General features: G+C 30.4%; 2 protein-coding genes and 1 long non-coding RNA gene across 3 annotated transcripts; 2 read left to right on the top strand and 1 right to left on the bottom strand.

The window, feature by feature from the left end:
• Positions 1-14392: 14392 nt before the first annotated feature.
• Positions 14393-15172, top strand: LOC129956581 (uncharacterized). The gene has a single exon (XM_056068508.1). It carries the CDS (start codon positions 14393-14395, stop codon positions 15170-15172), a length of 780 nt encoding a protein of 259 aa, XP_055924483.1.
• A 9725-nt stretch (positions 15173-24897) lies between these two features.
• LOC129956579 (uncharacterized) lies at positions 24898-30951 on the bottom strand. The gene is made up of 2 exons (XM_056068507.1): positions 30643-30951; positions 24898-25563 (listed from the first exon to the last, which is right to left on the bottom strand). Exons 1-2 carry the CDS (start codon positions 30814-30816, stop codon positions 24898-24900), a joined length of 840 nt encoding a protein of 279 aa, XP_055924482.1. The 5' UTR covers positions 30817-30951.
• Positions 30952-32590: 1639 nt separating this feature from the next.
• Positions 32591-53793, top strand: LOC129957637 (uncharacterized). The gene is made up of 9 exons (XR_008782802.1): positions 32591-32683; positions 36609-36720; positions 41031-41103; positions 43613-43811; positions 46654-46827; positions 49857-50080; positions 52073-52096; positions 53120-53203; positions 53334-53793. It is a non-coding gene; the product is annotated as an uncharacterized LOC129957637 (long non-coding RNA).
• Positions 53794-72089: the final 18296 nt, after the last annotated feature.

Raw genomic sequence — 72089 nt, 5'->3', positions numbered from 1 at the left:
ATATTTTTTGCAGCTATAACTAAGTTCTCCTCCTGACACCTAGTAGAATCAGCATTTGTAAGAACATAATTTTTTTTCCGTTTAAAACACAGGTCGCTATATTTTCTTGAAAATATTTAAGAAATATCTCTTGAATATTCCTAGTACACTTATCGTTTCTACATTTGCTACAACACATGTTATGTACACATGTTCCAATAAGTCCTTCCTTTACATATGGTGCTTTACATATGTGCTTTTTATTCATTATGATAAATAATTTCCCCATATTTTGAACAAAATGGATCTAAATAAATGTCTTTTATGATGAGAAGTTAAACTCACGTCATTGGTCACAGATATATAATTGTGAATAAGATATTATGGCGGCGTCATCAAGCAATATACATTTTTAATAAAGATTGAATTATTTCGATTTTCTTACATACACTCGTATTTTTCGAAAAATCTCAAATATTCTTCAAGAAAATCTCAAATATATTTCATGAAATTGCTTTACTTCTTATTTGTGTTTGGGGGGGGGGGGTGCATCATATACATTGAATTGCTCTCTCAAGAAATGATGAGATCTTCCTTACGCGTGAAACAATTAAGTGTACCTTAAATAAATAATGCAGTCACTTGTCGTGATTTTTTCAGAATTTTCTGAGAGGTCTATTTCTTTGGTTTATTTATTATTTTGTTCCTGTCTTGAGATTTCTCTACGACGGGAGATCTGATTCTTTTTCTCAGGATTAGAAATTGTCTTAATATATGTAATGCTAATATTCTGAATCTGTGTTCATTTTAATGCAACTCTTTTCTTTTCAGATTCATGCCTTCCGGCTATAATTATACAGCCGTTCCTGTTTAGTAAAGGAGATGGACGTGCACTTAAACATTGGTCGTAGTTCCGCATGGAATGCAGAATTTGGGCGAATATGTTTTATAAACCACAACGTTCTGATTCAGAAGCTTGTAAATCTAAAAACGATCTTATGATATAAGGCAGTTATTCTTCAATCGAGAATTCGCGCGTTTATTTAGATGGCATATGCATAACTGTGCCTTCTTTGTATAAAAATCAATTTTGATATGATCTCAACGTTTCTCTTTATCAGTTCTGGGGGGGGGGCGGGTGTCGCGCCATACTTGTCGTTCAGATCTACTGTTTCCGGTACCTGGAAGCATTTTTTTTAAATATTTAGAAATTAATTTCGTTCTATTTTAGAGATTTTGGCAGTGCACTCAGACGAGAAGAATAAATTTGGCACAATTTCGATATTTAACAGCAAGGTCAAGAATACGATTGTAACGGACACTGATAACACTGATAAGGCAACCCCTCTCCCTAAAAAACATGATAAAGTATATAAAATGAAATTTGTCTTTGTCAAAATGAAAGTGTCACAAAAAACAACACACTTAAGTATGTCAAAATGATATGGAATATAACATGAAATTAAAGATTTAGGAAAATCAACCTTAATCAAACAATGGAAAATGTGTGAAAATATAAACAAAAATATTTGTATCGGATCTAAAATTGAAGGAAAATATATAATATTTATATATAAAATATAATATGCAGGGAAAAAATATTCAGATTGTGTTTTTGCAGTTGCTATATTATCTTTAATATAAAAGATGGATATTTTGAAAATCTGTTAGATCTATGGGTTTCAAAACTGAATATCTTTGATATCTTGTTCATTTTATGTGAAAATTATATATTCTGAAATTGTGTCTTTTCATGAAACTCCCCATTGTATATTTCATTTATGGACATTTTACGTCAATTTTTATAAAAATAAATGGTGAATGTAGATATAATATTACTCTCATTGTTGTATATATTGCCTCTAAGGAGATAAAGAAGACGTTCGCAGCTGCATATTCTGTTTGAATGAAGATCTATAATTAGTCTAGAAATCGGTACCTTTCCCTTCATTATTTTGCAGAAAGTCTTCACAATAATGAATATTTCATGGTCGCGGTATTCTTTTTAGAGTGTTGTCACAAGAAGTATCAATCTTGGTGACGTTTAGAGTCATATATTGACAATTACAGAAGATGTAAATTTCTTCTTATTTATTGTTTTTAAGGAATCATGCCGGATTCACGGCGCAAATGAACATGTTTCTTAACATTATTACAATTAATACAATGAATGTTTAATAGAGGTTTTATATCATCGTCGTTGAACAATTTTATTTTTGCATTTAATCTTCTCTGTTAATCATTTTTCAAATTTGTATTTTTTTTAAGTTTTAAATTCCTTCTGCGTGATTCAAAATATTATGTTCTAAGAGATGTGTTATTTGTTTGCATTTAATCTTCTCTGTTAATAACTGTTCAAATTTGTATTTTTTGGCGGTCGTTATTATATTTTTAGCCGTATTCAACAATATGAAAGAAACTTTCTTCAAAACGGCGTGTATGGTCCATATCTTTGATATTTGTCAGCTGATTGCTGCTATCGTTTGATTAAATTCTTCCTCTCTTTAAATGAATATCATGAAAATCATATCAGATATGAATTATGTCTCATCATTGGCTATTCTTGGATATCTTTGACATTCTGAAGAATTTCACCATTGATCTACAATGTCATGTAAATTTTAACCATTAATATTCAAATTTCCAATTCATTTTCAACCAAATTTTTTCAATAACAGATGTAAATTTTAACCATTTATCTTCAGTGACATTACGTAAATTTTGGCTAAATTTTAACCATTACTCTTCAATGATAATCTGAAGAATTTAACCATTGATCTTCAAAAATGTAGAAATAATTTGTCATGGAGTTATAGATAATAGACTTTAAGTAAATTTTTACTTTCTACGGCAGCTCCTACAATACCCTCACTGTTAGCAGTAATAATTTGATCGGGGATTTTGGCACAAGTTTTTGCTTACCATTACCTGAAATCATTTGATCAGTAGCATCTCTAGCATTGTAGGTGGGAGATTTTGAAAGAACGATTGACGAGATTGTTTTGAGATCATCTCAAATATATCATATGATTATAATAGATAAGTAAGTAACCCATACTCTTTTAGATCGTTGTTTTAAATGAGGATTTATCATGATAATCTGAAATTTTCGTTTTCTCGCGATACCCTTGCAGAGCAACTTCCTCCGCCTCCAGCAAGTTGGAATTTCTGGCATCTAGTGTCATTGTTTTGCCAAGGAAAAATCCAGAGACCTGTTTGAACATCTACAATAATGTAAATAAAGCTAGAAACGGCACTGCGAAAATGTTAACTAAAAGGTAAAAGAGAATTATTTACTCTTTAGATTAAGTTCTTCATGCTCGATTAGAGAGTAAATATTACCTCTAAATGGACAAAAAAGATGGCAGCGACTGCAAACTGAATTTGAATTAGGTTGCATAATTAGACGAGAAGTCGATGTATCTTTTCTATGTAATATCGCAGAAAGATTTGAAAGGGCTCTTTCCGCTGTAAGCGTTTGACAGCAGAACTAATCATTAAGTTGCAGGCTCGGGAAATGCTGGGATTTAATCTTCACTTGAAAGAATTATGTGTATTTTAAATAAAACTGAAATCGTTTGTGGCGATTTTTTCAGAATTTTTTTAGAGGTCTCTTTGGTTTATTTATTATTATTTTTTCTGCCTTGAGAATTCCCTACTGCGGTATGTCTGAATCTTTTTCTCAGGATTAGAAATTGTTTGAACATATGTACTAATAATATATTCTGAATCTGTTCATTTTCATGAAACGTTTTTCGTAGTAGTCTGATTATTCGCAGGAATTTCCTGTTTCATGACGCAAATGGAGGTTGTAATTAAATATTGACTGAAGTAATAAATGGAATGCAGAGATGAATCGATCATGTTTCGACGAATATATATATTTTAATCAACAACGACCTGATACAGAAGCTTGTAAATCTAAAAATGATCTTGTGATATAAAGTCTTCAAATTTTATCTTGACGCCTTTAATTGTAAAAAAGTGTGCATATTTTGTATAAAAATAAGTTTTGATATGATCTCGACGTTTCTCTTTAACAGATCTGGGGGAAGTGTCGGGCCATACTTGTTAAATTTATCCTGAATTCTATATTTGACCAAGCTATGCCAAGTATACGATTGTAACGGATGCCGCTAATGAAAAAAAACCCGTGATATACGTATTTAAAAATATATTTACTTTTGTCAGAATGGAAATATCACAAAAAACAAAATCCTATAATAAAACAATAAGATGTGAAATATAAAATGAAATTAAAAATTAAAGAATCAAGGATATCAACTTTAATGAAACATTTGTAGACCTATGGAAATATATACAAAAACATTTCTATAGTAATTCAAGTAGAATTATAATATATAATGTTGATATATAGTATAATACGCTGGGAAAAATATTCAAATTTCCTTTTTGCAGTTCTAATACAATTTCTGAATACTGTCTTTAATATAAATGATAGATATTTTGAAAATTTGTCTGCTTGATGTGTTTGAAAAGAGAATTTAGTTGAAAAGTTGTTCATTTTATGTGAAATTAATATATTCTGAAACTGTTTCTTTTCAGGAAACACTCCATTGTATATTTTATTTATGGATATTTTACGTCAATTTTTATAAAAGCAACTGGTGACTATGGTTACACTTGATCATGAAGATTTACTTTTGTCAAAATGAAAATATTGCAAAAAAACAAATCTTATAGAAAGAAGTCAGAAATATGAACTTTAATCAAACATTTGAAGACGTGTGTAAATATATACTGAAACATTTGTATCGGAATTTAAGTAGAAAGAAAATATATAATATTCATACAGAGTATAATATAAAGCTAATAACATTCTTTTCATATAAAGGAAAAATATTGCCTGAAGGATGTAATAAATGTCGATAGAGATATAAATTCATATATATATATATATATATATATATATATATATATATATATATATATATATATATATATATATATATATATATATATATTGCTCATATAAAATGTAATATGAAAAAAAAATATTCAGATTTCGTTTTTGCAGTTCTGATTAGAGTTTCTGAGTTTCGTCTCTATTAACAGTGATAGATATTTCATAAATTTTCACCATGAGGGGTTTCAAAAGTGAATTTAGTTGAAATGTTGTTCATATTATGTGATAATAATATATTCTGAAACTGTCTCTTTTCATAAAACTTTCTTGCACTCTCATGAATTGACTTGTGAATATAGTTACACCTGTTCATGAAGATAATAACGATCACTTGCTCGCTTTTTTAAAGCTATACTAGAATATGAAGGGTTTAGCAACAGCATATTCTGTTTGAATGAAGACTTGTAATCAGTTTACAAATCGGTACGTTTTCCCTTCATAATTTTGCAGAGAAACTTCACAAAAATGAATGTTTGATGGCAGCAATAGTCTCATTAAAATAGAGTCTCAAGAAGTGTCAATATTAGAGACATTTCTGGTCGTACATTCACAATTATACAATTTCTTTATTTTTATATTATAATCTTCATTTCTTGAAAATTCTCAAATATGAGAGTTCTGCCTTTTCTCTTATGTTTAGAGATTGCAGAGGCCATTAAATTAAGCCTCACTTCCAACAAAATATTAATAATTCTTAAAGAACTGCGCAGATTAAGGTGCAATTAAAAACTTATTGTTGTTCGCAACCGAATATGGAGAGGAATTGGTTACATCAAACCGAATATATATTTTTTAAATGACAATTCTTCTGATTTGGGAGCAAGTGAATATAAAATAAGCCCACGTGATATTAAGGAACATTTTTTCAAAGAGCCTTGGACCATTTTTATTTATGTCCTCTATATAAGTAAACCTTGCTATAATGCCTTTCATTAAAACAAGTTTTAATATGAACTCTGTGTTTCTGTTTAATCGTTCATTCGTATGGATTGGGCCATATGTGTCTTTTAAACCTACTGCTCCTGAATCTTAAAGCAATGTTTTACATGTTTAGAAATTAATCGCGTTTTATTTCCTACCTTTATTTAGGATTCTCGGGAAAAAATCCTAAATAAGTTCTATTCACCTTTTTTTTTTCATTTTCTTTTTAAAATATGTTTACATTTTCAAATTTTTAGAGAAATACTTTAACAACATGGTATCCTTACTTTGATGCGCATTAACCTGGAGCTTATTCTTTAACGCACCATGAAAAAAAAATGATATGTAATTAATCCTAAAATTTATTTTTTTAGTCATTTAGCGCAAGACAAAATTGGTGTCATTTACCGCTATTTTTTTTTTTTCAAATTGTCTTGATTACCTTTTCCCTTATGTTTGTGAAAACAGCTGGCCTGCAGGACTTATATTTATTTTCATCAAATTTTAAACATGAGGAAAAGAGATGCTGAAGACCTTATGCCATTTTTGGGCACTAGGTGGTCAAACTAAAATGGTTCACAAATGTATCACCGAAATCTATTTTGCCACTATGATGAGTATGTATTAATAAGTACAGTTTTTTGAGTATCAAAATTAGAGCAATAATTAAATTTTATGCTCTGGACAATTTGTTAAAATTTCTGTCTCACGACGGATTTCAAATCATCAATATAGTTTTATTTAGTACCCTCGCAAATTAAAATATATAATAAGTGTGTTAATTATATACATAAAATTTAGAGACAAAAACTGATGTAACTGTCAGAAGCAGTTAAATTTCTTAGATTCAAGTGCAAATATCTCTTTAAAATTATCTTATTCCATCTGTAGTCTTTTAATTTAATGTATCGAAAATATCCTATAAAAATACACTAGTTGAATAACAATTCTTTGTGCTATCAACTTGCATCATCATATCTATTCATAGGGTAAATACCTTAAGTTAAAAGTTCATTAACCGGTTCCATGATACCATGATTCAAGAATCTCTGTTGATATTTCTTTCCTTCTCTTTGAATTCTATTCTCCAATGAAATCCCTGCTCCACTTGGGGTTTTACAGGATTTATATCATTTCTTCCCAATTCCATTGAATGAACTGGAAGTGCCCGTGTATTAGTGCAATTACAGTTGAGGTCATGAAGCTTTGTCCTGCTGTCCATTCCACTTTGATACATGGATCTAATTTCCATTCTGAATATCATTCGTCCAGTAACTAGGGAGGGGGAATGGGCACTTTCACTGATTTTCATGCTCTTATGTGAGTCGTCAGAAAATTACTTTTGATGGATGCACTAAGACCAAATACCAAAAACTCCATCAGTTTTAATAATCTTCAAACGACAGTCTTGTTAATGAGATGTCTCACGCACCGCGAACTGTCCTCATTATCTTAATTCTTTCGTTTCTTCCGTATAATAAATTTGAAGTAAAACTTGTCATACAACTGCTGACTTTCGCTGTTTCATATAACCTGCTGCTGGCAGGTTATATGAAACTACCTGTGAGACCTTTCATCCCCAATCCCTTAAGATGTTTTAACTGCCAGCGCTTTGGCCATTCCAAAACTAACTGTTGCATATTCAAATCAAGCAGAGGTCGGTCCCAGAGGAGCAACATTATTGGATAATCATTTTGTAACCGGAAGTGCGTGGTATTTCCGGATGAACTGTCATTGGATGTTTGTTCTTTTTAAGTAAAAAGAACAGACACCGCCTGTGTGTATATACCGTAACTGTATACTCTGCAAGATGCAGACCTTTTAGTTTTTCATTAAAAGAATTTGATTTTAATCTAAATGGCTGGTCTTATTTATACTCTGCAATTTTTGTTGAGAAAACTCCAACATGGTTATGGGCCCAGGTGAGCCAAAAACTTTTGCCGTAAGATTCGTGTTTATGAACTGAAAGAGTAACTGCTACTAATTGTGAATTTTTACTAAGCCGAAGAAAAGATGAATTCAGATTTTTCGTCTTTTGTGTTCCCGAAACTCGACGATTCGAACTATTCTTCATGGAAGGAAGACATGAAAGTCTTGTTGATGGATCGCGGCTGTTGGAATTTTGCAATTGGTGAAGAAAAGCCTTATCCAGAAGAAGCTACTGAAAAAGAAAAACTCGAGTATGAATGGAGAAAGCAGCGGTGCTACACAACAATTTATCAAGGAGTCGAAAGGAAACTTCTTCCATTGATACGGCACACGACTGATGGGAAAGAAGCATGGAATATTTTAAAAGATAACTTTGAACCGGTATCTAAAGCTCGATTAGCTGTTTTAATCGATGAATTTTTCGAACTAAGATTTAATCCAGAACAAGAACAGATCGGTATTTTTTGCAAGCTTGTCAGTGAAAAGATTTGCGGATTTTGTGGATTTTATTGGCACAAGAGCCATGATGTTGGCTATGCTGCGCCAAACTGTATTTTTCAGGATTAAATTATAAAATTTCAGCTATAAAAACAAAGCAAAACAAACAAAAACAAAAAAAATGAAAACTTGAGAAAGATGAAGAAAATTTAAACATGTGGATAAAAACCTATTGATTTCAAAAATGCAAAAATTTGAACATGTGGTGTCTTACCAAGTAAGAAATGTAATGGTGTATTCGTATTTTGAAAGAAGTGAAAACGTTGAGCATTGAAATTTCGACATTCTGACAATATATGTTTAACAGACATTTGATAGTCACACTGGGAACATAGAGGTGGTTGTTCACCTAGCAACAACTGGAGATGGGTGAATCTCGTATGACCAATACGTAAACGGGTTAATACTGTGTCTGCTTTCCGATTAGGTAATGAAGACCACGGTTGTACATAAGGTTTAATAGCATGTAGTTTATTGTTAATTTCAAGGTCCCACTGAGCTTGCAATTTGGAATAAAGAAGCCTTTTAGTGTGCTTATTTAAGTCGCTTACAGGAATAGATGTGACCGCTGGAATACTTGCCAATTTAGCAGCCTTGTCTGCCTCCTCATTTCCCAGAATTCCTACATGAGAGGGTACCCAACAGAATAAAATAATAAAATCTCGAGAAGTCAGTTTGTTAAAAATATCCAGAATTTTGAAAACCAAAGGATGATTATGACGATGAAGATGAAATGATTTTAGGGATTGTAACACACTTAATGAGTCGGTATAAATAATAAACTTTTTTCCCGGTCTCTCAGAGATTTCTTCTAATGCATATAAAACCGCAGTTATTTCTGCCGTAAAAATTGAACAAAAGGAATGAAGTGTAAAAGAAATGACTGTATCTGGTAAGACGACAGCAAAAGAGACATTATTAGATGATTTTGAGCCATCGGTATGAATTGGAAGAAAGTCTTTGTATTGCTGTCTGTGTTCAAGGAAAATTTGCTGATAAATAACTTCTGTTGTCTCAGATTTGTTAAAAGTGTTGAATGGGTTTAAAAATTGCATATTAAGATTTTTCCAAGGTGGAAAGTCATTTACCAGCTGTGGAGTAACGTGTAGGTTAAGTAGGTTTTCTGAAAGGAAATTTTGGACTCTTGTAAAATACACTGGTGCGGACGACTTTCTAGCCTCTTGCAGTCTAACTAAGTAAGGGCGAAGTTTAAAATCATAAAATGGATGATTCATGTTTGACTGAATTCTAAAATAATAATTCAGAGACAGCATTCGTCTTCTTACATCAAGGGAAGGTTCGTAACATTCTATATAAAGGCTTTTCACAGGGAATGTCCTAAATGCTCCAGAACAAAGTCTGAGTGCTGTGTGATGAACAGGGTCCAGTTTTTTTAAAACACTTTTTCTGGCAGATCCATAAATTTCGCTGCCGTAATCCAACTTAGAGAGCACCGTGGCTTTATATATATTTATCAAAGAGTCTCTATCGGCTCCCCAAGCTGTAGATGACAAGACTTTTAAGATATTCAAAGATTTTTCGCATTTTTTCCGTAATAATTTTACATGAGGGAGAAAGGTTAGTTTTTTGCAAAAGATTATACCTAAGAAGCGGATCTCGTCTAAAAATGGAATGATTTCCTCATTTAATTTGATTTCTGGGTTAGAGTGTAAATTTCTTTAACGGCAAAAGTGAACTCCCGCAGTTTTTGATGTAGAAATATTAAAACCATTATTATTGCACCATTGTGTGATACTATTAACTGCAATCTGCAATTGTCGTTGTATAAAATTCATATTTATCCCCGTACATGAAATGTAGAGGTCGTCAACGTATAAATGGCCCTTCACAGTAGGCGATAGTTGTCTTAAAATACTATTCATTTTTAAAATGAAAAGCGTCACACTTAAAACGCTGCCCTGAGGGACACCTTCCTCTTGGATGAAGAAGTCTGAAAATTCGGACTGCACTTTAACTTGAAATTTCCTGAGTTTCAAAATTTTTTTTATAAAAATAGGTAGGTTTCCTCTTAGTCCATGATCATGCAAATCTTTCAAAATCCCGTATCGCCAGGTCCGATCATATGCCTTTTCGATGTCGAAAAATATGGCGACTATGTGCTTTCTTTGTAAAAAAGCGAGGCGGATGTCTGTTTCAAGGGCCAGAAGATTATCGGTGGTGCTACGACCCCTCCGAAATCCACTCTGAGATGGATGAAGAATGCTATTGTTTTCCAAGTAATAAATTAGTCTGCGATTAATCATCCGCTCTAGTAATTTACAGAGGCAACAAGTCAAGGCAATGGGACGATAGTTTGACGGATTCTGAGGATCTTTTCCTGGTTTCAACAAAGGAATTATTATTGCATTTTTTCAAATAGTAGGAAAGTAGTGTTCGCGCCAGATACGATTGTAGAAAAGTAATAAGGCTTTTTGAGACTCGACTGTTAAATGTTTGATCATGGAGTAGCTAATATTGTCCGGTCCTGGAGAAGAGTTGTGGACACTAGATAAGCATGATTGTAATTCAAGAAACGTTAGATCGCAGTTGTAGGGCAATGTAATCCGAGAATTAAAGTTTAACGCTTGTTTTTCTGCATTCTTTTTGTAATTCAAAATTTGAGGAGGGTAATTTTGGCTGTTAGAAGTATACGCGAAAGTTGAGGCAATGCAATTTGCAATATCTTTTAAGGATAAAATTGTATTTCCTTTATGTACTAAAATAGAAACGGCGTTATTGTGAGGAACACCTGAAGCTCTTTTTACTTTATTCCACCGAGAACGGCTAGATATTTTAGAGGTGATATTAGAGACAAAGTATCGCCAAGAAATTCTTCGACTGCGTCGTTGTATTTTTCTGGATTCTGCTCTGGTCTTTTTAAAATGGATAAAATTTTGTGTTGTGGGATATCTTTGAAAAATGCTCCAGGCCTTTTTTTGTTTTTTGTATGCCTGTTGGCAATCGGTATTCCACCAGGGCTTGTTTTGTTTTCTTATGCTACCGGACGTTTTTGGGATAGAATTGTCTGCTGCGTCGATTATAGTGTTGACAATATGTTTTAATGCTTCCTCAATAGTCGAAGATTTAATTATATGAAAATTAATATTAGCCAGAGAGGTGAACTTCTGCCAGTCTGCTGCATTTAAAACATATTTAGGAGGATGATAAGAACCAGTGATACTGTGTATATTATCTGTTAAAATTAAAGGAAAGTGGTCACTATTATATAGATCATTGTCAACCGTTAAATTTAGAAAAGGTAGGAGTGCTGGAGAACATATTGCCAGATCAACTGAATGGAATGTTCGCGTTGGTAAGTGAAAATGTGTTTTTTCATCTGTATTTAAAAGGCATAAATTATGGTCAACAAGCAGTTGTTCGATTTTTTGACCTCGAATGTTTGAATTACAACTCCCCCATAAAGTGTTATGACCGTTAAAGTCTCCCAAAATAATGAACGGAGATTGGAGTTGGGAAATTAAGTTATTCAGATCTGTTTGATTAACTGTTTCGTTGGGAGGCAAGTAGAGACTGCAAATGGTGATCAAAGATTGCATGTGAACGCGGATTGCCACTGCTTGAAGATTAGTGTTCAGAATCAAAGGTATGGATGGGATATTACTCGCTGTAAGAATTGCAACGCCACCAGACGCTCTATTTTGCATATTGCGTTTACTAAAAATTTGGTAATTAGGAATATTATTTTTATCTGTTTTAAGATACGTCTCTTGTAGTGCAATACAGGTTGGTTGATATTTATAAATGAGGTCTCTAAGTTCTGAAGACTTGTTCATAAACCCTCTGCAGTTCCAGGAAATAAATGCAGCCATTAATTACAAAACAAAAAAGAGAGACTGTCTAAAGTAGAAGACTGCAAAGGGAGCTAGAAATCACCAGCCTCACTGGTGGACATTTCATCTTCAGATGGATGAACTTTAAAAAGTGAATCACTATCTTCACCATCATCATTAAGATTTTTCTTTCTAGAATCTTTTAAAAAGTCTTGTCGGGTAGGTGACCGATTTTCAGAAGTATTTAAAATATTTTGATCTCTTTTATTGGCTAGTAGGCAAACACGCTTGCTAGATTTCGATTCCTTCACTTTCTCTTTATCATTTGACTTCTTCATTTCTTTATTTTCCCGAGCACTTTTTGCATTAGTCTTTACAGGGGATGAATTGTTTGTTAATAAGGATATATTGGGATTACTTGGAGATTTATTTGATGCCGTCTTTATATCTAATAAATTATTTGTAGGAATTGCAGATGCATTTGCTTGTTCATCACTGCCAATGGTGGGATAAGGTGGATTTGGTTGAATCTCTGGTATAGGAGTTGAATTGGTAGTTGCCTGTGATACGGCGGAGGATGATGAAGCATTCTCCCAAGACTTTTTAATTGCAAGAAGTTGAAGCCAGTCACTTTTTTTAATTGTTATTAAATCATTATTAACAGGATTATTTGCTGTTGTAGTTGTTGTAAGCTTATTTATGGCAGAGGTTGTTTGTTGTGATACGGGGACTGATGAATTTAGTGCAGATGCATAAGAGAGATTTGGTTTTGGTGTTCTATCGGTGACTATTTTTCGAGCATCTGGTAAAGAGAGGTTTTTTGTTATTTTAACTGTCAGAATTTCCTTTTCTAATTTATAATGTGGGCATGATCTGGAATACGATGGATGATCACCTTCGCAGTTATAGCATTTTGTTTCTGTAGAACTGCAGGTGTTGCTTTCGTGATCTGAACTAGAGCACCGAACACAAATTTGTTTTCTCCGACAAGCTGTTATTGTGTGGCCAAACTTTTGGCATTTAAAGCAGCGCAGTGGATTAGGTATAAAGTGTTTAACCGGGCAGTTAATATAAGCTATTTTAACGGATTTTGGCAGTACAGGAGTGTCAAATATAAGAATGAGATGCTTTGTTGGGAGGTTCAGACCATTTCGTTTGATTGTAATTCGGCGGACTGATATGACTTTTTGGCTTTTCAGACATTCTAGTATATCATCTTCCAGATCTTTTTGAAATTCGCTTTCGGAAATTACGCCTCTGGAATGTTTGAGTGTACGATGTGGAGCGACTTTGACATCTATGTTCCCTATTTTTTCTAGTTTCAATATATTTTCCGATTGTTTCATATTCATTACTTCTATTAGAAATTTTCCGCTGTTCAGTTTTTTAATTGATTTTACCTCACCGACAAGGGCAGAGATACTTTTATGGATTAAAATGGGAGAAATGTTCTTCAAGTCATTGCTTTCAGAAAAATTACAAAAAATTTCAAAAAAGCATTACTGTGTTGATTATTAGAAAGACCCATGCGATATTTAGAAGTATTCGGGCCCGACGGCACCGCCCACCACGGAGCCCAACAAGGGATAGCAGCCACCGGCTCCAGACATTCCCAGCCTCGGCGCTTACCATGGTGCTAGCCGGAACCTATACGCTGAGAGTCACCCCCGGGGACAGTGACCACCCTTAACGCCAAGCCCAAGGAGTGACCCTTTCGCTTGATCCCCTTGAGCAGCCCAGTCATACATCTGGGATACCGGCCGATTGACCACATCAGGGACCGAAATGTATCACCCGTCTAAAGAGTCGCCACGCACGGCAAACACGTGGGGTTTTTGGCTGTCCATGAGAAGCAAGAAGCAAACAGAGCGGCGACAGCTTCTCATGGAGAGCTCCCTCGCTTACCGTCGAGGGATGGAAGAATGAAGAAAACAGAAGGGGAAGGGGGGATTAAAAGAGAGAAAGGGAGAGAAGAGAAAAGGGAGAGGGGAGAGAAGAAAGAGTAAAGATCCCTGGGTACCTCGGGATTGGGACACCCGTACTGACCTAAAGAAGGTGAGCCCCTGAGGGGGAAAACAGAAGGGAAGGGGGGATTTAAAGAGAAAGGGGGGAAAGAAGAGAAAGGGGAGGGGAGAGTAGGAAGAGAGAAGAAAGAGTATAGATCCCTGGGTACCTCGGGATTGGGACACCCGTACCCACCTAAAGAAGGTGGGCCCCTGAGGGGGTCAGTGAAAAGAAAAACCAAGTTAAGGAGGCGGGCTTCGAAATTCCTGATCTGTTGGTCGCACTGCAGCTAATCAGAAGACTACCAGCTGAATATGATCACTTGGTTCAAATACTCTATAGAATGAAGGATGCAGAGTTTACACACTTGGAAGTTGAAAGACAACTAATAAATGAATCGGGGAGAATCCAATTAAAGAAAAAGGATTTGAACATTACGGAGAACGCATACAATGTCGGATCATCTCCTGGGCAAGAAATGAGCAAGAAATCTCTTGAACGAAGTGGAAACGTGTTGGACCCTACAAGAAGTCCTGGTCAATACAAGAAAAACCGTAACCCTAAAGGTGTGGGGCCGTGGTGTAAGTATTGTTCCCGGAAAGGACATACTGAATCTAAGTGTTACAAGAAATCACAAAAAGAAAAGAAAGCTTTCAATGCAGAAAGTGCATTTTATGTATATAATCCATCAGCTGAAGTTTTTGCAGTATCGAAGGATTTGGAGCAGTTTCTGGTAGATTCAGCTTCTACTTCTCATTTTTGTCGTGAGCGAGATTGGTTCAAGAACTTCAGAGAACTTTCACCCACCAAAGCCTTACTGGCTGATAAAAGACACACATGTGAAGTAAAAGGGGTAGGTGATATTGATTTTTGTATTAAAGATGTTAAAGGTGATGTGCATATAACTTTAAAAGATGTTTTGTATGCTCCCAACATAAGGAGAAATTTAATTAGTGGAGCAAAAATGGATCTTGCTGGTTTAAAAATTAATTGGTGTAATGATGTTATGCGGGTATATCATTCTAATAATGAATATTTCTTTTCTGTATTTCGGCAAGAAATGTTGTATATAGTATATGGTTATCCTTTAATAGAAAATGTAATGCATACTAGTGTAGATTAACATGACATAATCTTCTATGTATTACATTTAAATGTTCCTATGATTAAGGATATGAGTAAAAATCATTCAGTTAAAGGATTAGAACATGTAAATGTTAAAACGAAATATGAACCTTGCATTGCTTGTAATCTAGGCAAAGCAACTAGAACTTCTCTGAAGAATATTGTTTATAAACGGGTAACAAAATCTGTTTTGGAAAAGGTGCATATGGACTTATGGGGACCAGCACCTGTAAATTCTTTGGGAGGCAGTAAATATTTTTTATCGATAATTGATGATTTCTCTAGGAAAGTAGATGCATTTACTCTTAAGAATAAAAACAAAGTATTTACCGTTTTTAGAGAATACTTATCTAGGGTAGAAAGAGAATTGGGTTTGAAACTTAAAAGTGTCAGAACAGATAACGGCATGGAGTTCTGCCATAAAGAATTTGAAAAATTTCTAAGAGAGCTGGGTATTAAAAGTGAACGAACAACCATTTTTACACCGGAATTAAATGGGGTCTCGGAACGATTTAATAGATCTAGTATGGATGCAGTCAGAACTTTGCTACAGGATAGTGGATTACAACCACGATTTTGGGCGGAAGCACTCCAGAACTATGTGTATACTAAGAACCGATGTATTCACAAATTAACTGAGGGAAAAACTCCTATTGAAATATGGTCGGGACGTAAACCTTCCATTAAACATTGCCGTATATTTGGTTCATTAGCATATGTGTATGTTCCAAAAGCTTATAGGAATAAATTGCAACCCAAAGCTAAGATTGGAATATTTATGGTTTATGCAGTAAGTAGAAGAGGATATAGGGTATGGCTACCAAAAGAAGGAAAGATTGAAGAAAGTATTCATGTTAAAATTGATGAAACAAAAAACGGGGTTCAAACTTTATTTGGTAAAATTAAAAGGTATGATTACGCTTGGTATCAATTGGATCAAACTTTGAAAGACGGAAGTTATACGAAATTACAGGATGATAAAACTTGTTTACCGGAAAATTCACCCTTGTTAAATATTTCAACTTGGGAAAGACTAGAAAAACCTAGAAAACAAAGCAAGAGAGTAGATGTATTCTATTATCCACCTAGTAAAGAACGACTTAGATCATTAAACGATGCTAAAAGGTATTGCGAGAAAAACAATTTAGTCTTTGATCCAGATCAGTTTAATTTTAAACCAACAACAGTAAATACGCGTTTTGATCAAAAATCAGATAGTGAGGAAGAAACTTCGATAGATTCGAACTCTCTAGATGAAGCGAACTGTATAGATATTTTTCAACATGAGATATACATGTCCGAAATTCCAAAAACGTATGCAGAAACTCAGAATTCTCCAGATAAAAGTAAATGGGATGAAGCTATGTCGGAGGAAATTGAAATGATGCAGAGTAGAAAGGTCTGGGATCTAGTCGAGCCAAATTCTAATATGAAAGTTTTAGGTTGTAGGTGGGTATATAATATTAAGCAAGACGAGAAAAATAATGTGAGGAAATATAAATCGAGACTAGTTGCACAAGGTTTTAAGCAAAGACCTGGTGTTGATTTTACTGATGTGTTTGCACCACTGTAATTTTGTGAATTTTGATGTAACTTGTGAATTTTGATGTAATAAAATTTCTATTTGTTTTGTTAGTATGTATTTTAGGCTGGAACCACGCTCAAATAGATGTTAAAACAGCCTATTTATATGGAAAACTTGATACTCCTGTTTATATGCAGCAACCAGAAGGATTTGTTGTTAAAGGATGCGAAAATCATGTTTGCCGGCTGCATAAGAGTATTTATGGTTTACATCGAAGTGGAAGACAGTGGAATATAGAGTTAAATAAGGTTTTAATAAAACTTGGTTTTCAGCAAAATGAGCTGTGTAATGGTTTATATACTAAAACTGATTGTATTCTATTAGTGTACGTAGATGATATAGTTGTTTACAGCAAATCGCGAAGAGTTCTTGAAAATTTAATTTCAGATTTAAAAAGTAAATTAGAAATAACCGAATTAGGACCAGTTAAATACCTTCTGGGTGTAAATTTTGAGCAAATAGGGAATTGCGTGTATTTGCATCAAAATACATATATAAATAAACTTATGATTAGATTCAAGAATTTACCTAAAAAGCGAGTTTCATTACCTTTGAAAGTAGATTGTATCTTGCCAGAGAGAGTAAAAGAAAATGAGATAGAAGAAACGGAATTGATAAGACAATATCCATACCGAACTCTAATTGGATGCTTATACTTTATCGCGAATAGGTCCAGGCCGGACATTGAATTTGCTGTAAACACTATGTCACAATTTTGTAGTTGTTGTTGGGTTTAATGGCGCAAGAGCCATTCTTGGCCATACTGCGCATCACAATTTTGTAATGGATATACTTATCATCATTGGACTGTTGTAGTTGATATATTAAATTATGTGTTTGAAACCAGACACTATAAGATAAATTTGTCAGATACTAGAAGTAATGTGTTAACTATGTATTCAGATTCTAGTTGGGGATGTAAGTTAAATGATAGACATTCAACTAGTGGCTATATAATGTTTTTTGGAAATGTACCTATAGTTTGGAAGTCTCAAAAACAAAAATGTATTGCTTTAAGCTCAATGGAAGCAGAATTTATAGCTTTAACTGAGAGTGTAAAATGTATTATTTGGTATTCAAGAATTCTAAAGGAACTTAATTTAATTGATTTTGAGATTCGTGAAGTGTATTGCGACAACCAAGCTGCCATTCATTTTTCTAAAAATAATGTTGAGAATAATAAAACGAAACATATTGATATCAAATATAAATTTGTTCAGAAATTATTATCTGAAAATGAATTTTACCTTAAATATTTAAATTCTAAGAAAAATTTGGCTGATTTCTTAACAAAACCTCTTGTGAAAGAGAACCTTTATTCTGTAATAAAGCATATATTTAAAATGGATTCTGTGACCGATGGGGCCGAATGTTGCATATTCAAATCAAGCAGAGGTCGGTCCCAGAGGAGCAACATTATTGGATAATCATTTTGTAACCGGAAGTACGTGGTATTTCCGGATGAACTGTCATTGGATGTTTGTTCTTTTTAAGTAAAAAGAACAGACATCGCCTGTGTGTATATACTGTAACTGTATAATCTTATAAATTCTACTCATCCTGTTTGCATTGCGCTTCAAGAAACTTTTTTGAAGCCGGATGTTAACTTGAAGCTACGTGGTTATAACTGTATGAGAAACGATAATGATACTTGCAGGTTCTTTTCTGGTGGAGTGTGCATTTTGACCTCCAACCTTTATCCTAGTACAGTTCTTAACATACACACTCCTTTGCAAGCAGTAGCTGTACAAGTGCACGTGAAAACCTTGGTAACTGTTTGCTGCATATATTTACCACCAAACGAAACTATCTCTCAAAATGACCTTAATATTTTGGTTAATCAGCTTCCAGCACCTTTCATATTATTAGGTGACTTGAATGGCCATAGTACTTACTTTGTGGTGCTCTAACACTACCAATTCCCGTGGGCGACAGATAGAACAATTCATTTCTGATAACTGTCTCTGTCTGCTCAAGATGTTATAATTAAGGAAAGATCTTTCTCATACTCGAGATACTAGCCCAGGTGTCGATGGGATTACCTACATACAGTATGCTTCGCCATTTAAACGAAACCTCTCTTTTGCATCTCCTACACTTGTTTAACAGAATCTGGAGTGAGCAATCATCATCTTCAAACATTCGTGACTTGGTGGGAGAACATCGCCATCCAAATATTTTTACTTTCTTGAAAGAAATTGGTGTTTTCCATTTTATTTAACTTGTTCAATTTTATCTTCACATTTCTTGGTTTTTGCAAATTTTACATTAACTTTTTAGAACTTCACTGAATATTTTTTATCTTTAACCATGTGTTTGGCGCAGCATAGCCAGATATGGCTCTTGTGCCACAAAATCAGAAATAACTAACTAACTATAGCGACAGCATGAGTTCATTGCAAACGCTCTCTAATTTTCACTGTCAGATACACCCAGTTGTTCATGAAATATTCATCCTTTTGCGCACTATCCAGAATCAGGGTTTCTCGGTTCTTTTTTGTTGGGTTCCCAGCCATGTCGGGATTTTTGGCAATGAACTGGCAGACAAAGCTGCTAGAGATGCCTCCTTATTTTTGCTGCGCCCTCTTGCTTTTTGTGATATCAAGAGGTCCTTTGCTAATTTCATATATAAATCATGGCAGGAAACATGGGATCAAAAAGTCAATAACAAGCTGCACGCTGTTAAACCAGCAATTGGTTTGTGGTCGGCTCTGCCTTTGCGAAGACATGATGTGAAGTTGACTCGTCTGCGTGTGGGGCACACCCGTTTCACGCACAAATATTTACTATTCGGAGAAAGGGCACCTACATGTCCTACTTGCGATACTGTTTTTAGTGTTAATCATATTTCGATTGAGTGTCCAAATTTTAATACTCAGCGTATTCATTTTTTAAAACTTCATCACTAACAATGTCGGACTTAGTGGGAGTCAAGCCCCATGGAAATCTTTTTCAGTTTTTAAAGGCCATTGGTTTTTACGGATATATCTAGTTCTTACAATTTTTTAACTTTTTACCGTGTGGAATTCAAACTTTTAAAGTAACTCTTTTAAAACTCTCTTGATACAATTATTTTAACGTTTTTTCTATTCCACGATCGTCAATATTCTAACCATACGTTTGGCGCAGTTTAGCCAAGGTTGGCTCTTGAGCCACTATAACTCACAACCAACCAATCCACTCAAACACTTCCAGTAGAACCTTGTGGAAGAAGGTAAAGGCTGCTAATGGTATCCATAGTGAATCCTCTATTCCTATTTTAAAAACGGAAAATATGACGCTCTTCGCTCCATTAGACATAGCAAATATTCTCGGTCAAGCATTTGCACAAGTTTCCGCTATCGATTCTTACAGCCTTGCCTTTTTGGCAACTAAGAATCGTGCGGAACGGCTGCCATTGCGTTTTAATGACCGAAGTACCTTTCTTTACAACTGTAAGTTTAGTATGTATGAATTGGAAGCAGCATTATCGAAGACCCACGATACCAGCCCCGGGCCAGATGGAATTACGTATAATATGCTTCGCCATTTAAATTCAACTTCCCTTTCCAATCTGTTATTGCTATTCAACAGAATTTGGACTGAGCAAATGTACCCAGCTCAATGGCACGAGGCTACTGTAATTCCTATCCTAAAACCTGGCAAAGATTCATCAAACCCTCTGAATTACCGAGCAATTGCCCTGACGAATTGTATATGTAAAACCTTTGAGCGCATGGTCAATGTCCGCCTTATGTACGAATTGGAGAGACATGGATGCATCTCCCCGTTGCAGAGTGGTTTCCGCAGAGGTAGATCTACATTTGATAACCTCATTTTACTGGAAACCCAGATACGCAACACATTTGTTAGGAGGAATCACCTTGTCTCCATATTTTTCGATATTGAGAAGGCATACGACCGAGCATGGCGCTATGGCATACTTTCGACACTTTATAATTTTGGTTTTAGGGGAAATCTTCCCACATTTTTACAGAACTTTTTATCACATCGGACTTTCAGAGTCCGTGTAGGCAACTTTTATTCAAGCTGAGGGAGTTCCGCAGGGAAGTGTCCTCAGTGTTACACTTTTTATTGTTCATATTAGTCAAGTTTTGTCTGTTTTACCTTCATCTGTTCATGGAACTCTTTACGTTGATGATCTGCAGATCTCTTGCCAAGGCTGCAGTATAAATCTCATTGAGCGTCAATTACAGAATGTAGTTAATGAAGTGGTAATTTGGTGCAACAACAATGGACACGCGATCTCTCCCTAGAAGAGTAGGTGTATTCACTTCTGCCGAAAGCGAACCATTCATTCGGATCCAAATATCTATATTCAAAATGTACTCATTCCTGTGGTGAGTGAAGTGTGGTTTTTGGGAGTGATATTCGATAGAAAGCTTACATTTCTTCCGCATATTTTGAATCTGCGGAAGAGATGCGAGAAAACGTTAAATATATTGAAGGTGCTCTCCAGAACATCATTGGGTGCTGATCGAACCTCCCTACTCCGTATTTATCAAGCGGTTATCCTCTTCCGCATTGACTACGACTGCATGGTGTATGGTTCTGCACGCCCTACAGTTTTTCGGCGACTGGACACCATCCACCACACTGCTCTGAGGAGGATCTGCTCCGGAGCATTTAGTACTTCTCCAATTGAGAGCTTGTATGTCATTTGTCACTAGTTACCTCTTAATTTGAGGCGTAAAAAGATATCAGTTTCATTCTATTTCCGCACGTGCCTCATCACCCCATTTGTCGCAACAAGCTTCCAGTTGCTCTCCGTAGACTTTATGGTGCCCGTCCTGCTTGCATTCTGCCATTCTGTGAGAGAATCAAACCCATACTACACAACTCGGACCTCAACGATGTAAGAATCAAAGTTAACGACCCATTTATGTTTCCACCTTGGGATATCCCTCAATTTTTTTTTTTTTTTTTTTTTTTTTTTTTTTTTTTTTTTTTGAATCCCTTCACTGGTTTCGACAAATCGTCAACAGCTCCTGTGGTTTTCCAACAGCTCTTTTTGCTTCATCGCTATCGGTATTCTTCGTTTGTTCCAATTTTCACGGACGGCTCAAAATCAGCTGGACATGTTGGTTGTGGTATTGTACTGCCTGCTGATACACTGAGCCACCGTCTTCATAATTGCTGCTCTGTTTTTACTTCTGAATTGATGGCAATTTTCTGTGCACTCCAGAAAATTTCTCCTTCTCTACAGCGTAATTTCATCATTTACTCTGATAGCATGAGTGCTTTAGAAATGTTGTCTAACTATAATAATTGTATGCACCCAATTGCTAACCGCATTTTACTCATTTTGCGCTCTTTGAAAAATAACGGTTTTAATATTATATTTTGTTGGGTTCCGAGTCATGTTGACATTCCAGGAAATGAAAAAGCATATTCGGTTGCAAAATCTGCGACGGCCTTTATGAGGACTGGACTTCCATTTTGTGACGTTAAGGTGGCATTCACCCGTCATATAAATTCCTCTTGGCAGGAGGCATGGGGTCTGCAGATCCATAATAAGTTACACTAAGTGAAACCTATCATTGGTTCTTGGCCTGTTCTTCCAATACGCGAGATCGATGTTAAATTGACTCGTCTCCGTATTGGACACACTAGATACACTCACAGGCATCTCATTTTTGGTGACAGGAAGCCAGTGTGCCCTACATGCCATGTTGATTTTAGTACAAAACACATTTTGATTGAATGCCCTGTATTTAACCATCAACGTATATATTACTTTCATACATCATCAATAACTTTACAGGACTGGGTGGGTGAAAAATTCCAGCCAAATATTTTTAACTTTTTAAAAACCATTCATTTTTATGCTTGTATTTAGCACTTTTTACCTTTTTTGTTTTGCATTGTCTCATTGTTTTACATTTTCATATGTTAACACATATGTTTATTTTGTAATATCGTATATTTAATTTTTGCAATACTATCTTTTATAAAGTTTTATGTTAATATAGATTTTAATATTCGGCTTTCATTTTACCGTTTGATTGGCGCAGTATAACCATAAATATGGTTCTTGTGCCATAAAACAACAAACAAACCTGGTGGGTGAAAAATTCCACCCAAACATTTTTAAGTTTTTAAAAACCATTGGTTTGTATAGTTGTATTTAGCATTTTTTAACTTCTGTTCACATTCAACAATTCACATTGTATTTTCATCAATTTTCATTGTAACGTTCGTATTTCGAATCAGTATTTCATTTATAAATTCATTAACCTTATATATTTCTGCACTTTCATTTTCCCCATTTTTTGATACATTTGGCTTTTATATCTTAACATGTGTGTTTATATAAATTATTTTTGTTTTTTTTACCATCTGCTTGGCGCAGCATAGCCAAACATGGCTCTTGCGCCAAAAAAAACCGAACAACCAACCAACCAGGAACGTTGACCACCCTTAACGCCAAGTCCCAGAGAATGGCTCTTTCGCTTGATCCCTAACAGACTAACCAAGTGGTTAGGATACCAGCCTATTGGTACACCGGAAACCACAGTGCACCACCCGTCTAATGGGTCGCCATGCACGGCAAACACGTGGGGGTATTTACTGTCCATGAGAAGCAGAAAGCAAACAGAGCGGTGACAGCTTCTCGTGGGGAGCTCCCTCGCCTGTCCTCGAGGGAAAGAAGAATGAAAGCTAACAGCAGAAGGCGGAGGGGAGAATAAGCATAAAGGGAGTACAGATCCCTGGGAACCTCAGGATTGGGACACCCGTACACATCTAAAGTAGTGAGCCCCTGAGGCGCCTGTAGACTTCGGAGAGCTTCCTGCAAAATGTCGGTAAAATGGACAAACATCAAAGAGCCCGAAAATCTGTTTGGGCTACGGGGGCGTGGGGGTCAAAGAAACTAAGGGTCAGTTTGTTTTGAGCAGTCATCCGAAGCAGTTGTGTCCATCGTTTTTCTAGCGGTTTGTAATAGTGGGGTGGAGCAATGAAATTGTAATTGAATTTTTGGATCTGTATGAATCAGAATCCATATTATGAAATCCTCAACATCAACGTCATAAAGATCGGGCCCAGGTACATGATGCCTGGAGGCGAATTCAGAGCAGTATGAGCATTGAATGCCCTTTCAATTTATTTTTAAAAAAAGAATGAAAATGTATTGTCCTCTTTCAGAAAGCTGGCGATGAAAGTGAGAAAGAGTTTATAACAGGTTCTGCAACTGATGAAATTTACGAGCCGGAATGGTTTACGTACCAAAAAATGCAATCGTTTCTTCATTCCGTGTATACGCCAAGGAGTACCAAAACATCCGAGGTGAGAAATTCATTGTCTTTTCTTATTAACTTATTTCAGTTTTTTTTTTTTTTTAATATTTGAAGCTACTCTTTTTTAATATTTGTTTAGTAATTTAATTCTAATTTAATTATAAAGATAATTAATAATTATCTCAACTAAGAAAGTTTAAATTAAAATTAAGATTAGAAAGTAGCTACTATTTACATGAACCTATGTAATGAGTCGAGGCGATTAAGATTAGAGAAAAAATTATGTGACAGCTAAATTAGTATAACAGAAAATATGGCATTTTCCTTCACTATTAGTATAAATTGTTCAAGTAATTATTCAAAAATGTTGTAACAGTATTAGCATACTTTAAGAAAAGAAATTGTAATTTAACCCTTTCAGGGACGGTCATTAAAATTTTACACAAATTTCTTATCATAATTGCAGTAATTATGAATATTTTAGGTTAATAAAGATTTTTATTAATGTTTTAGGTAATTTTAAATATTTAAAATATTAAAAATGCAATTTATGACATATTTATTACGAAATATCTAAATTATATCTTATATAAATAATAAAAAATGGAAACCAGTGCAGTTTAATACAAAATATCAATTAAGAATAAGAAATATCTAACTAAAATGCCAAAAATATATATTCACAATTAAATTTAAATTGATAAATATCAAATAGAAAGCAAAAACAAAAAAATTAGCTATATTTAATCTTTAATAATATTTATCTTGCCAAGATAATTTCCCACTTGTTGAGAAATACTCAGCAAAGCAGTTGCGAGTAGCTTTGGCTACTTCTCCCGATTTTCTAGGGGCTTTCTTGAAGGGCATGAAGGAAGTCATTCCGCTTTGATCATTTCTCCACGATCAGGGAACAACTTCCCCATCTGCTTCGGTATCAAATGTACCCGGTGTGGAATAAGATGATGATGAAGAAGCACTTTTTCGCATGAAATTATGCAAAAGGACACACGCTAGAGTGACATCGCTCACTTTGTCCGGTTGTAATGCCGTCGATTTTCTGAAAACTCGAAAAACTGATGTCATTATGCCGAAAACATTCTCAACAACACGTCGTGCACGGGAAAACCTGTAATTGAAAATTCTCTGTGTGCTCCCTTTTTCAAAATTACCAGGATATGGCTTCATCACGTGACGACTTAAGGCGAATGCTGAATCGCCAAGGAAGACACACGGCAAATTTTTACCTAATGGCTGCAATTTGCTATCATGCGGAAGTTTCAGTTGTTCCATTTTCAATTTCGTTAACAAAACTGAATTATTAAAAACTCCCCCATCACTTAGCCGTCCTTGATATCCAATGTCCACAAACGTAAAACAATAGTGTGCATCTACTAGAGCCAGTAGTACCACGCTGAAAGTCCATTTATAGTTAAAAAATTGTGCTGATGTATTATTTGGGCACTGTATCACAACGTGTTTCCCGTCAATCGCTCCCAAACAGTTCGGAAAGTTCCACTGATTTTCAAATTGCTGTGCTATGCACAGCCACTCATCTTCATTTTCGGGCAACTGAAAAAAAATTTAACATATAATACAACACAAATATAAAATTATTATAAATGTAATAAATAGCAAATAATGCAAATGTAATCAACAGCGTGATTTCAATAAGGCTAAAAATTACACTTTATTTTCAGAGACTAGAAAATATTTCTGAGAAGGATATTGATGAAGAAACACCATCTAGCCACACTCATCAATTCCTAGCTCATCCCAACACATCTCAGGATGAGGAATTCTCATCAGGGAATGGTGCTATTAAAGGTGGGTCGCCAAGAGGGAAAAAGAGAAATCAGCTAACATCGAAAAACGGATGGACCAGGTTTTTTTTTACTTTTTGAAGGAAGTTGCTGCAGAGCCAAAAGCCATCAGAGATGAAAGTTTTTTTATTTTGTGAGTTGCTGTGCTGTCAACACAGAGCTTTAGATTCTGAGACCAGAGAAACAGCAATTCACGAAATAAATAACGATGTTTAATTTGAAGAAAAAGAAGCAGCAGCAGCAACAACAGCCAAAAATATTTTCTATTACAAACTTTTTACCTGCGCAGACTAGTGCATCACAAAATGAAAATCAAAATTTCAGTTTTAATAGATAAAAATAAAATAAGTCATTTAAAAAATTTCCGAATTTCAATTTATGAAAGCCTTATAAAATTTGAATTTTTTGTGTATATACCGGGTATCCCATAAATTTGTAAATACTTTAAAAATTCATAAAAATTGAAGGACTGGGTATATTTGAATGCGGTTTGCGTAACTATTAGTCTCATAAAGGGAGATTATTTTTGATACAGAAAAAAAAATCAAAAATTTGTCAATAGAGGCGCTTCACACAAGCAAATCAGTGGAAATATGCAAATTAAAGTCTTATGAAAGGCAGAGTGAGCGACACATCATTTCTAAAGGTTTGTATTAAGATGTTGACACTGGTGGATAAAGCACTATTGGTAAAGTTGTTTTATGTCAGAAACGAATCGGCGGCTGAAGCCTTACGAAAGTTTAGGACCCAGAAAAGATTGAAGAAAGGTTCAGGTCCGATCGCCCCTGCTGGACTTGTACGCCGTTCCTAGTACGCCGTTTCGAAGAAACTGGAAGTTTGTGTCATCGCCCACGCAGTGGTGCACCTCGTTTAACAACAGTCCGTACCCCCGATGTCTCTTCGCAAATGGACACGCTAAGGGAACAGTCTACAAGTGCAGTCAGTAGCGCACGAGAATTGGCACGAATAACTGGTATACCAAAGACTTCGGTGTACCGTATCCTTTATGGTGTATTGCAATTGTACCCATACAAATTGCAATCGCTACATCAGCTCTTACCAAATGATGCAACTAAGAGATTGGAATTCTCAAATCGGGCTCTGGCGAAAAGTGAAGATGATCCGCGATGGTTGCTGAAAATATTGTGGACAGATGAGTCTCATTTTGCTTTGCATGGAACAGTTAATACCCATAACTGTAGAATATGGGCACATGAGAATCCACATGCTTACACTGAGAAGCCCCTGCATTCACCACGGGTTACTGTTTGGTGTGGTTTCACTGCATCCATTATTGTAGGCCCTTTTTTCTTTGAAAAGCCCTGTAAAAAAGCAGGATGGAAGACATGTTTAGTTAATGCAACAAGTTACTTGGAAATGTTACAGAAGGAAGTGATACCGTCCTTATTGGAACACGATGTCCTTGACACAGTGACATTCATGCAAGACGGGGCACCTCCTCACATCGACACCGAAGTGAAGGCATTTTTGAGAACTTTTACTGAAGAACGGATAATCAGCCGTCACTCTACACATGAATGGCCCCCACGCTCACCAGATTTAACACCCCTTGAGTTTTGGCTATGGGGTTACCTTAAGTCTCGGGTGTACCACCATAGGCCAACTTCGTTAGTGCAGCTAAAGGAAGCCATTCGCCACGAAATCTCATGCATTCATCCGGATATGCTGTATGATGCAGTTACCAGTGTTGTCTCCCGCTTCCAAACTGTTATTTGTGGTGATGGCGGACACATAGAACAAGTACTGTAGTACTGGTGTGATACGCATGTAAACAATTGCTTGCATGCAAATAAAAGTATTTTTCCCGTAGAATTATATGTTTTGCTTGTGTTTAGCGCCCTCTATCGAAAAAATTTTGAACTTTTTTTTTGTATGAAAAAAAAATTCCCCTACATGAGAATAACAGTTTCGCAAACCGCATTAAAATATACTCATCCCTTCAATTTTTATGAATTTTTAAAGTATTTACAAATTTATGGGACACCTGATATATTATCATTAACATCTAAGATTTCTTAATATGTGACGTTTTTGGTGAACATTTTCAAAACTTTCAAATATCTTAGAAATCAAATTCATATACTAATTCAAATCAAATGCTAATACAAACCATACATTTAGATAAGAAAAAATGTAGTAGAATTAAACAAAATCTTAAAAAATAGTAATCATTATATTTATTAATATATTAATAATATTAAATTTAAAATATATTTGTACAGTATAAGTATTTTAGTACAATAAAGAAAGTATAAAATTTTAAGCCAATCTTTTGGTACTATTTTGAGTTAATACTAGATATTGGGAAAATTATGCATGAAATTTATTGGAGAGAAATGTATTTTTAGATTAATTTTTAAAAGTATAATAATAATATATGATATGTAAATAAAAATTTAAATTAATATATAATACTTACATATTATATTAATATAAAATATGTAAGTAAAAATATTAAAATTCAAGTGAGTGATACAATAACAATTGCATTACCAAAGTTATGCGAATTTAATAAATACTGCAATATACGGATAAAGTGAAGAATATTGTGCTCCCGAGTTTGTCGCCAATATTGCAACCCATCGGATCGCTCTTCTAGCAACCCTACTGCCGTTTTGTTTACTACTTGTTGCAATGTTTGAGTTGTGCATAAACTACAACTATATTATGAAAAATGTTAAATTAAAAATGTTGAAAAAATATCGATTAAAGATTTTAATTTTGTTCTTTATTATAATTAAAAGATATTTTCTTCTTTCTTTTTTTTATTGTGAATACGTACAAAAAATATTTATTCTTTTGCAATTTTTAATTCTCAGTATGCGCTTTAAAAAATCGTCTGCATTCTCACTTTAAAAGACAACTGCAATGGAATTCTTCGCAGTTCTCGTAATTCTTTTGGTGTTCTAACGGTTGGTTCTCTTCATAATTTGTTATGTCGGGAATATTTCGAACCTATAGAATGGATGAAGGGTGAGTTAAATATGTATATATACAGGATGGCCATAATTAAACTGACAGTGCTCACAGTGTTCTGTAGCACGATCTATTTGCGAGAATGACGCCACATTTTGTAGGAAGATAAAACAAGACGGGGGACGAAGGATTCTGCGAAAAAAAAATAGTTCCAAAAGTCACCGCTAGGGGAATATGCGGCGCTGTGTAATAGAAAATAGAGTGTTAACAAATGCAAATCAATACGGAAATAAAATTACCTTTTATTTTGCACATTTGCTAATTTAGTTCAAGTGCAATATGGCAACAGTTTTAAAAAAGCGAAAAATTTACATAAACACCGATAAAGTCTCTTTATCTGCAATTTCACTTACTGGGTAACAGAGAACGCGGAGCAGCAGAAGTTCTTTATTCAAATTTCACGTTACATTCATTGGCACAGTGCCAGAGCTGCTTGGGCTTTAAAAGGCAATGTGTTACTTTTCGAAACAATCGGATTGAAAGTTTATGTGTAATGTCTCCTTCTTTAGTCGAGCGTGCGTTACTGGTCAAATTCTTTTACCTCAACCAGTGCAACGCGACTTCTGGCTATGGAGTTACCTTAAGTCCAAGGTCTATCAAGGAGTTGTCCAGGACCTGGCTAAGTTGAAGAATAACATATCACGGACTGTACGGGAGATTCCTGCAGACATGTTACTTTCTGCTGTTGTGAATACTGTGCACAGAATGCAATATGTGGTCCACAAACACGGCAGCCACATTGAACAGGATTTGAATGTGCAAAATAAAAGGTAATTTTATTTCCGTATTGATTTGTATTTGTTAACACTCTATTTCCTATTACACAGCGCCACATATTTCCCTAGCGGTGACTTTTGGAACTAATTTTTTTTTCGCAGAATCCTTCGTCCCCCGTCTTGTTTAATCTTCCTACAAAATGTGGCGTCATTCTCGCAAATAGATCGTGCTACAGAACACTGTGAGCACTGTCAGTTTAATTATGGCCACCCTGTATATATATATACTTACGAGTTGAAGAAGTTAGGAAAGAATGCTTGTTTGAAATTTTGTATTGAGAATGGTTTGATATCGAACAGGCAGAATGGATGAAGAGTAATTGAAATATATTTTTTACGAGTTGATGAAGTTGGGAAAAGGATGTTTGTTTGAAATTTTGTATAAAGAATGTTCCTTCTTTCTCCGTTCTTTCTTTTCTTTTGGTTACATACTGTTTCTGTTATCCACACAGTCCTTATGTTCAATGTCCTAGCGAAGCCGTAGGATGTTTTTTTTAGTTAAAAAATTCTGTAGAAGGCACCGGGCAGTATGAAAAAAATACTTATCAGTTAAAAGTCCTAATTATATGGCGGGAAATGGCAACCGTAACTGATCCGCGGAAGTATTTGTTTATTTTCTCCGCCATCTTTATTGGCATTGTTGGTGCACACTATAATTCACTTTTACCTAATATACTTTAATTACATATAAAAAAAATTTCAATATTTTTATACGAATAATTGCTTAAGTCATACTTCATTGAAAAAAATTACAGTTTAAACTATTTTTTTTTTTTAAATATTCTGTCTCTTGAAACGCACTTACCAACTAAATATCTATTTCCAATTCTGATAAGACCTAAACTATCTCTACTTCTTGTTCAAGTACGTACAAAAGCGTTTGAAGCACAAAAGGCGAATAAAAATGCCAATGAAATAAAAAGAAATATAATTGTGGGTTTTGTGTGAGCACATGTGTATCGCTGTATGTGAACAGTGAATAAGCTAATTTAAACATCATCAATGCTTATGATTATTTTACTTCCATGCTTTAAAAAAAGTATAGTGCCTTTTACCTTTATTTCTTCTTTCAGTTCTTGTATGATGGCTTTACACACATCATCTATACATCTAGATATAGTCTGTTTTGAAAATTTAAATAAATAAGACAGGCTGGCATAACTGTCACCGGTTGCGAAAAATCTTAATGTAACCGCAATCCTTTCTTGAATCGGAATAGTCTCTCTCATGTTGGTACTTTAATTCGCAATAAATTTTCCAATTTTTCCCAACAAAGATTCAAAATTAGTAGCCGACATTCGGCAAAAATTTTCAAATTTGCCAAAGGGCTCTTGTTTTAAATCAATCAGCATATCAGTCACGCTGTATCTGTAAATAAATATATCGCTGTTAGATTAAATGTAGCTAATTTAAGCGATTTATTCATTTAAATTTTATAAATAATTTATTACAATCAAAATTATGAATACCTTTTTCGACTTTTATTCAATGAAGTCATCCACCAACGTCTTTTGCGCTTCTCCGTCTTTTTTCTCAAGTAGTCGCCACTTAAGAGCACATAAGCTGCTGCAGCTCAAGCTTTTTCTTGGTCACTATCTGACTCAAGCATTTCATTCCCTTTTATTTAAAAATACTTCCAAAAGAAATGTCAACCTCCAGCAGAGAGTTCTGGAAATGATATGAGAACGGGAAGCTGTTTTCTTCACACGACGACGAATTGTTGGAAATTGTCGGTAAACTGGACAAACATCAAAGCACCCCAGAAAACCGCAAGAGGGGTCGAAAGGGGAACGAGTGTCCGTTTCAAGATTCCGGTCGTGGGACCGCCGCCCAGACGGGGTGGCACCACGAAGGGAAAGATGACAGTTTTATGACCACATCTGTGAAGATTCTCCGGTCGTGTGACCGCGGCTTAATGCGTATTTCAAATCTTTCGAACGCATGTAAAACAACAAAAGCAGAGTTGAGTTTTCACGCAACTTCTAAGTTCAATAACAAATTGTCTTAAGTTGCACGTGAGTTTATTTTTTTCTTCGTTCGTTAAACTTGCTAACTTACTCACAGCAGCGTCTCCTCAATCATCTCCCAACTCCGGAGGTAGCCCATCACAGGCGGGTACTCCGTTAATCTTGCAATCTAGCAACCAAGCTGCAGAGGTAGTGATTGAATGCGCTGTGTTATTGCGATTGATTGGCGATATTTCTTGTTGACTGATGCAAATGCTGTTACTTTGTGCTATTTTAAAGTTTTCTTGGTGGACTTCGTTAAAATAAAGAGCTTTGTTTTTGTAAGATCCTGCTTATTGGATTGCCTCCTAATACACCCACAAGGAAAATTTTGTAATAATATCTTACAGCATATAGAAACAGTGGGTATTTCATTGTTCTTTATGTCTGGACAGCGATTAATCGCCAATACTGTCTTGTTAGCTTATTGACTATATTATCAGTGATATATAGTTCCTCATTATTCAGTGAATTAAAAAAATATTAGTTTTATTAATTTTTTAATATTTTTACAGGAATTATCCAAGTTAAGGATAAATAGCATTATTGAAGTAAGCTTATGGAGAGTTTAAATCTCCACTCTTTATAAAATGCTAGAAAGATTTTAGTTATTGAATCAAAAAATATAAACACTAACCATAGGAAAATTTTTGATAGTTTTAGGGTATTTATTTTCTTAATTATTTAATTATTGATCATGCATGAATTTTTTATTTTGATAAATCTGCTGAATGTATAATCTTAACATGAAATGATGTTTGAGTGGAGATGTTTGGGAGGGGGAAACTTTATACTATACTACTCTTTATTGACTATAAAAAAAGGAGTAAAAATTATTTCTTAGTATTAGGGGACAATGTTAAAATTTATTGCATTTGTTAGTTTTTTGTTTGACTGCAATATTTCCTATATCATATGAATTGTGTAGAATTAATAAACAACCAGAATGCTATTTTTATAAAGTATTAATGCTTTTTTTTTTAATTTTCAGCAGGAAAAATTGATGTAGCTCTGTGTTGTGACCTCCACAGATTTAACTTTCTTTAGAAAAAAATCCCAAGGACAAATTCTGTCATTCGAAATTTTGTTGGTAAGTAAATTGCGTCTTTTAATACATAAATAGATGTACTTCGTATCAAATACAAAAGATTTCTAAAGATATTGAAGCTTAATACATTCATAATATATTTGTTGTACATTGAGTATATGAAGGCGTTAAGTTCTTTACTCTAGTAGTAGTGTAAATTAAACAGGTGTTTCAAAGTCACAGGATTTTCCCACTCTTCACACTTTTCCCTTCTGTCACCATGGTTTTTGACAAATCTTGCTTTTTCCCCTAGCTGTTGCATTTGAATAAGAATAAAAAAATTGGATATTTTCATGGCTACAATTTAAAAGCTTATATGTTACCGAATATATTAACATCGTGTTGATTTTCTATGATATTTGATAAGGGCATTATATATATCTTAACATAGCTATTTTTGTCACTAAGAATTACAATAGCAATGTAAACAAGAAATGATATTAAATCATTAAATTTTTGAGATATTTTCTTCAGTAAATTTTTAAAAAAAAAACTAAAGAAAATTTTACTTTGAAATCTTGTAAAATAATTAAAACTATTTAATTTTGTATATTAAAACTATTTTTGTCATACTTTTTCAAAAAAAAAAAAAAAGTAAATTTTACTACTAGAAACCTACATATTTTCATTGCAGATATTAATTATTTATTAATATATCTAAATACTTAAACTTGACAAAATAGGTCCAACAGATTCTGATAAAACTACTTTATAATGCAAAAATAAGGTAAAAATTTAATAAAGATAAATTTCAGTTTAATAAATATACACTTTTAATACCATGCACGTTTAATAAATTCATATATTTAAAAAATAAATACAAAAAATTTCAGTTATGATTATTAGGGTAAATTTTTGTATGTTTCATTTTGTAAGAAATGCAAAGATTATAGACATAAAATTCTTTAATTTATAAGTTCTCAGCTTAAAATGCTTCGCTTTTGCTGAAACTGATTTCACTGGCATCCTATAAGTTGATCTAATCCCATTGTTTGAATTGTCTCTATCACCAGATTTGGCAAAGTCCTCTTCTTGTAATTTTTCCCCATGTTTTATGCATCTTTTCCAGTCATCCTCTATTGCGTTGAATAGCTTTTCTTTGAGCAGTTTCCTAAAACTTTTTATTTGCAATTTCACCTTTTCCTTGCATCCAAATAAGTTCTATTGCTTTATATTGGCAATGACACAGAGAGAGTCCCACCACTCCATCTCCCATCTTGTAGGCTATCTAATCAAGCTTGTATGCTCTGTATTTTTATTTATTTATTTTAATTTACATTGTTCTGGTCTGGTTTTGGTGGTGTTATGAGGAATATTTTTTTTAATTTTTTTTTCAGAAGCTATGTAACAATATCAGCTTTTTTTTTTCTTTCCACCCTGGATATACAGAATGATAGCTTGCATTGTTTGTAACAATGATGGATGGTTCATCCAATTTTCTTAGTACATCAAGAAACCACTTTTTAAAAACTTCTAGATTGATAGTCAGTTGTACTTTTGGATTGAAATATAAGTCATGTGGATAGAATAAAATCTAGATCTTTTCCCCATTAGAACTGTTAAACTGCTTGGTTAGTGTAACTTTGCTAAAAAAATTTAGGTGAATGGTTCATGTTTATCCAAATTTCATCAAGATAAATCATTGGCCTGGATAAAGAATTGTTTCTCACATTTTCTCAAAAAACATCACATAAGAAACAATAGTATCTTTGTTTCTCGATATTCCTTTTTGTCATAAAACTTTTGTACAGTTTGATGTAGGATGTTTTTGTCATTCAAGTATACAACGGGTTTTGTTTGTAGATTTCTTTTCATGGGCGATTCAAAAACTGAAATATTATTTAGACTTTCAGCAAATTCTGTCATATCACCTCTGCACAAATTCACTGTACTGCTCTATAGGACACACCACATATTTCAGCAGTTACTTTCTGTATCTGTAAAAATAATTCTTTAACTGTAGGATTCGATTTAGATGACAATTCTTTTAAGCATCTATATACATTATAGATAACCATCTTTAGTTACCTCTTGACATAGGGCTATTCATTCATTATAAAAGGGCTTAAAATTTTTACACTTTAACTTTATTTTGTGAAACTGAATATAACTTTATTATAAGTGTACTTATATTTGAGAACAAATGGCACGAGATCAAACTATAATGTGCTCACCAAGATTGTGAAATCAAAAAGCTATCGAAACCCCTTAATGATTGTGTAAAGACAAAAAAGAAGGAAAGAGGGACACTGCTGTCTTTTGCATTGTTCCCAAGGCAATGAAATGGTAAATGTGACCTTGAGACACCTATTATATATACAAGACTATAATATAAAAAAATTTATATGTATTATAATATTTCCTCATTTGTTTCTTCTTACAACATTAAATTTCTTCTAACTAGAAAGTTAAGAAAATGAGTGTCTTTATGAAAAAGTTCTTTTATTAATCATTTTTATTAACAAAATTTCAACACCTTTAAAAGTAAACTGCATTAAAATTATATCAAACTTCTGATATATTGAAAGTGCCAGCAAATTCATTAGATTTCTTTATTATACTTTTCTAATTTATATTTTGCATTTGTTGCATTTTGTAAAAAATTGTTACCATAATTATGCGTGTACAATTATTTTTTGAAGAACATAATTATGGATTTTGCACTCCAAACATTTTTATTATTTGTGTATTAATAACTACCTCCCAAATCGATTGAGGGTTGGGTTTTTTTTCTGTTTAATTTTCTAGATGTAGTTAAATGTAAGCTTTTTCAATGTTTTGATCAATTATAAAATTAAAAATCATTCAATTTCTGAAACGCTGTAGTTATTGTTTCAGTTTCAAAATATTTAAACTGTATATTTTTTATGAGAGTCAATTTCATTATGCTGATTTATGCCGTTACTCTTAATTTGAAATATCAAACAGTTTGATAAAATGAAAAATTTCAGTTGTGACTATTGTTCATAAATATATATAATATATATATATTGTAGAGTTGATTATTAGTTTTTTTTCCTTTTACAAATTGTTTTTACCTGAAGATATAAAACTAATCCATTTTTTAACAACTGATTTGATCATGAATTATATTTTTTGATAATTATATTTATTGCCAAACTATTGTGAAATTTTGTTATTTAGTTACAACTTCTGCTGAAGAGGAGGAATTTGGTGTCTATGCTTATGCTATGCTATGTAGAATTTTTGTGTTTCCTTTGGTGGAATTTAATTATTTCTAATCAGTTTAATATTGTTCATGTAGAAAATTAGATATTCAGAAATGAAATTATATATATATTCCAAATTCAAACAGGATCAGGAGAAGGCACAAAGAATGTTCCCAGTTGTTAAACAGTAAAATATACCAGGAATAGCTCATTATTGAAATATAATCAATAAATTTTTTAGTGTGCGTTATTTTTACATGTGCCTTTTTAATGTGCTAAATAAACAAACAAAAAAAATTAGTTTGTTAGAAAAGTTGAAAAGCTCCTTTAATTTGCATGCATATGAATATGAATAACAATAATTGTTCATAATTTAAATGCAAGTTACCCATTTTCAAACTTTGTGAAATAATCAATTTGCATATTTCTTTCAATCGTAAGTGAAATATTTTACAAAATTGTTTTGAAAAATACTTTAGCTTTTTAATATTCTGTTTCTTATGCTGCTTGAATAGGTATATGCAGAGAAATGTATATGTAAGAATAGATTGAACAATGTTTTTAAAATGTTAGCAAAATGGTAAGAATATTTAGGATAATTTTGCTAATATGGAGGCTGTTTATTGCTGGTGCCACTTTTTCCCCCATCAGAACCTTTTTAGATTCTATTGCAATGTTTTGAATCTCTTTTTAAGTTATAAAAATGTAGCTGATTTTGCATATTTTAAGAATAAAATGATTATTTTTAAACATTACAGTACTGCTGAAAACACTTTACTTGGAGTATAACATCCTTTTTTGATGATGTGAAAAATCAAATGTGAACTTCTAACAATATTTGATTTTTTGGAACATTCCTCTTGCTAATGTGTGAGTATTAGAATTCTTTAATAACATTTTATTCCATAATTATTAACTAATAAAATGTTAATGGAATAACATTTTATTCCACCCTTTCTCATTTCATTTTAGAATATAGAATGTATGTTTAATTTTATATACTTTCAATTGCCTTTCTTCATTATTATTATTTTATTTTTATTTATTTATTTATTGCATTCATAGATGAATTCACATAAAACTTCATAATAACAAGTGCCTTTGTGATAAAAAACTTTTATATTTAAAAAATTCTTTTTTTTTCACACATATTAAGTAGATCATAAATTTTTAGTCAGTCTTTTGATATCTTATGAATATTTTTCAAGCAGTTTCAGTGTTTTTGTATTTCTTATCTGAATGCAGAACTTTTAACGCCATTTTGTGCCTCCTTTGTTCACTCAATCATTTCGCTTTCTGTTCTTGATTATGTTTGCATAAAAATTCAGATGATCAATGTTTTCATAGGATGTTAGAAGCAGCAATCATATCTCCTTGTTGTTTTACCATGCACACTTTTTTTGTAGACCTTTGTGTTTTGTTTAAGTTCTAGATTCTATCTTCAACTTGTCATTCTTATTTTATGATCTGCTCAGAATAGAAATTTCACTATTCCTCTCTGATCAGCAAAAGTGGCCTTTATCTTTTGATAAGTAATGTTTGTGTTACATCTATGTTCGTAAATGGGCAGTTTTTTAATTTTTAATGCATTTTTTTCTTTGATTATTTTTTTAGCTATGTTTGATTAATTTGTTATTTGCAATATGATATTTTGATGAAATAGAATATTGTAATATCATCCTAACATTTCCTGATCTTCAAAATTCAGTGTCTTTTAATGTGCGTGATTTTGTTCTTGCAAAAATATTAATTTAAGCTCTACAAATTGATCTTAATAGTATTTTTCTTTCTTTAGAAGACTATCTGCAGACACTCTGGATGTCTATGTGCTCTATGAGACTTGCTCTTTCTGAAATTAATTCTTTGCTATTACAGAAGTATTGAGAATATTCTCTTTAATATGTTATCTCCAAATATTCTTGGTAAAATACTGTTCCTTCTCAAGCAAACAGTTCAGTCCCTTTCATAAATTATTTTCTGACCTAACACCCTTTCATGAAATTCTATTTTTCTTTGCAGTTGTCAGATAATTCATTGGGTCTCCATTGTGTAATTTCTACACTTCATAACTCTAGAATTGAATATCATTTAAATTTATTCCTGTTATTCATATCATAATTGGTCCTGTCTTTTGGGAGTTTGCTGTCATCTGCAATCTTTTTTGCAATGACGGTGCATTTTTCTCAATCAGTATATGTGCAATGTACATGAATTAATTTCTCAAGTAACATTTCTTTAAATATTCTTAGAACTTTCAGAATTTCTATTCTGAATATAGTTTCTAAGGATTTACAGTTTTCTTATTTCACCATTCCTAGGGAAAACCAAATAAACACTTTTTCTTATTCAATTGCTGTTTGTCAATGTTTTTAAAGGTTTGAGCCTGCCTTTCATTAACATTTCATTTCCTTTTAAATTTTTAATTTATTGTTTGTGCCTTATTAACTTAAGAATGAGTCTTACTGTTTCAGGCATTTTATTAGCTGAAGAGCTGTTTCCTGTTTTGTAGCCGATTTAGTTCAGAATGTGAGTGGGTTATGTCTGTTAAAAGGCATGAGAAGTGTCTTGAAAATAGAATCAAAATCAATTTTTAACATCAAGAAAAACGTCAATCGTGATATTTTCCCCTTGTTGGTTTGGAGTGTGTGAAAATCAAATTGTAATACCAATTCAATTGTCATTTTGAGCATCTGAATTAATTAATAATTATGATGAAGATTTTAAAATATTTCTTGTATGACTTCAAAAAAATTTAATATGAATAAACTAACTTAAACATTGCTATATGAAGTTTTTCAATGTTTTATACTTTGTTGAAAAACAGCTTTGTTGCAGATGCATTCAAATCATTTTCTCTTTAAAATAAAGGAAATTGTTATTATTTCTTTGTGTGACAACTCAACTTGGAGATGCTGAACTTCAAAATTTTAGGTTTTTCTCTGTTCTTAAGTTAAGATAATTAAAATGAATTATAAAATTGATTCATATTAATTTTTTATGATTGAAATTTTTGGATTATGATTAGATTTTAACAAAAATTATTTTAGAAGGAATACATACAAAATTGTAAAATTTATTAATAAAACTTATTGTGGGTTTTTTTGTATTTCTTTTTTTTATTTGCAAGTAAATGTTAGTTAAAAAAGTACTAATAAGAATGAACTGTATAGTAAAAAAAATTAAATTTACATTGAAATGCTTGATTTCTTATGTATGTTTTCAAAATTTGACTACATTTCTAATCAAACCCATACTATGTTAAAAAATTTCCTATCTTTGAATTGTTTATTAATCTATTTTTAATGTTGCATTAAAATTTATGCAATTCTTCCTATAAGATTGCTTATTTTTTGTTAATACTTAATTTTTAGAATATCTTGTCAATATATGGAAATTATTTACATTTTTGCTCAATAGGGAAACACTTAGAGAAATGTTACCTAATCATGTAATTTTATGGAATTGAGAGTAATATTAACAGCCAACATCCTGTAAATATAGAAATTACTTTTTATTTCCACGGTTAAACCAATTATATTTGTTTTGATTTCTTTGTCTAACAACTTAGTAGTTATTAAAAAGCTTTAAATTGGCATGCTTCCCATTAAGCCAAGTATGAAGTCAAAGCATTCTTTGTGAAGTTTTTTTTTTTTTTTTTTTTCTTCTTTTTTGAGTTGACTCAATTTTTCAAAATATTTTTCTATATTTAAAAAAGCTATTAATGTATATCTATACAGAGTTTCTTATATAAATTATTTATTATGAAAAAAAAGTGTTCACCTCCTTTGTTATAGAATAGTAAGAATCCTAATTTCTTATGTAAGAGTGGATTGTAGAATACCTCTATCATTTTCCTGTAGGTTGTAAAAACCAACTGCTGGGAACATTGTACATAGGAATTGAATTGGAGGACCAATAACCAATGTGCTAATCACCCATTACTGATAAAACTTTTGACTGTGGAAACTGCAAGAGTTGTGCAAATTTTTACTGGGGTAAAAGCATTGCGTTAGATAATTTCCCATGTGAAGATTATATTGCAAAATTCAGTGAAAGGTCATAACTAGAATTTGAAAGTTCATATTTATATTACGTTACTTCAAATATAAACAATAAAATCCAATTACATTTATTTAATTCAATTGCATCAGCAGTACTTTATGGAAGTGAAACTTGGAAATTTTCTAAATCGCAAGAACAAATATTAAATTCCTTCCAAACTACTTGTCTCTGAATGATAGTTAAAATCTATAGGCCAAATAAAATTTCAAATACTGAATTTTATAATAAAAATCATCTTATTCCACCAAAATTAGAAAATAGCACCAGACATGGATTAAATATTCATTAAAAATATTGCCAAATAGGAGTACAGAATTGGCATTGATATAGGCAATATATTGAAAGAGGGGAAAAAAGAAGACCAAGCATTACGTGATTTTGTACAGTTATATAAGAAAGAAATTTTTTTGGATGGTGTATAAAGGATATTAATAGGCATCGGGAAAGTTGGATGATGTGCAGCAGTTATGGTCTCATGCACAGCTTGATGCAAAAAGAAATTGATGATGAATATTCTTTGACTCTAACAATTAGAATGAATATTTTGCGCCTTTGTCTTTATTTTGGTTTTTATAATATATTTTAAACAAATTTATTGCAGTTTAAGCTTTGAATTACATTGTATATTTGTGGATTAATCAACACTTGTGTATTTATTATAAAAGAAAATTAAAGACCTTGTTATACTGAAAATATTTCAGTTTAATATAATGGCATAAAATATTTTGCTCAAAGCATCTAGCTTTGAATTTCTTATTGCATGAAACTTTTGTAAAATTATCCTTGAAATAGCCAAATCTTTAAAAATATATTTTTTTTAAAATCTTATAAATACAATGTTTTATGTTCCAAGTTCAGAAATCTTTGTATTAGTAATACTGTATAATTAATTATATTAGGAATATATAGGATTGGGATATAAATAATATTAGGAATTATTAGTACTGTATAATTCAGATTTAATTATATTAGGGCTTGTAAGATTATAATCTCTAAAACAAATGTGCAATCCAAACTGTAGTATTGTAGCACATTGACATTCTTGTTTTTTTTTTTTTTTTTTTGTAACTATTTTTATTTGATATTATAACACATGCATGTTGATTCAATATTTTTAGATTACTGCACTCAATAAAAACACATTTGATACTGCTTCTGCAGTTCTGGATCTATCTGTTCAACCTAGAGAGAGTAAGAATTGATAATTTTTTTATTCGTAAATAATTTCAGCCTTTAAAAATAATTTTTATATCTTTTTTTTATTTTTTAAATTTTATACTAAAGAATTTTTTTTTTTTAAATTAAGACTTGCATATTTAAAGATAGTTTAAAATCTTTGTTGTAAGATTTATTCATGTGTAAATTATCATATTAATATGCTAAATTGTGTATATTGTTAAGACATGCATGTCTTAATGGGTTAAAGAATTCAAATAATTAGTTTTGTACAAGTAATGTACAAGTTTTAGAATTTTTATTACAATAAATTGATAACCCCCCCCCCTCCTCATCCGTCTTTGATATGAGTTTGTCCTTTTCCCTTGTTTTTAAAGACTCTCTATTGTTATTATTTATTTTCTTTCATACAATTAATTTAAAAGATTATGATAAAACTATATGCAAAAAATAATTTTCAGAATAAAACATAAATTATGACATAATCTGGATTCAGAAGATACACAAATGCATGGCTGTTTTAAGCTATTCAGTATTTTATGTATAAAAAATCTAACATTTACCTAAATTTAGAATCTCTAAATTTGATTTGAATTTCATCTGTAAAATGATGAATTTTCATCATTTACAATAGATTAAATTGAATAAGTTTTATGGTTCTGAAACACAACAAATTATTAAAACCAGTGAGGTAACTCCATAAGCATCATATGTATATATTTTTCTCTGCCTTAAAAATATTTTGCAAACTGTCATGAAATTCTAACAGCTTAATTTTGTAATATTTTCTATAATTAGAAAGAATTTCAAAAACTTCTTTGTCATAGTATAAACATTATGAAATTTAATGGTCATAATAATTGAATTATTGAAGGAATTTCACCATAGAATATAAGGTTTGATAAATATATTTTGTATATGTAGATTACTAGACATTAGATTATGCAATTAATTGATATATAAAAATAAAATAAAGTTCATAATAATTGGTTATAATTTCAGTTTTTTACTTGAAATTCCTGTACATTATTTGTTTTGAATCTAGTAATAATCTCTTAAATTTCTAAATGAAAAAAAAAAAAAATGAAATTTCTTTAAAGATTTTCTAATTGCTACCTTAAAAATTTAAAAGTATTTATCTCTTGACATGTATAAATAACAAAAAACTTCAAGCATGGGTAAATTAATGTTTTTCCCTCTGAATTTGAAAATTAAACGACTGTGCAACATTCTATTACTTTTGTAATTTTTTTACTTAATATTTTATGATACTGAAAGCCAAAATGACCTATTGGTAAAGTCTTGGTTTGAGTAGAAAGCTTCTGCTTTGAAACCCAATTCTTCTAAAAATAATCACTTATTTGGATCTTTATATGTTAGTGCATGTTAAATCTGATATCAGGTCAAATGATCTTAATTGGTGTGATGTTAATGTTTTAGAATGTCAGTTCAGCTATTATCTTTGTCATTTAACTGTAGTTAAAAATTGCAAGGTCTATCCCAAAATAATACATGTTTTGTTGTAAAAATAAGACATCAATGCAACTAACTGAAATATATAATACAGACTAGATTTTAAAGAGAAATTTTAAAGTGTACCATAATAATTTTTCTTTTATTTTAGCTTTTTTGGTTCTGTGTGAATAACCACTTACTTATTAACTAAACACTTTTGTGATCTATGTTAGATATTTAATAACCTATCTGCATAAATTGAAATTGAAATCTTAACCCTTATGTTCATTTTGTATAGTATACCATACAGACAACTTTATAAAAATATATAATATCATAAAATAATATAACATAATATAATAAAATTATAATATAAAAATATATGATAATAAAACTTTATAAAAATATATCTATATACATTTTTTTTTTTTTTTTTTTTTTGCTTTTCTTCAAAAAAGCAATCTTGCCACAATAAGGGTTAATAATATGATAAACATTGTAGATACTTTGCTTTCCATTAATGATACAGAATAAACTTATAAAATATTTTTCCAATTGCAAATCCAGTTTGCATGCACATTGAATAAAATTTGACACAATTTGTTTGCTTTTTTTTTTTTTTTTCATGCACAAAATTACAATGTGCATATAAACCATTCATTGATAGTAAGTTTTAAAATTATATAACAAAATTTTCATAAATTTAATTTGCAAAGTTTTCATATTTTTAATTATTGATAAATAATTTGATCAAAATATGTGTTGAAATTTTCAATACTCTATGTATAGTATGAATCTGCAGTTTTAAAAAATGCTAATGCTATGTGTAGTTTATTTACCATTCTTACATCCTATAAATGCACAAAAATATTTATATTAAATAGCAACAAATTCTTTATTGTGTGTTGTTAAACTGAATAATTAAAAAAGTTGATAATTTTATTAAAAATATCAAATAAAAGTTTTAGATGTCAATCTGTATAGATGTATATTACATAAGAATTTTGTATGCACCTTTTATGAATTAACATATCTTATTTTCTGAAAATTATTTTCCTTCTTTAAACAGAAATTTTTCAATATGAAGTTGAGATGAAGTTTGTGAACTTAAATGTTGATGACATGTTCCGCTCTGGTAGGCTGAATCGTCTTGTTGAAGTTTTCAAGACCAGCTTGTGGAAAGAAAGTGATGACATTTATATAACTAAAGTTGTTTCATCTTTGTATGTTGGTGGACGTTTACCCTTGAATCCTAGAATGAAAGATGGGTATTTTGATTCTTTATTTCTATGTTTTAAAGATGTATTTAGCATTAGAAAATCTTTTGTCTCTTTATAATATTTAAAGTAAGCATTTAAAAAATTAGATATGTTAAATGTTTAAAATATATTATGTATATAGTTTCATTCTGTTTGAGCTAGAAAAGTAGTTTTATTTCCATGCTTGCTTCAGCTAATAATGTTTATTAGCTCAAGTGAGCATAGAATAATTATTAAAGCAAAAATTTCTGTTACCCATTAAGAAAACTTATTATAAAATCTTCCTCATAGTTTAAAATAAGCATTGCATTAAATTAGGCAAATAGGAGGGAAAAATTAGAGTAGTATGAATTTTGAGCAAACCTGTTATATTGTCTCTTAATGCAAAAATATTAAATACTATTAAACTTTATTGAAACTAAAAAACTTTTTGTTATTAATCTATACTGATTTTTTTCTGTTCTGATACATAAATGAAAATCACATGCATATTTTAAAAAAAAGAATATCACAAATCTGATATTCTTCTTTTTAAAATATCCTTCTCTTATTTCTTATAAATAGAAAAATTTGAAAATTAATCAATTTAGATGCAACAGACTTTATTTCACAAATAAAAGAACTAAGTGTGTTTTTTAAGTCTTAAAATATTTTTAATTAGTAGAACATTTAATATTCTCTAAATGTTTTTATTTTCAGTAATGAAACATTGTTGGGGGGCTATAAGCAAAACTATGTTATATAAAAATAATATTAATTAATATTATTTGTTTGTGGAATATTCAACTTTGGCAACCAGCTTATCCATGCGGTGTAATATCATTTTTAACTGTTAAATTATTTATATGGAATGGAGTGTTTGACTATTCACCTAATAAGATAAAACTAATATGTAATGATATTTTAAAATCTAATTTAAACTTCATTAATTTCCAAAGTTTTATCTTAATTTTACCCATATTAAATTCATTGTAAAATGTTATCTTATTTCATGATCCACTTCCAACTTTTTTATTTTATTAATTCAATAGAAGCTTTGTAAAAATGCTTAAATCAACAGCTCACTATCTGAGTGAAGAGATAAAAAATTTTCAGCCAATGAATTCTTTTTGAAAGATTCCTCTAATTCCCTTTCCTAAATCAACATGTAAGGCCAGGATAACCTGGTTGGTAGGGCATTGGATGTACATCCCTTGAGTTGTAAGTTCAAATCCCCCCATCTAAAAACTCTCCATGTGTGGTGGCTGGTGCACATATAAATTTGCTGTGGTCACAAAGTCCTCCATGTCAAAAGTAATACCACTGGGGGTATTGGTTCAGAGGTGATTGTTCTCAGATTCACGTCTAAATTACAATCTATGGATGAGTCAATGAAATGCATGAAAGAAATCAGCCCTGCAAAAAAGGGTTATGACACGCAAGTAGCTAAGACGTACTCTTGGCCCTAGATGGTGCTACTGAGAAACAAGAGACGCTCTCTCTGCTTAAAATTGAACCACTGACTTCATCAGCAGGTTTGTCTATGACAAGTGCCATTAGAAACAACAACAACAACAAATTGACATGTGTAAAGAAATCTTTTTCAGAATCTCATAGTATAAATAAGTAGGAGAAAATATTTTCTCTTTCTTTTTACACTCTTCTGCTCTTGTATTGTAGTGAGGGGACACTAGTCCATCATTGCTACTTGTACATAAATTATGCCTCCCGGGATGGAATAAAAGTGAACTAAGTCAAAATATCTTCTCTCTTCTCGGGCTGTGCATCTGCTTAAAAATTTATGCTTACTTATATATATTTATTTATTTAAAATTGAAATGCATGTCAATTATCTAGTTTAAAAAAATTTTGAACTTGAAGTCAGTTTGGAAAAAAAAAATCACATTGCGGTAAAAATTATCAATATTTATCAAGTGAATTAAAATTTTATTTAATGAGCAGAAACAGGTATGAAAGGATGCATGGTACACGACCTGAATGTATTAAATATAAAAATAATTAATACAAACAAAGAAATTGAAACAATTTTTAAAATGTTTGTGCAATTAAATAAAAGCAGAAGTAGAAGCAAACATGTTTTCTTATTTCCTTTTCTGATTCCCACTTTTTATTTCATTGTTTCTAACATGCACTCTAGCAAACCGGTAACCATTGTATTTTCTCGCGCTCCGAGTAAAGGGATAAAAATCCCTATGATACACATATAATTTTCAAACATACCTAAGATTCCTTTTCCTAAATCTACATGTGTCAATGAAATTCCTCTCAGATTCTCTTAATAAAATCGCTGAAGGGGAAAATTTCTGCCACTTTGCTCTTACATCACAGACATATATTATGATTGCTTCTCCCCTGTACAATTTATAACTTTGTGTAAAATTGTAAAATAAATTGAAGTTGGTTTTAAAAGTTTTTGTTTTGACCATGCATCTGCAAACTTATGCATACATTTGTATATATATATGGTACTTTTTCATTAGCCCAACAACAATTATTATCGGGTATAAAAGTTGCCTCAAGATGTAGCTTTTATATTAGTTTCAAATTCGTCAGCTAAGGGAATCATATGCTGTTTTTCATGTTTCATGATCAAACAATGCTATACTAATAGTGTGGTGCATTAGTTCTGCATCTTAGCAAATCTCGCAAACAAAAAGGTGCAATTTTGCTATACATTTTTGTTCTTATATCAATCGCACATTACTGAAAGGTCTGCAAATAGCAATTTTTATGTTTTTCCAAGTATTAATTTCCATTCTGTTTAAAGTATTACATTTATATTTAATGGAGAATGACATTAAATTAATATTAAAGCAATACAGAGTTTTAATTAAAGAAATTGACTTTTCAGAGTAGTTGTTAGAATTGGTGGAACATCGCCATTTTCTCGAGATTTGGAAGACTTGGATAGAGAAGTTATACCTCTGAGAAATCGATCTCCATGCCCCCCTGATTACAAAAGAACTTCAGTCGAACACTTGTTTCGAAGTAGGAACTTTATAGCTGATTGGTGCAGTTCAGACTTGTAAGTTAATAATTTGCTCAGTACATTCTAATTTTTTGCTTAGTTTCAGAAAATTAAAATATATAAATGACTACATTTACTAAAAATTTGAAAAATTATATCTCATTACCTTTACTTATAATAAAGATGATTGTGTTGGCACTCTAGAGGTAGGATAATTTAATCTGCAACTATGGCACCTTGGAGGGTGGAAATGTGCACTTCAGAATGATTTTTTTGAATTTCAATTATAATTTTAAATAATTAAAAATTAAGTGGAATTTTAGCAATTTTCTGCCAATATCGTTGTACAAAATAAATTTTACACCATCTTATAATTTAAAAAATGGTCTTTTTAATCATATCAATTTCCTAATTGATACAAATGTTTTCTTAATTTTGGCAATTGCTTAAAAATATATTTTTTCCTTAGTTTCCAATAATAGATTGCATATTGGCCTGAAATTCAAACCGATTTCATTGGTTCATCAGCGATTTAGTCATGTGAATTTGCTTCCAATTTTGAAGGCTAGGGAAGAAAGATTCTGTTTAGTATCTGTGTTTTTTACCAGGCAAATAAAAAAGTGAATTTATAATACTGCAAAATTTAAAAAAAAAAAAAAAAAAAAAAAAAGATATGTAATTTTTTTTTTTTTTTTTTTTTAGTGCTAAGATGTTAAGAGATCATTATGTCACTATTAGAAATATTCATGTGCACGGTGATAAAACATAGACAATTTAAATAACACTGTGGACAATGGACAATTAATGGAATTATGAACTTGAAATTATATCTAAACTATTTATCTGAGATAAAACATTATCAATATTTTTAGTAAATCACTGATTGCTTGAGGTATATATGTAATATACCTAAAGTGATATATATATTCTTTTGTTTCCAGAATATATTTTAAATTGAAAAATATATTTATTATGTGTTTTTTCCCCCTTTCTCATTAAAAGAAAACATATGAAATAACTCATTGCAATTTACAGCATACAATATCAGAGTATGTTAAATTTTTCTTCTCCTTGTTTTCTTGCAATAAATTAATATTCTCTATTACTTTCATTTATATGAATCCATACAGTGAGAAAATAATGTAATTGTAAAAAATTTTGAACTCAAGATTTTGATGAATCACTTCTTTTCCTACCTGTCTGTGTCCAAAAAACACATTTTTAGAATTATGTGGGCCTTTAAACTTGCTAACTAAAAAAAAAAAAAAAAAAAAAAAAACGCTTTGAGCTAGGTGGATGAATTTGATATCTATATATCTTATTTGTAGAATCATCAAATTTTGAATGCAATCCATTCCAAGGATCAAGGATTTTAATTTAAGTTAATAGAATAACTGCAAAATAATGAAATTAGATGAATAAAATTTGGTATACAGATTTAATAGTTTGGTATACAGATTAATAGCAGTGGAGTTCTGTCAGATCAATTCATATTTGAAAGTGTAGATATAAAATTTAGAAACAAACCTATCAAGGGTTCAGTCCTTTCACTAGCATGTACACATAATAACTTAAAAATGAATGATGTAAATTTATGAAATTTGGTATGCAATTTTGTAACTGCATTTGTAGTTCTTTGCCAAATTTCAATCAATCCCAAAAGAGATGTCCAAAATACACATTTGGTGTACTCCGATTTGCTCTACTGATATTTCATCAATGACATGCAATTAATAATACACATTGGTTAGAGAGTATACAAGAAAATTTTGAAGAACACTCCAAATAATTTGTTACTTTTTAATATGAAATCTCTTATTTTCAAATTTTAAGTATCAAACGTGTATTATTACATGTGTGAAATACATGGGGTCTGATGGCTGAAACAGTTTCTGAGTTCAATGTATTAAAAATAGTTTTAGTATATTCACAAATTTAGAAACGATTATGTAAATGCAGATAGAAATTGAAAACAAAGGTGAAATTTGAAATTTATGAGTTTTTAAATCATATAAAATGCCAAAATTAGAAGCTTGATAGATAAATGTAGCAAAATGATCTCATGTTATATTGAGATAGATGGTTACTCCTTTTGCTTACTCTAATTTTTATAGTATTAATTTTTTTAAAAAAAAATGATAACAACATTTGCAGTTGAGAAATAACTGTCCTTCTGTAATCTTGTCTCCATTCAATGGTGTAATTTCTTGCTTCAAAATAAACTAAAGAATATAAATCTTGTTTCCAAATCCTTCTAACACTTAAAAATAAATTTGTACTGGAAACATTTTTTTTCTAAATGAATGGAATTGATTATTTCCCCCAAATTATTCTTTTACTTATTAATTGCAATTTTGATAAATCCTTTAAGGTTTTCCTTTTTCTTAAATTTTTTTAGTTCATTTACAACTGAAATTCTGCGGGATTATTAATTAATAATATTTGAAATTGTTGCATAGTTTAAAAAATTTTCTATGTGTTGTGAAGGAATATGAAATAGTTTATCATGTGTGATTTTATTTGTTGATGGAAACAATGAAGTATATTGTATTCATATTCTAATTCACTGTAATCATTAATTGTAGTAACATTTAAAAAAAATTCTTTATCAGATAGTTCATAGCCAATTTTTTCATGAAATATATTTCTTATTTGTAAGAAGGGCGATAGTGATCTTAGCTTCGGAATTGGAGAGGTCTTGGTTCAAATCCCAATTCCATTGATGATCCATCATGTATGTGGGCTTAGTATTTATCAAATTCGATGTAATTAAAATACCCCCATTGGTTTTGTTAATTTTGTGCAAACTTCAACAAATTAGATTTAAGGTAGAACAAAAAAAAATGAGGTTAACTAGGAGCTTCTTAATTTAGCTTCATTACATTATTAAAGTTATCTTTCATAGTATGGTAAGTAATATGTAAATGCTGTTTAAAATTAAAGTTCTGTAGAAAATTTTGTAAAATAGAATCTGTCATTAAATAGTTCTTTGAATAGAGGCTTCTGTTTAATCAGAAAAAATTTAATTGTTTTTTAAATATAAAATTGCCATAATTACAATTAACTTTTTCATTGCCATAATGCAGCACTCTGAAAAGCACCAAAGAAATGTTGGCTCAAGTGATGGTTGGTCTGATCATCCGTACTCGTCTATACCTCTTGCAAGTGATGAATACAGTCCTCAGATTAGTGATCTGCCAAGAAGAGACCTGCTCGTTGATTTCATTGTGTCTAATATTATACCTACAACTATAGTGGGGGTTATGTCTCTTATTCTCACCTGCATAGTATGTTGCAACAAGGATGGATTGTAAGTTTATTGCTTACTGTTAATAAGTATTATTTAACCTAAAAATGCATGACTTTTTATTTTTTTACAAAAAAAAAAAAGTATGTTTTGAATAATTTCATATAATTCAAGAAAAATATTTTTTCTAAATTTAATTTTTTAATCAAATTTTTTAAAAAAAAAATCAAAATGTGCAAAATGAATCATGAATTAATTATGAATTAAACAATATCTTAGTGACACAAATCATATTATAACAACTAAAACAATTCCCTTTTTACCAATATATTTTTCACAATGCATAGGAGAAAATATTTTTATAGTGTTTTTAATGGTAGAACACTCATGCAACAGCCATTTTGATTTTTTTTTTCATGCTTTCAGATTAAATCTTATTCTGTTACAATCATATATTGGTTTTTTCTACAAATATTTATCAAAGAGCATTTAAAAAAGTATTTTCACTCACTCATTGGAACAACCGTGTTAAGCTTAAAAGTGCAATTTGTAGCCAAATGGCTATACAATGCACTGTAGGGTTAATACTGTATAGAAGTCATGTTTGTTATTTAGATTAAGTTCATTTTTCCTTTTTCTTATTGTTGAATCCAAATTAATGAAGATATTCTTATGTTATAAAATAGTTTAATGACTCTATGGTTAATATATGATTAATGTCTATACACACATTTACATCTACTTTTCAGAACAGTTACGTTGTCACTTTCATGACCAAACCAATTGCATTCCATTATTTATTTATTTATTTTGTCCCCTCAAACCCTTTTTTTTTTTTTTTTTTTTTTTGTACTTCCTGTGAAAAATAAATGTGTTCTCAAATTCCTAAATAGAATATAAATCAGTTGAGGTTGTTTTAATTGAAGTGAAGTTGTAAGTCAGATTTCAATTTATTATTTTTTTCTTCTGTTTTGTTTTCGAGGTAATGATCATTAGTTTTTTTAAAAATTATTTTATTCTATTAAAAAAAATCTTTTAATATAGTTTTAAAATAATTTTTTCCTGAATTTTTTTGTTGTTGTTATTTTTGTTTTCCTTTAAAAAGAAAAAGAAAATCAATTCAGAATTGTATTTAAATTTCAGATGTTTTAACCATGGTATTTTAAACATAATTTAAATAAAATTTTCTGTAATAAATGCTTTAAATCAATTTGTGCAGTAACAAGTGCACAACAGAATGGGTTTTAATCAGTTATGTAAAATTTGAAATAGTTATTGATTCAATTTTCCATTTTGATTTGAAATTAAATAGTAGTCAAACTAATTGAATGCAACATTGATTTTAAAACATTCAAAACTAGACTCTGAAGATGAATTTTCTTGTCAATTTGTATTTATGTATTTCTGTTTATATATTTATGATGCAAATTATTTTTTTATAATTTAATAAATAATTGTTAATAAAAATTTCTTACATTTAAACAACGTAAATAATAAAATATGACCTTAAGGTTTACTGTCACATTTCATATGAAAAGAAGTTTGCAAAAAAGATAGAAATCCAAAATCAATTTTTTTTACTTTATCGAAAGTGCAGTTAGAATATTATTTTTAGTATTGATTTTTTAATGAAATCTTTATCATACATATATTTGATGGAGAGTCATTGAAATTATGTCCATAATTTTAAGAAAATATTTGTGTATTGTAATTTTCAAATACTTTGTACATTTAAATTACCAAAGGTGTCAAAGTAAATAAATATTATAATTAAATTAAAATAGAATTCTTAATTATATCTAAATGATGAGATTTAATTATGATTGATATGTGCATATTTGTAATAAAATAACACTAAAGCTTTAGCTTTTTTTAGTGATTTTTTTTTGTTTTGTTTTAATCTTGTTGCTCTTTAAAATAAACTTGTTACATATTTCATAATTGTTTTAGAATAGATAAATTAAATCTCATTTATTATTATTTTTTTATTATTTTCATTTTTGCATGTATATTTCACACTATCAATATGCTACAGTGTAAGTCTTTTATTTTTAGGGATAAAGCTAATGACGGCACAAGGTAAGAATTAATTTTCCGTTAATGTTGCTGTTTAAATAGATTGCACAATAAGTTTATCAAGCATTTCAAAAGGCATTTAAAATATTCTTTGCCATTCTTTTAAAGTAATATGCAACATTTCATCAGATTTATCTTATTATATCAGATTTATTGCTCAATGTTTTCCACAACATTTTTCATTTAATTTAACTAATAACAAAAAGAAGAATATTTTAAAGTATACATTTTTTCTCTTATAATTAAAGCAACTATGTTTATACATTATAGTTTGCAACTTGATTAGTGTAATGGAGTGCCTCTTGGTTCAAATCAAATAAATAGATTACATGGGAAACAAGATAGCAGTATGCAGCTTTCAGGTTCTATACCAGTTTCTTCTTTTCCTAACTCTTGAACTGACAGCCCTGCATCGACTTTGCCTAAGGGTTGCATACACAGATAAGCAATTCTGTGTATTCTGCATACTAGTTACCTTTGGCGACCGGCTAATTCATCAAGAATATTGATTGTGTTTAATTTCAGTTAAATTTATTATGCATAGCTTGATACCCATGATTCCCTCAACAAAGAATGTTTCAACATCAAATTGTCAGAGATATTAAAGGATGCTATTTTTAATAGCCTTATACCTTTTCTGTTTATTATGCACATGAACCATTTTAATTACTCTTACTGCTGTTGAAAACATAATTTTTAGAAATATCTCTCCTCAAAATTTTATAGTATTATAACCATTCTGTTATTTGTCATGTAATCTGTACAGATATTAAATAGAAGCCTTCTTCGTTAGGTTTTAACAATGAAAGAAAATCACATAATTAATTAAATATTTGGTTATAATAAAAATCTTGATTATCTTTGATTATAGTAAAAACACTTCTGAAATCTATTGTTAATAATTCTGTAAAAAAATATCAAAATTGTCAAAATTCAACTAAAAATTACACAGCATTTAAATTGGTATCATTAAAAAGACAAGATGCTATCGATATATATTACTAACATTTATGAACTATTTCATAGGGGCTCTAGTCAAACTGGTACATCGAGAAGTGTTATGCAGCCTCCTCCTCCACCCTATGCAACTTCTTCCTATCCACCTTCATAGTACGTATTTCAATTTCTTGTTTCCATTTAAATAGTAAATTTGTATAATTAAAAAAAAGTTTATTTGTGCATGATAATATAAACATCTTTTCTGCCTATTCTGTCTTTGATAGCTATTTATTCATTTCAGTGTTGGCTCAGCTCGAAATGTTGCTATGCCTCCTCAGTAAAGAACAATATATAATGCACCTGTTAGAGTGGAGACTACGCAATAGAATTGCTATTAGATGCAGATGCACCTAAAAATTTTCTCTGTATGCGTTTTCTAGTCCTCATTTTTTAATGCATATAGAATAATATCACATTACAGCTAATTAGTAGGAACCATTGCAAACTCTGTGCTAGATTCTATGCTGTGAAGTGACAGGGGTCAGTAGTGCCTGGAACATATTTTCATTTTCTCTCATCATATTTGTAATTGTGAAATAAAATGATTGTACTGTTATTTTGCATTTACTATACCCTTTGCCAGTCACTATATCTATGATCATTTTGCTAAAATTTCATTTCTAAAATTCTATAGGAATTTAGGATATTTTTTTACATAGATTGCAATGTCACTTACTTGTATGTGTTGAAAAAGATTTGCATCGGCGCACATTTTTAGCAATAGTTTATTTTTTTTGTAAAAGCATCTAATTCTTTTAAAATTTTATATTTATTTTGAAAAGGTTTCTTTTATTGCTGTTACTAATATCTGAAATATAATTGCCATATAAAATAAATATGAAAAATAATATTTTTCATATTTGTGTTATTGATATCATTAAACAACGTCTTCTGAATTGGAATGATTTTTCATTTTTTTTAATCATATAAGATTTGAAATTTTACTTAAGTAACATGGGAAGCTGTAACTATTATGCAAGGCTTTAATTATTGTGCATAGATGTACTTACTATGCAAAGCTATAATTAATATGTAAACTTATGATAACTATGTAAATCTATTATTACTATGCAAAGCTATAATTAATATGTAAACTTATGATAACTATGTAAATCTATTATTACTATGCAAAGCTATAACTATATAAGGTGTTTGTAAATTATTGGATACATCGCAAAAAATATTTTTTTTTAAATGTAGAATGATAATAAGTTAAAAAATCAATTTATTTTTATCTGTCTGTAAAAGGTTATGAATCTCTGTATGTGATCCTTTGGTTTCTTGCAATGGGTCCTTTGAAGATATATTGAAATAGTTTAATTTGAACATTTTTAATTCAAATTTGCCAGTAATTGAAAATTATTGTGTGGCCCTTTAATCACTTTTTTTAAATTTTGAACATATTGGATGTAAACTGTACTTATTTTGATGCTTTTAATGTCTAGCTATTCAATGTGTTGAATTCTTAAATTATTTCCTGACTTATGAAGTTTTTAAAAATTGTAATTGTCATTATTTTGTTTATTAAAATTACTTACTATTTATTTATAAATTATGTATTATTATTAAATTTCTGTTATTATTTTTAACTTGAAAACTGACATTTTTCCTTGCTTATTTTCAGACATTTTCTTAGTTAAAATTTTTGGATAAAACAGATGTTTACTCTGGTCAAGTCAATTTCATATTAACCGAATTGCACTCTATGTGACTATCATGTCTATTATATTTACTATGTTTCTTTAGAGATTAATAGCTGATATTATGTGATTTCTTATTTGGTGCTTGTTGTGAGAATTACTTAAAAGATAAAAACATTAAATTAATTTTATATTAAAATTTTTTTTTTTTTTTTTTTTAATATTTTAGAAACTTTATTTTATTGTTCAGGAAATGCACAAAGTTTCTTATATAAGATAACAATGAACCCCATACTATCATATCAGTCTTGTTCATATCATATGATGCTTTTAATATTGATTGTTATGCAAAAAAATTAGAATTTCTGTCTAAAAATATGAATTTTCATGGTACATCGCAAGTTTTCAGTTTGTGAGAAAATTGTTCGAAAAAGAATTGCCAAAGATTGATATTTTATGCTGTTATATTTTGTGGTGTGATTCATTGTGCACATATTATGTATGCAAATTACATGTTTTATTTTCTGTACTATTGTAGGCAACTATATTTAATTTATACAAAATATATTTGTGCAAAGTATACAAAAATGTTAATGCTTTTTTTTATGAAAAATGTATCATTAAAAGTTAAAGGAAGTTCTGAAGATAAACTATCTTTGGACGATGCATTACATAAAATGTATAAGAATGCCATCTTTTTACTTAAATAAGGGCCATTCTCATGTCTCATTATTTTTAAATGTATATAACAATGATCCATTAAAATATGTATAACAATGATTCATTAAATGGTTGATGATGTTCTGATTTTTTTTATTTATGTTTTTTGTGTGTGGTTTTGCTTTTTTTTTTCTGTACTTAATTTATTAAAATAATTGAATGGATTTTGAAATTTTTTGTAAGCAATATTTAATTTTATATTTTTACATGAAGAGCTTATGTTTAATTACTGTGCAATATTTTCGTTGTTGATGCCAATAAATATGCTTTCTTGCAGTCATAAATTAATGTTCCTAAAAAAAATAAACATGTGTAGTTTCTGCAAGTTCATTTGTTACGAAATTAACCTTATTTTTCTACTTTTGGATTGTTGTTGAAACTTTTTTGTTTTATTTCATTCATGTATTTTTATGCTTGATTTATAAGTACAGTTGGTATTAACAAAATATTCATTTATTTATTTTCAGTTGAAGTATTTTTTTTTCTCTTAATGCAGTGTTTTTAAACATATGATTTGACTGCTTGCAATTTTTTTCTCTTTTTGATAAATTGTGTCCTATACGAATTAATAACTTTTATACTTATACATTTTATGATGTTAATAAGGCCGTTATTTACATTATGATATAAAATATGAATGGTAATACTTAAAAATAGAGTGTAAAATCTTATTGGAGTATTCACCTTATGATTGTTCTTTGAATTATAACATTCCTTTGATACATTTATCTTTAACTGACTGGACCAAAAAAATATGTGCACACTTCAGAGATTATGAAATATATCTAATTTCTATGATTCATATTTATCAATATATGATCTACAAAGAAAATTATTAGTTTATTTAAGTTGAAAATTAACTGGAAATGCATACATAGGATTTTGAAAAACACATATTTAATGTGAAGAATTTCAATGCTATTCACCACATCCATGTGAATATGATCAAGATTAAGAATGAACTCATGACTAGTTGAGATTGACCCTTATAAAATAATTTTTGAAAGATAACATTTGCATGTATACCAGTTGATATATTCTGAACACTAATTATAATACCACTGTGCCTGTATTATAAATTGTTTCTTGTGGATAACCTCAATATTTCAATTATTAATAAGTTTCTTTTTTGTAGTATTCAACTTTTGGTAGGTGATAACAATTCTTCATGCAATAATTATTCAGAGTGTGCATACATTTTTTGGACCTTGTGTTGAACTGATATTACACTGACCACTATGGTTTGGGCTTCCATATATCATCACCAAAAAACTATGTGACTACTTTATAATAGCACAATCTGTTTTATTCTTATAAGAGTTCTGTTACTGAGCATATCGCTGAACCCATATCTCATGTTGAAATTTATTTACGAACTCAATAAATTTTTTAAGTGATGAATGGAAAACACAAATAAGAGTTGATTCTCTTTTTAATTACAAAATATAGTATACATGCTAACTGAAGTATACATGACAAATGAAAGAGGAGAGTGAGTAATTTTATGTGAATTGTTTGCTTTGTTGTTGTAATTCAAATGAAATTATTATATTTACTTTCCTCTATAGTATTAAGATATTGGTATTATGACATTATATTATTATAGTATTCTCTTAATTATAGCACCCAAAAGAAAATATTTATTATCACTGCAAGTGTGTAGTAACTAATACAATGAAAAGTATTCTAAAATAAATTTAAAATATAATTTCAAACATTTATTAAGATTATATGTGTAAAATCAAATTAGTATTGCTAAAAAAAATAATGCTTTAAATTTTAATTTGATGTGAAAATAGTTTTTTTTTAGTAATATGCCTTGAAGCTAATGAAGGAAATAGTTAAAATTTTAATTATTTTTAATTAAAAATCTTATAATTTTTTTTTCAAGTCCGCCACCTATTACCCAAAGAAGTAACTGTGTGCCAAATTTGAAATTGCAAGACCAACGATCTGCTGTTGAGTGTTTTGAACATTTTTGTTTGCCCCTTCATTCACGTTGCATGACACAATCAACAAGTTTTTATCATATTAAAATAATGGCATGAAAGTTGTTGTTTTTGGATGTCTTTCTTTACCATATGTTTTTAATTACATTCAAATATACTTCTCAAACAAGAAATTCAGAATTTGGAATAAAGCTTAGTCTTTTATGTTCTTGATCACTGGTAGATTTGGCACTTATATTTTGATATCAATTCAGTGATCATCATTGAACCATTGTGCAGTGAATCACTCATTTAACTTTATGGTGTGTTTTTAAAATTATCAAATGAGTAAAACAATTATAATTATCTTTATGTCCAAATAAAATTCTGTTCTCATCAAAATTTTTGTTGGCACATGATTACAGAATCTATTTTTATTATTATTTTTTTTTTGTAAGCATAGTAATTTAATTTTATTACAAAAAAATTCAGTGTTTCATGAAAAAATATTTTAAATGGAAAATTTTGTGCGAAAGTAGTTTTCTCATGCTGAATGTTACTTTTTAACAATTTTCTGGGAAAAGGAAATGTTTGATTTTTTTCATTGATTTTTTTTAATGATAAATGTATTTTATGTTTTTAGCTAGATTTATTTAGAAGCTATTCTTCTATTTTTCATTTGAAAACTAAAAATGTTTTTAAATAGTATTATTTTTATTCTCGAATTATTTTGGATTATACGGTTGAAATGGTTTGGTTGGTTTTATAAATACAATTTCTATTTTCATTTGAGAATATAAGTTTGCTTGCTGAAAATATAAAATTTTCATTTGTCTTTTTATGGAACAAGATACAAGTTGCATTTATTTACATGTCAATATTTTTGAAATGAATGCATGAAATTGTTTTTGTAATGATAATTTTTAAATATTATGTGGTCATGTATGGAATTGTATGATAGATATACTGTGAAGACATTTTAGATTGTTGTGTTACGTATGCATTTATTAGAATGTTAAATAAAATATATGTTTATAGGTATCTTAGTTTAATGTGAATTCTACATACTTTTTTGAGACTGCTTTTTTGGCAAATGCGCCATAACCTTGACATATCTAAAGTATGTATGATATTGAGAAATAATCCTTAATTTTCAATCGCAGTCTAAAATATGCAAAGCCTTTGATACGATGTAGCATAATGGCCTTGTATACAAGCTCATACATTATAGTTTACCTCATTATCCGATTAATATCACTATGCTCTTTCAAAACAAGACATTTGAAATCAAAATCAACCATATCTTATCAGAAACCTGAAATATAAAGGGGGGTATGCCGCAAAGAATTATCTTGCCTTTTATTTTCCATTATAGGAAATAATATAAATTTACCAAAAGTTCGCACATTTGATATCAAAATTTAAAAAGTTTTTACCATTTCTAAAAGTTTTAAACCTTTAAATAATTGTAATAAACTGATACAGTGCTTTTTTATTAAAGCAATAATTTCTATCAAGAAAGTAGGATTAATTCCCTGTTGTGAACGAATGTTGAAGGACTTAACATTTCTGTGTTCAAGAATGTGGCAACACTCAGAAGCTATCAGAATCATTTGGGAATGAGTTATATTGACGTAGCGGATGTACTTCACATTTCATTGTCAAGAAAAATAACCTTTTTTTTTGCCAATGAAAATTATAAAAATTCAAGAAGATATGATTTTTTTACAATCAATTTTCTATATTCCTCCCCAAACAATGCACTTTTGAACTGACGTTTTTATAAATTTGTGTTCGTTTCTCACTTAATTTTTTTTAATTGTATATATTCACTTTATAGCAAATTTTGAATATAAATTGATACAGAAAATTAATGTAATCGCACTTTTGTAAGCAGCAATAATTTAAGACTTAGACGTGTAGTTTAACAAGTTTAATATTTTTATAAATGATATTTCCTTTTTTTTTTCAAAATAAAACAAATTCAGATATTTCTTTTTAACTAAATAGGATATTAAATTTTATTGATTATGGAAATAACATACTAACTTTCAGACTATTCTTTTCTTTTCTTCAGTAATTTATTTTTAATAAATTTATGATCACATTTATTTAAACTAAAAAATTTTTTAAAGCTCATGTGAATTTCATTTTTTTTTCAAACTTGAAAGCAAATTACATCCTTTTTAACTGATTTTACAATATACTATATTCGTAATAATGCCAAAATTCAATTAAAATAATGATAGTTTTATTGACCAAACATAAAAATCAATAAAACAATAAATAAATAACATTTTTAATGAAAATTCTATAAAACAAAATAATTTTTAAAAGCAAATTTTCATTTGATCAAAGAATTTGTTTAGATATAGATAAAATTTTACATATAAAATCTGCAGTGAAAAGCTTTAGTGTTAATTTTTAGCAGATGCAAATTCTAGGCAGCTGCAACTGATTCAATGTCTAAAAAAAATTGAGTAGGAAAGGATTTGTAATCAAAATTGCTTTAGGATTTCTTTTTTATATAAACATAACTCAAAATTTCTATGTTTAAATATTATGAATAGATAAATCATTTAACTTACTACTATTGAATGAATCTGAAGAATTATTTATAAAATAAAAATATGAATTAGGGTCTATATTATTTTTAAACAATTTTATTCAAATATTTTCATATTGGAAAGATTTAGATTTGAAATAAATTTTTACTTAAGAATTTTTAAATTTTGCACACTTGTCAATTAATAATGATTTGTGTATTATTTTAATATTGACAAAGCTTAGTTAAAATGAATTGACTACTTTAGATTCTTACATGCGGCAACAATTGGCAAATTATTCTTAAAAATTAATTTCATGAGTCTATACTATTTACTATTAAGAATTATAAATTACAAAATAAATGCACGCATAAAAACGTTATAGAAGTAAAATGTCCATTTTACTTCTATAACAACGAAGAGATATATATATTTATTTCCGAATCAGCATGTCAGTATTATTCGCATATAGGTACGTTTTTAAAATATCTGCAAATATCAATACTAGAAATATCCATCAATCTGGTGAAAAAAATTTTTAAAAAATATCATATAAATAGTAATAAAAAAATTAAAGTGCTTTAACTATTCCATAGCAAAAACGAACACATCATAAAATTAACTTATCCTTCATTTTCTTTACTCTAAAATATAAACGGATAAAAAACAGCGGAAAAAATAATCTGTGGGAAAGATTATTTTATATACTTGTTTTTTAATATGATACATATATCTTTTATTGCGCGATAATCATCTAAGAATTTTTGCAATAAATATTTATTTACTAAAGCGGATATATATATATTTTTAATGTTACAAATTTTCCATTCATTTAATTATCTTTGATAAAAGTTTTCAAACATGTTTTCAAGTTACCTTTCTCAAGTCAAAGAATAATGTAGAATTGCAGATTACCAATCCTTCTTGTGTTTCTTTTCATTTACTTATTCTTTAGTGCCAATCAAATCAAATTAGATCAAACAAGTATATAAAATAAGCGGAAAGAGGAATTTCATTTATACAGTCTGGAAAGTACAACTATGCGGAGTGTGTCCGGTTGATATTCGCTAAAAGTGACGTTACTAAAAGCTGTTCCCCCCTTTTTTTTTCTTTAATTTTTCAATTTTAATGTGGGGCGCTGCGATCGTGAATCTAATTTCAGATTGGAATCTCTGTCATTTGCAGTTTCTTTACCCAACTGTGTACAGTGACTCAAAAAATTGAGAGTACACTTTACTTTTACTTGATAAATCCGACTTTCAATATAAATAACATATTACCGCGAAGTGCAAACATGTTTTTATTTTTACACATAACAAATGGTTTAATTTAGAGTAAAAATAAGTACTCTAAATTAAACCATTTCTTATGTGCAAAAATAAAGAAAAATCAACGGAAAACTTCTAAATTGAAAAGTTTCAGAAGCATTTTAAATAAAGATACGCAGAATTTTGCCTCAAAAAATTGAGAATACACGAATCAAATTCTTGTAATATTTCGAATAGAAAGAACGGTATCAGTATTTAGTGTTTATCAGTATCAGTATTTAGTTTCATGTCTTTTGGCTTTTATAATTGCCTCTAAACGTCGTGGTACCGATTCGACAAATTTATGGTGGTATCTGAAGACATTTTACCCCATTCTTCTTGCACCACTTGGGGTTTTGTTTGTAATTTTGTGTTTTTGGACCACTGTTTCGAGTGTGGCCCACAGATATTCAATGGTATTGATGTCGGGGTACTGTGGTGATGTGTGTAACTGCTGTTTACAATGAAAAAGACACCATATTTTGACGTTACATGCATTCTGTTTGAGGTCGTTGTCCTACTGGGAAATGAAATTTTCACCTAAACCCAAATTTTTTGCCCTTTCCTTTAGATTGCTGCGAAGTATATCCAAGTAAACCATATCGTTTATAATGCCATTTATAAAAATTAAATTTCCTACCCTGGATGAAGCCAAGCAACAGCAAATCATGACGGAGTCACCATAGTGTTTAACTGTAGGACGTAGAATTTTGGATCTGAAACAGTATTAGGCTTTCTCCATGTGCCGCGATGGCTGTCACTGCAAAAAATGTTGAGTTTTCTTTCATTACTAAATATAGCTTTCTTCAAAGGTTATTGGTCTTCAATTGAGGAGTTTTTGCAAACTTCAAATGCTTCTGAATTTGCAAGCTGATGAACGATTTCTCTCTAACAATGCGACTTTTATATCCAGCTTGTCTAATGGCATTTCACACAGTTTCAGCACTTACACTTCTGCCTATGATTTGAAAAGTTTCTGAATGCCTATGATTTCAAGTTGGATGAACCATATGGTCGCAACAATCTAAAGGAAAGTGTTGAAAAGTTCTGTTTAGATTGAAATTCCATTTTCTAGAAAAACAACGACCCCAAACAGAATGCACGTAACGTCAAAATATGGTGTCTTTTTCATTGTAAACAGCAATTACACATATCACCAAAGTACCCCGACATCAATGCCATTGAATATTCGTGGGCCATACTCGAAAAAATGGTTCAAAAACACAAAATTAGAAATAAAACTCATTTAAAACAAGTGTTGCAAGAAGAATGGGGTAAAATATCTTCAGATATCACCAAAAATGGGTCGAATCGGTACCATGGCGTTATAAGAGCCAAAAGATATGTAACTTAATAGTGACACTTTGTTTCTATGCGTGATAATGCAAAAATTTCATTGGTGTATTCTCAATTTTTTGAGGCAAAATTCTGTTTATCTTTATTTAAAATGCTTCTGAAACTTTTCAATTTAGAAGTTTTTCCCTGATTTTTCTTTATTTTTACTCTAAATTAAACTATTTGTTATGTGTAAAAATAAAAACTGTTTGCACTCCCCGGTAATGAGTTATTTATATTGAAAGTTGGATTTATCAAGTAAGATGTAGTCTCAATTTTTTGAGCCATTGTAAGTGATTTATAGTGATTGCAAGGTTTTTTTTATATCCTACCGATACTTTCTCTTTGATTTCTCTTATTTTTAAATTATCTTGAAGTAGTTAAGCACAAATAAGCATTTTAATGATTTGCTCAACAAAAATATATTCTTCATTAAAATAAATATCATTTTTTTTTCAAGAACATATACCTAATTGCAGAAAAATAAAAATATTTGTTTATTCAAATTGTACATGAAAAAATTTTAACTACTTTGATCAGCAAAAAACATTTGCTTTGATAAGATATCATGAATGAAATACTCTAGATAAAATTCAGAACTAGTTTTATTTCGAATAAAAACGAATGCTTTCCACATATTCAAAGTTATTTAAAAAAAAACTACCACTACGAGTACGACTTAAAATGAAACGGAAGAGTCATTGTTTTACACTTTCAATAAATTGTAAACAAGTTCGTTTTCATTATCTTGTCACAATTATGAAGTAAGGATGCAAACATAAATTTTATATAGTATATATATATATATATATTTGTATCCATGCAGGTAATCACAAATACCCTAGAATACCGATTATACTTGAAAAAAAAATTGCATTTATAGAAATCATTAAAATTATATAAAGTTATTATTACTACTAATAATAATAACTAAAAATGGATAAAATTAACTAATGTAAATTGTAAATAATATAAAACATAGATTATGTTTTAATTCCGAATCATTCGCCGCTTATACATCAGAAACTATGCAGGAGTTTAAAAGAAATTGCCAAGGTGGCGCTTGAGTTCTTTGGATTTTGTATCTTTGCGCCTTTTCGCATTCAAGTAAATTTAGAAATTTTCTTTTCCTTTTTTTTTTTTTTTTTTTTATTGAGAATATTTAGTATCTTCTGGCAAATTAATTAAGGAGTAAAGTTTCAAAACAGTGTCTTTGGATGTATTCCAAACAATTTACTGGGATGATCAGAAGCAAAAAATCCAGCTATATTGATCACTCTGTTTTAAGAAAATATATAAAGAGTGTTTGTTGCTTAATTTTTATTAAATATAATGATTTTAAGAACATGAAAGAGATAATAGAAATGTAGCAATAGTTTGCTCATTTGAAGGTATCCAAAATTTTAAAAGTAATATTTACCACTATTTTAATAAACAGTAACTCTATAGAATATTTTAAAACGTGATAGTATTTGTAGCTAATTTGAAAACTTCTATCAAGAACGTAGGATGTTTTTTTTTTCCTGCTGGAAGAGAATTATAGAGACATCACGCTTGCAAACACCCACGGAAACCAAACGTCACGATAATGTGTAATACCCCTTGCAGTGATCAGACGTGATAGGAATTGCGTTATATCTTAAGTAGAGGATATAGCTCACATTTCATTGTCATTATAAGTATGTAAAACTATAAATATTTTCCACAATAATTAGAAAATTCAAGGAGATATAATTTCTTTCTATCCATTTTTAATATTTCTGTCCAAACAATGCAATTACGAATTCGCATTTCTATAAGTTTGTCGTACCTCATTTAATTTTTGAATTATATAAAACACTTTAATAGTAAAGTTGAAATATAAATTAGTGTAATCACATTTTTTAATGCAAGATTTAGACGCTTAATTTAACAAGTTCAATTTTTTAAAAGTAATATTTATTCTCTTTATAATAAAAACATTTCTGATGACATATTTTTAACTCCACAGGATATTAAGTTTTATTAATTACGGTCCAGATCCCAGACTTTTTTTTTTTTATTTTCAACAGTAATTGGTTTTAAATAAATTTACGATTATAATTACTGTATTACAAAAGTATTAAAAATTCTTTGTGACAACTTTTTCCAAACTTGAAAGAAAATTCTGAAGTCTGCTAATTCATTTTGCTACATGCTATATTCAAAATAATGCAACACTCAGTGGAAACAATGTCAAATAATATTATTAAGCAAACAATTAACAAAACAATGAAATTATAAGAACATTTTTGCTCAATAATTATAATTCTTTCAATCATATGTCCTTATAAAACGGCAAATTAAAAATTTTGTTATATATATAATAGCAATGATTAACTTTTAATATGAAGTGGTAATGAAATGCATTAGTGTTTTTTTTTTTTTTTTTTTTCTAATAGCAGATGAAATTTAAGTTAGTTGCAATCAAATAATTCAATACTTGAGAAAAATGAGTGCTATTAAATTATGCAATATCACATTTTTTTTATTTTTTTTCATTTGGACAGCTCTCCCAAAGTTTAAATATAACGAATAAATAATTAATTTAAATTACTGTTTCCCATGCCCAATAACACCATTATCAATTCACAACTGTAAATTAATAATGACATTACATTACTTTAATACTGACAAAGCTGAGTTAAAATTAATTGACTATTAAAGACACTTACGTGTCTAACGAACTGGTAAATGAACCTAAAAAATTAATTTCAAAGGTCTATGAAATTTATAATAAATAATTATAAATGAAAAATATAGGCACTTATAAAAACATAAGTCTGAACTTAAAACATTATAAAAACGAAATATACGTTTTACTAAAGATTACTAGTTTTAATATTTAAAAAAATAATAACACACAATACTTATTTTTACTTCCGCGTCAAATTGTCAGAATAAAAAAAATTGAATCTAAGTACAGGGTGGTTATAATTAAAGTTACCCTGTTTAGACCTACGTAATGTCCGCTCTGGTGGAAGGATGTCGAAGAAAGTTGATATTCAGGTTGTACGGATCATGTAGAAAAGAAATCCGCAATAAAAATAAGTTTGAATTTCGGCCGATAGATGGCGGTTTGTTATGTACGATAAAGGTCGTTATGCAAATTTAGAGTAGTTTAAAAAGCCCGTACTCACTGGCATTATCAAATCATTTTTCGCCCATCATTAGAGAAGAAAGGAAGAGCTTTACTGATACAGTTGTTTTATTAGAACAGCAGTAATTTGTCAGCTGCACTGCGAGAATATCAGCGTTTGAAAGACTTACGGAAAGGGCCTATGACCAGGCAGGCTTTGAAAATGATGATTATTAAATTTGAAGAGACCGGAAAGTTGGGTGTGGTACAAGGAAGAGGACGGAAACGGATTTCAAATGAAAGTTCGAAAGAAGTCGCGCTTTCCGTGGTCGAAAGAGCGTCCGATTTGCAATATTCTTCATCAAGTACTTGAGTGGTGGCACGTGATTTGTCTCTCCCTTGTTCTATAATACGAAAGGTGCTTCGATCCATTGTAAAGTCTTATCCACACAAGATCCATCATGTGCAAGCGCTGAATCCTGCAGACTCGGAGAAATCAATTTGCTAGAATTTTTTTAGTCAGAATAGCCGTTGACAATTCATGACCTTGGAACATTTTGTGGTCGGACGAGGTTCATTTTACCCTAGGCGTAGCAGTTAATACTCAGAACTGTCGCATATGAGGTACTGCAAGTCTAATGATGTGCATGAACAGTCTTTACATCCTGATTACATTACTGTATGGTGGGATTTTACTGCTGATTTCATTCTTGGTCTTTTTTTTTTTTTTTTTTTTTTTTTGAGAACACTCCTCATGGCCTTCAAAGGTATTCTGTTACGGGTGCCCGTTACCGTGACCTTCTTCAGCAGCAAGTCATTCCTGCGTTACAAGAACTAGAATGTTTAAGGAATGTTAGGATCATGCAAGATGATGCACCACCTCACATTGCTCGACCAGTGACGGCATTGCTTCGTGCCCACTTTGAAGATCAACGGGTAATTTCAAGAAGTTTTCTAACTGCCTGGCCTCCGTATTTTGCGGACTTGAATCTGCGATTTCTGGTTGTGGGGATTCCTGAAAGATCTTGTCTATGGAGGAAGCATACGGACTCTGCATGAATTGAAAGCAAGCATGACACATGTTGCTGCAATTGATCGAAAAACCCTTCGTGCCACTGTTGAACACGCCATAACATGCTTTGAACATGTGCTTGACGTAAATAGGATGCACAATGAACGTATATTGTAATAAAATAAAGTTTTTAAGTTCCAAATTGTGTGTGTTTTTTTTGTTTTTTTTCATGCGCCGCCTTCTTACCTGGCGGTTGAAATTTGAACTATTTTTTTATTGCAGATTTCTGTTCCCCATGATCCATACATGTATGTCTAAGTATGAAGTTTCTTCGTCATCCTTCCACCAGAGCGGACACTACGTAGGTCTAAACAGGGTAACTTTAATTATAACCACCCTGTACTTTGTTAAAACCATTGCAGATATCAATGCTCGAAATATCTAACTATGCGATAAAAATTTTTAAAAAGCAAAAATTAAAATGCCACAAATATTCTATTGCAAAACGAAAGTTATACATTCTTTATACAAAAACGAAACACATATTCCGACCTATTTTGAAATTTTTATTACTTAAAATATAAATAAATATATTTACTCTTTTTGAAAGTATCCTGAATAATACTAGTCAAGAATGTTCGCAAATGTTTCTTGTGGGCATTTTTATACTCTTAGCATTTGTAACGTTAGCACCCACGTCGTTGGTTTTGAAAAAAGAAGAAAAACGAGAAAACGGGAAGAAACGAATAAAAATAAAATAACAAATCTAAACAAAACGGAATAAACAAATATAAAAGAGATGTTATTAAAATACCAAAGCAAAATATATGATACTATTATGTTTACCAAGTCTCGTCTTAACCGTAGATAGCCTGCCTTAACCTGAACAATATGGATACAATATTTTCAGTTCATACTTCTTCAGAGCCGGCCTTCTCTATAAGGGCCCTGGGTGCAAGAAACATTTGAGGCCTTCATTTTTTGTAATGTAAATTAAAAAATTACAAACAGAATATATAATACTATTACGTGTTTATTCATGTGGGTGTGATGGGTTTTAATGCATCAGTCTACTTGGATTAGTTTAATCATTTTATTCTTGATTAACAAAGGATGATTATGATGATTTTTACTAATGAGAATTCAATGATGAAGAAGGAATTTATATTACATGAAGTTGGACAGTTGATGTCGTTCAAAGGATCTTTCCCACCTACGCGTGGTACGCTGGCATTTGCAGAGGAATTCTTCTACGCAAGAATTCCAGTTTCGGCCTTTTTTCAGAGTATCATATCCTCGATTTCTCGGCGGATGTCCGTCTCTCCCTAGTGAACTCTGAACTCTCCCCTCCGGCTGCTGGCTATCACCGGAAGAATGCAGAACGCCCTCTCGTGGAGTTAATTTACCCCATTTATTACGTGATTTTTGTTTTTCCCTATTAATTACTTCGGAAAAATTAAAAAATTTTGCAATTTTTTTTCGATATTTAGTAATGCAAGTTCATTTAAGGATTCTGCACACATGCCTAACCAAGAACTTTTCTTTGTTCTTTTTAATTTGCTGAAATAGTGCTCAGCATTTGCTACGGTAACTGGCAAAAATAAGAAACGTTGTAACATTGTTAATACATTTAGAAATAACTTATTGTAATTATTATTTAGTATATGGTGCAATATATATTTTGTGCTTTATTTAAAATCCTTTTCATTCAAAATCAAATCCTGTTGGCAAGCCAATTTAATTTCATCGATTAGGTTTTCACTTACGTCCTGTTATACGACTTTAGAACTTTTGTCTAATTCAATTTTTCCTAAAGTTTTTATATCAATGATTAATACTTTAAAAATACTCTTAAATCTTTCTTCTATTTGTACAATAACAGTATCACTTACTGTGTTAAAAGCATAGAATTGAAATATTGTTCATCTCTATATCAATTCTATGGTTAAAAGTAGCACCTAAATTCCTTTATCGGATTTTCTATAACTTCATCTTCTGTTATGTCGGAATATAATCCTTTTCTTTTTTCAACTCGTTTTTTAGGAAAATGTTCTAAAGTATTCAAATTGCGTCCTATCACTTTTACTACGTCTAAAAATGTATTAAATTTTGGATTTCAGGTTTAATTTTACTAATTAAATTAAAAGCCGAATCAAGAACAACTGTTTTTGCTTGAAATAGTTTATTGGAAGGATAATTTTGTATAATATTGCAAATCATACTGTTAAACATAAAATAAATGGCATTTCTTTTATTCAATCCAATAGACTTTTTAGCTTCAGATATTGGCGTGTTATTGTTATTTGCGTTAATAATTACTACAAATTTTTTTTTTCAAACTGTGTGGCTTCCCAAAGAGTATCGCAAAAGGGTTTAAGAGAAATATGTTTTTGTACAATTTATCATCTTTTTTGTGGATGTAGAAAGTAAGCAATAAAAGTAGCAACATCCATTTTTTTAACAATATATACTGTTGGAAGTCTTATCACGAATTAATTAAAATAGGACATGCAAGACATATAAATTGCACTAAAAAATTCGATTAAACTTAAAAAATTTGCATTGTTAGGAGTTCCTATTATTTTCACGGTTTCCACGAAGTGAAAGATTATTACATGATAAAAATAGAATCACATCTGCAATTCTTTAAAATAGTAATTTAAATCGTTAATTTTTTTAAAAATTCAGATCAATTCGATTAGGTTTTATCAATAATCAATCCTTAGTCGTTTCAATTCATTAGAACTGTTTGTTTTCCCTCCCTCGAAATGTAATCACGAATGTGCGGACATGAAAGAAGCTACACAGAGGAAATTTGGTAACTGTCTTCGGAACAAATTTGAGTTTCAATATGGTTTCTATTATTTCATAAACACCTGCTGCACAGAGATTTTAAATACCTTGCGTTGATACTAAATCATTACATGAATTAGGATTGCATATTAACTGATTGCAATTCTGTTCACATAAATGAAGTAGAGCTGGTGAACACCGTCTTCCTTTCAGCAATATCTACCTATCAGGACAAAAATGCAAGAACAAGCAAAATGATAAACTTAATAACAAATTTAAATGTTGCCCCAAACCTTAGCATTGAATAGTTTAAGAATAATAAATGCGATATTACACATCATCATTTTAATGGTTTGGCGATTTTATCGCTTCAGCATGAAATTGCTGTTCAAATAAACTTAAAAGAAGTTTTTAAATATTGCAGACCTTATAGTAAAAAAAATATATATATATATTTTTTTTCCGATTTTGCTTAATTTTTAACAATAATTACACTGTTGCTCTAAAAGTCTAAACCGTTTTCATCATTTCACCAAATATTTCATAAAGCATTTTCATCCTTTAATGAAATTTAAAAAGAAACTATTCTGTTTATTATTGTGCGGTTTAGAATAAGAATAAAAACGTGTAGTTCCAGTATCGAGAAATTTGGAAGAACTGCATACTTCCGTTTACAAAAGTGCCATGCAACTATAGGACTTATTACCACTAGGAATATATACACAAAGAATCAAGTCTATATAAAGTAATGAAACTTTAATCATTTTCTTTTTGTGAGGAATTAGCATCCAGTCACAAGCAATGTTTTAAAAAAAATTAATTTGTTTAAATTACAAAGGCCTTAATTTCTCCTTTTGTCTGTGGCAATATAATTGTTAGAGCGGATATATTCCAAACAATTTACTGTGATTATCAGAAGAAAAAAAAAATCCAGCTGTACTGATCACTCTGTTTTAAGAAATGATATAAAGAATGTTTTGTTGCTTGATTTTTATTTAATATATTGATTTTAAGAAGACATTCTTATCATGAAGAAGATAATAGATATGTAGCTATAGTTTGTTCATTCAAAAATTTTAAAAGTAATATTTACCACTATTTTAATAAAAAGTAACACTATAGGAAATTTTAAAACGTCAATAATGTAACTGATACACCCATCCAGTGAATAGCTGGAACATATCAAAACGCAGGATGATTTTTCCCTGCTGGAAAAGAATGACAGTGACAAAGCTATTTCGAACACCAAAGGAAAATCAAATTCACTAGAGTGTTGATAATATTGTGGTGTCGGCCTTTGCAAAGATCAGACTTAATGGGAATATTTTACGTAGCTAATAAAGATAGCTCACTAACTAGGTAAACTATAAAAAAAAAAAAAAATTTCTCGAATATTATAAAATTCAAGAAGATAAAAATTCTTACTATCCATTTTCAATATTTCTGTCCCAAAAATTCAATTACGAATTCGCATTTTTATCAGTTTGTCGTTTCTCATATTTTGGTTATATAGTATAAAACACCTTAATAGTAAAATTGATATATAAATTGAAGCATAAAATTAATGTAATCACATTTTTTAATGCAGCATTCATTCAAGATTTAGACGCAATTTAACAAGTTTAATTTTTTTTTAAATAATATTTATTCTTTTTAAAATAATAATCTTTCTCTCCACATATTTTTAACTCCACAGGATATTAAATTTTATTGATTAGGGTAATAAGACACAAACTCCCAGACTATTTTTTTATTTTCAACAGTCATTTGATTTTAATAAATTTACGATCATACTTAAAGTAACAAAAAAAATATTACAATATACACAGTATTACAGAATATTTACACAAGCATTCGGCTTCTGGCAAGAGCAATAATTTTTTTACATTTAATCATAAAAATTACCTCGCGCACTGGCAGCTAACAGCGCCGCCTATCGTCAGTTTAAAATTTTCACTTTACAGCAATAGTTATTTCAGCTCTAATGCCTTAAGAAAAAGTAATAAAATGTATGAACTCACATTAAATTTCTGTACAAAAATAGCTAGCTAGGAATTTACAAAATCCTCTCCTTTCTGATTGGCCTGTCGCAGGCGTCAAGCCAAAAACTTGTCACTCATTCGATTCCTTTAAATTAAAATTTTTTTTAAATCACGAGTTTCTTTCAATAATTTCCTCTCAATATTCATTGAACTGAGAAAAAAAGTCATTCTCAACGCCTATGTTTACGCTTTTAAAGCATTCATGTCGAATTTAAATATAACTTTGAAAGTTTCAATGATAATTTAAATTTAAAGCTCTGGAATGCCGCTGAGGATACCGCTATGTTAAAAACAATGCCAAGCCTCTTTATAATATATGGGCTGTCTTTGAAGTAATAGAGATATAATGCCTTCCTTAGTAAAATGCATTTATTTCCATAAGTCAATCTCCAAAACATAAACGTTTGGCGACTCTAAGTTAATTCTGATTCGTTTGCTCAGTGATATCACATGCAGCGCCGCCTAGCAACATTTAAATGTTTTCCCCAGGATATTGGATTTACAGCAAAGGTTACTACTACGCCTAAGAACAATAAACGAATACCCTTTACGGAATACATCAACTGGTTACTGGGTG

The sequence above is a fragment of the Argiope bruennichi genome, chromosome 11 (assembly GCF_947563725.1).
Source record: "Argiope bruennichi chromosome 11, qqArgBrue1.1, whole genome shotgun sequence".
Lineage (NCBI taxonomy): Eukaryota > Metazoa > Arthropoda > Arachnida > Araneae > Araneidae > Argiope > Argiope bruennichi.
The sequence above is the reverse complement of the archived record's forward strand: the minus strand, read 5'-3'. Positions and strand labels throughout refer to the sequence as shown.

Bases quoted from the DNA above. Each gene is read 5' to 3' on its own strand.
- LOC129956581 (XM_056068508.1), top strand. From the start codon at position 14,393: ATGAAGGATGCAGAGTTTACACACTTGGAAGTTGAAAGACAACTAATA.
- LOC129956579 (XM_056068507.1), bottom strand. From the start codon at position 30,816: ATGAGAGAGACTATTCCGATTCAAGAAAGGATTGCGGTTACATTAAGA. The intron at 25,564-30,642 runs GTAAAAGGCACT...ATTTTTTTTCAG, and splicing joins AACTGAAAGAAGAAATAAAG to TTGCCCGAAAATGAAGATGA.